The following is a 72,089-nucleotide window of genomic DNA, read 5'->3' on the forward strand; positions in this document are numbered from 1 at the left end:
TAAAAACGAGCCTTCTCCACTTCTACATTTGGGTATGGAGCTTCTTTTATTTGTGGCTTAGGAGTTGATGTAGATGAGCTTGGCTGCTCATTGCTTGGTAGAGGTGGAGGCACTTGTGCTTTCTTTTTAAGAAGTTGCTTTGGTTGGATTGGAATGTTAGGGTCCTTGGTGACCTCTTTCTATTGGCGTGTAATTACACTCACAGGTTGTGATATTATGCTTGCCGACCCTAGACTTTGATGGTCCACCCCAATGATGCTGATTGGGACGTTGGCTTAACCTCTATTTGTTGTGGGACCTTATTCTTCATGCGACAATCCATACAGGCATGTCCTATGCCACAATCTCTACAGAGTGGTTGAAAGTAGCTGGGCTACCACAATGAGGGCACTCTGTGATCCGGTGATTTTCTCCACAACCGTAGCACTTGATTGGTGCTCGAGATGTGTTGGGACGTACTTGATTTGCATAAAATGGTATTAGACCCTCTGCACCTTCTACATAGTACACTGGGTACTCTGCTTCATACTCAAATGGCAAGTCTACTTCCTCGGCCTGCAGTTGATGTATTGGAACTGCCTGAGGAGCTAGATTTGGTGCTCTTGGATATGGTTGTGGATTTCGATTCTTGAGTAATTGTGGGACTTGTGTCTGAACACGAACAAGATTTAGCCTCGGAGCTAGGGGCACTTGTGCAAGTGCCGGTTCCCTATACACTGGCATGGCTTGGTATAGTTGAGGTCGAGGTGGGTTGTTGCGCATGTTGAAGATGCAACTATTTTCATCATGGCCACCGACGACACAGATATGGCACCACAACCTTGGCGGTGGATTTGCTTACGCAGTGATCCTGGCTCTTAGGACCGGGCACTCATTTGCTGTATGATCGGCCATGCAATGTGGACACTAGACATTTTCTCGTCATGGATAAGTCTGAGGTGGCGGTTGAGACAAGTGAAGCTTTTGTTCCATGGCGTGCATCTGACAAGATAGGACAATATCTTGTCACTATTGGTTTTTAGATTTCCAAGGCAGATTTCTCACTTTATGTGAGAAAAACAGAGAAAGGCATTATGATGCTTGTCGTTTATGTTGATGATTTGATCATCAGAGGTGATAGTGATGAAGATATCCTTCATGTGAAAATGCTATTGAAGCAGAAGTTTGAGATGAAGGATTTGGGAGAGCTGCGTTACTTATTGGGCATTGAGGTGATTAGATCCACAAGTGGGATATGGCTCTTGCAGAGGCAGTATGGATTGGACATGATGTCCAAATATGGCATGATAGGCTGTAAGCCTATTTCAATTCCTTTGGAGTAGAATGTGAAGTTGAGCACAGATGCAGGTGAGCTTCTAGAAGACCCTACTATGTACAGATGCATAGTAGGAAGTTTGATTTATATAACTATTACCAGGCCAAATTTGAGCTATGTTGCTGGGTTGGTAAGTTAGTTTATGCAGGCTCCAAGGAAACTACATTTGGATGCGGTTAGATGCATACTGAGGTATGTGAAGTCCACATTGCAGTATGGACTATTTTATGAGACTGGGGTTCAGATACAATTGCATGGATACACTGATGCTGATTGGGCTAGTAGTATTTCTTATAGACGATCTACAAGTGGATATATGTTCTCTCTTGGGAGTGTTGCAGTCACTTGGAGTAGCAAGAAACAGCCTACAATTGCCTTGTTGAGCATAGAGGCTGAGTACAGGGGTGGAGCAATGGCTGCATGTGAGGTAGCTTGGTTGCATAAGCTACTTTATTATATGCATCAGTCTATAGATGGGCCAATTGTCATTGATTGTGATAACATGAGCAGTATACACTTGGCTATACACTTGGCAAATAACCCAGTCTATCATGCTAGAATAAAGCACATTGAGGTGCATTATCACTATGTGCAGGAGACGGTTCTAGTAGGTTTTATTGATCTAGTTTATGTCAGCAGAGAGGATCAGGTAGCTGACATATTCATGAAGGCATTGGGCACAGAGAAATGCAAGTTCAGAGACCTGCTTGGTGTGCAAGAATTGGGATTGAGCTCAAGGGGGAGTGTTGAGATATCGAGCTCCACTCGTGATATGCCAAGGTGACCGTTGTGCATTTATGTCACCGACTTGTTAGCTGTAGATGCAGTTGGTACATCACCCATGAATAATAGTTGGATGATAGCTATGTTTATGTACTCTAGTTAGCTAAAGATAGCATAAGAAGAGCTCAGGATAGAGCACAAAGTTATGCAAACCCCCATCATAGAAGGTTGGAGTTTGAAGTAAATGAGAAAGTCTACCTCAAGGTACCTTAAACTTCAGAATCTTCAAAGATAGGTAGATGTCCAAAGTTATCTCCTAGGTATTGTGGACCATTCACAATACTTAAGAGAATTGGAGAACTTGCTTGCAAATTATCCTTACCCGAGGGATGTAGAGTACATCTAGTTTTTCATGTTAGTAGACTAAAAATGAAGTTAGGAGAAGATGATAATCTCATTGGAAATGAAGTCCTAGTTGAACTCATTGAACCTGGTGAACCTGAACCTACTACTTTACCACATGAACCAGAAAAAATTTAGATAGACAAGAAAAAATAACGCGACATACAATATGGCAAGAATGACTGGTTAAGTGAAAAGATAGACCCAATGTTGGCTCTTTCCCACGATTTTCGTAGGAAGAGCAGTTTTTTCTCAGTATGCAGGGTTCCAAGGCTTTTTGTCACCTACAGATATATCGAGGTTGTCGTTTGAAGTATACGTGTAGCTTAGGACCTCAAGTCGTATTCCGATGAGAGACATAGGCTTAAGTGTGGTAAGCAAACATAGTGCATGCATATGTAAAAGGAACGTGTATCATCATGGTTGAGGTAATGAAGGCTTTTGCCTTCATTAGGGGTTGCAGGGTTTAGGAGGAGTTTAAGGGTTAGAAGGAGGATCCGACGTTCAAGAGGAGGTTCCAGGATTTGAAGGAGGTTCCAAGGTTTAAAAGGAGGTTCCAAAGTTTAGAAGGAGGTTCCAAGGTTTAGAAGAGGTTCTAGGATTAGAACAAGGATCCAAGGTTCAGGGTAGAGTACATGGTGGAGAGCTCGTCTCCCTCATAGATCATGGAGGTTAAGGGTTGAGGAACTAAGGGTTTAGGGGGAGCATAGGAGTGGGAGAGGAAGAAGGTGTAAGAGCATGGGGGAAACAAGAGAGAGGAGGGAGGAGGAGGAGGGAGGAGGAGGAGAAGGGAGGAGGAGGGAGGAGCAAGGAGGAACACGAGGAGGAAGAGGGAGGAGCAGAGGGAGAGGATGGGTTGCAAGGTTGGGGGAGAGGGGAGGAGGAGTTGCAAGCCTAGGACATGCTTTTGGTGGACGTGGAGTGCAAGGAATCATGGACACTTGAGACATTGCTTTTGGAATACCAAAGTAGAACTCAACACAATGCGCCAAATAATGTGGGCTTCATTCCATTATGGAGTATTTATACAAGTTGGAGAGCTTCTCTCTCTCCATGTAGGAATTGTAAGACATTCTCTCTCTGCATGTAGAACTTGCGTATAGAAGTTGCAAGTTGCATGTAGGAGTTGCATGTAGAACTCGCATGTAGGAATCACATGTAGAACTTGCATGTAGAACATGCATGTAGAACTCGCATGTAGAACTTGCATGTAGGAGTGGCATGTAGAACTCGCATGTAGAACATGTATGTCAAACTTGCATGTAGAACATGCAAGTTGGATTTCTAAGAGGGATTATTCCTAGCCTTATGCAAGTGTAAGCAGAGCTTTGCCACTAGTCTACACACACAATTTTGTACTACCTAAGTCCATGTTGGCATAGAGACAACAGCCAAAGAGAGTTCAACATGGGAAAAGTATAAACAATCTCCAGAGGAGGTTTCCCAAATTTTTTTTAGAGGACGTAACCATTCTTAAGGGGAAGTGAATGTTATGTCAACCATACTAACGAAAGCGTATGCTTGGTTATGGTGAAGCGGGAAACCAGAGGGCTCGAATACACTTGCAATAGAATGGAGGGCCATGTGAAGGGCCAAAGGGGGGCATAGAATTACTAAGGTCCATTATGGACACATGGCACTCAAGTAGGTTACAAGTGGCAAGTGTTGGGCTTGGAGGGAGGATTCCAGAGAAGGAAGTCGAGTGGAAACATACTCATCAAAGGGAGAATCCGAGGTAGGGTGGTTTATCAAGTAGAGTCCCGCTTTTTTTTGTAGTGATGTCACATGGTGGTTTCATCTGAATTTCTTTCCCTTTCTGAGCTTGCTGGTGGCCTGCTTCCTCTAGTAGACTATCTGAGTTACTGCTCTGCTAGAGGGTTCTCTGGCAATCTTGCTCTTCTTCATCAACCTTTTCTGTAGGTGACTGAGTAATCGGTGTATATGCCTCCTGTGCATTTGATGCTTTGCATTCTGATTCTTCATCAAATATAACATATTTGGAGATTATGACCTTTCGGTTGATGGAATCATACAACTTGTATGCTTTGCTCTCTTCACTATAGCCAATTATAATGCATTTATGTGACTTGACATCCAACTTTCTACGATGATCATCATGTATGTGGACATATGCTATGCAACCAAATATGTGGAGATGCCCAATGCGTGGCTTGTATCCAATGAATGCTTCAAAAGATGGCATACCCTGAATCGGTTCAATCAAAAGCCGATTAAGCAAGTAGTTTGTAGTAACAATTATTTTTACCTAATATTGATTTAGAAGATGCATCTCACTGAGCATTGATCAAGCACTATCTGCTAATTCTTCCTTTCAACTATTGCATTCTGCGGAGGAGTATCTGCACATGTGAACTGTCTTCGAATGCCATTACTTTTGCAAAAGTTCATGAATGCTGAAGACATGTATTCACCTCCTCTGTCTGATCTCATGACTTTGATCTTTCAGCCTATCAAGTTCTCTGCCATGGCTTTGAATTTTTAAAATATGGAAAAGACTTCAGATTTCTCTTTTGAAAAAAAGACCCAACAATATCTATTGTAGTCATCGATGAAATTCAAGTAGTAAAGTTAACCATTGATAATGTGTGTCTGTTTATAACCCGATACATCTGTATGTATCAAATCAAGAATGCTTCTTGCTCGAGAGGTGCTTCTACCTTTTCCTAGAAATTGTAGCTTAGGAATTCCAATTGCCATATTTTATTTTCTTAATTGCATCAAGCTTTTGAAATTAACATGACCATATCTCTTATGCTATACTGTGGAAAGTGGCATCTATGATTGTTGAGCAGACATGACAAGCGTCCTTCCTTGACTACCTTTCCTACTAGCTGATATCCTCTGGATTTGTCTATGATTGTGCATTCATCTCCATCAAAGATGACTCTGTAGTTGCGGTTTGCCATTTCCCATTTGACAAGAGTCCTTATTGAGCTTTGAAACGTAGAGTACATCTTTTACCAATTCTTTTGTACCAGTGAAATTGTTCATAGGGACAATGCCTTTCCCTTGAATTGGATTTGGTGTGTTATATGTTGTGTAGATAACATTCTTCAGTCCTTCTAATGGTTTTATCTCTATGAACCATTCCTAATGCTTTGTCATACAGGATACTGACAGTGCTCCTACCTCTGCCTTGCCTCCAGAAAAGGCAAAAGCTATCCAAGATTGGATTTCATTTATGAATGAGGCATGTCACCCTAATGATGAGACTGACAAAATATGAAGAGGGGAGAGGAGAAGAGTGGAGATGAGGAGAGAGGGCACATCTAGAGAGCACACCACAAATGACTAACTGTACACTAAATTTAGTTGAAAATGTAGAGAGGGTTAGGGTTAGGGGATCTAACCCTTTCCTTTATAGCACTCTATTGGGTTAGTGCTATGCACAGATGATCACATGATAATGCTATACACACGTGATTACATGATGTTGAGCGTGAACTCTCAACACCTTTCCTCAAGATCAACATCATGAAATAGGCCTTCCCTCAATTCCACTGTGCAATCTCGTACCAACTTTGACAAGATTATTGGAGATCGGGTATTTTCTACATGCATGCTTGCTATCTCTTGGCCTTTCCAATCGTATACTCAAGATGGCCAACTTAAGTCTATGCATGCTCCAGATGCCTTAGTAGATAAAGAGGTGGAAATGCCAGTAGAGCAACAACAACTTAATTGGTGCAATTCTCACAATTTTGCAACCCAAGAATGCTTGGACAATGTGTATAGTATTTTGAGAGACCTCCAACAATCCGTGCATACCCTTCAAAGATCAGTACAAAATGTTCTCCAGCATATCGACGCTGATCCTTTCTTCTCTTCACCCTCATCCTCCGTAACAAGACCCGTGTCTTATGCTCCCTTGCCCCCTCGATCTACCAGTCCAATTGAGGTTAATTTTTGACCGAAGAAAGCAGATGCTTTTATGCGATGGCCTATCCCTCGCCATCTTTCCTCCTCTCTTAGAACAAGGATCTTGATCTGAATGATCAACTTGATAATTGCATTCCCGTTTGGATTCACAATCAATGTCAATGTACATTGCTTCAGGATTTTACATATCCTCACGTGCAAGATACATATTCTGAGGTTCATTCAACATAATGGCTGTGACTTGAATGTCTACAGTGATGATTTCCTCTCCCTTGGAAATTCCCCCGATTGTTGTTAGATTGACTTCCTTGGTCGTACTACTTCTTGCAATGATCTCTTTCATATTATCCAAACTTATGACAGTAGTTGTAATGAATGTTTGACACGTTGGTGAATGCATTCCCTCTTCCTTAAAATCTTCCTCTATTGGAATGATTTCCTCTTGCATGCTAATACTAATGCTGCTATTGCTTTTGATGAAGATGGCCACTCCTCTAAATCACTGTCTTACACTCTCACGGATGGCGCCTCAATAAAAGACAGAACCATGATTTGATACCATGAACAAATATGGAGAGAGGAGAGGAGAAAAGAGGCCACAACTAGAGAGCACACCACAAATGACTAATTGTACAATAGATTTAGTTGAAAATAATGAATATATATAAATCCCTTTAGGGTTAGGGTTAGGGTTAGGGTTTCCAACCCTTTCCTTTTTAGCACTCTTTTGAGTTAGAGCTATGCACATGTGATCACGTGATGTTGAGATGGTTCCTCAACAACCTTCCCGTGCACACTCCATGTTTTCGCCAAAGAAGACTATTTGGGAGACAACGGCTAGCATCACTACTTGAAACATCTGAGTCACTCGATGCAATCAGGTGATGGGCGACTTGTAGATCCCTCGAAGGCTACCCTAGTCGCCATCTAGCAGGACATCATCTATACTCTGTGCGCCATCTAGGAGCATGGTACTTCAAGATCAAGAGTGACCACCGAAAGAAGGGAGCATTTCTACAAGGCTTGGCTTATAGAAGTCTTTTACACGCTTTTTGTGAGTGGTTTTCGCTGGATGTATAGACCAACCCTTGTTCCCGAGATTCCCAAGGCAGTGAGTAGAGTTCTCTAAAAATAGACTAGTCTCTTTTTGACCGCCAATTTTAATAATTGTACTTACCATCCTTAGCCTCTTTAAAAAGCTGATTTATATGGTGTTCTTCAAGCATTAATAGAAGATTCTTCTCTTTGGGAAATTAAAAAAAATCACATGCACATGAGTAGACAAAATTCTACAATGTAGACAAATTTTGGCTACATGCAAATGTGTTCAATTAGATCCACCAATCAATTGCACTACAAGAGCTCCTTGGATACAACTAATGAAACAATTGGTCATAATTTCTTATCTATCCATTGTCACAATGGCTAATGTGATCTTGGTTTCTCATTTGTCTTTTTGTAAACCTCTCTCCCCCCGCAAAACCCGCCCCCCCCCCCCCCCCCCCCAATACATATATGTACATAGACACAACCACAAACACATAAGTATGTGTTTGTGTGTGGTGTGTGTGCGCACACATGCTTTTACCCAAAAAATGTGTGTGTGTGTTTGCATACATGCATTATAACTAAGGGCATATTTTACAACGATGTACCTTTGAGAATAATTTCATAAACTGCAACATTGTTAACTAAATTAAGTGAATATAAATAGTATTTTGTTTGTCAATCTTGGAGACTCTTTAGTCTTCTTCTCCGTCTATGAATTCATTTTGTATAACAATTGACCATTGGCCCCATAGACATTAGTGTTTTCTATGCAAATCAGAACATGAAACTAAGAACTTAATTGTTGGTCTTCTTTCTCGTCTATAAATTCATTTTGTGTACAATATGCTTGAATTGACCATTGTCCTGGTGGACAATAGTGTTCTCTATACATTTAATCTTTCCAACCTAAATCAAGAACATAAAACTAAGGATTTAATTGTATTATTGCACACATTAAATCATGACACTATGAAACAAAAGCAAACAAATGAGGATTTGGAAGAAGATTTCAAGAACCACCTTTGAAATCAATGTGTTCCTTATGATATGATGATGAGATTGATACCTCTGTCTAGTAATTCTTGTAGCGTCATAAGCAGTCAAAATGTTTTTTCCATTGAGGGACTTGGATCTCTTTGATAACTTTTAAATTCTGCCTGACTACTTGCTTCTCTGATTGTTTCAAAGCTTTAGGATGGCATTAAAGGAAAGTAAAACTCTATGCATAGCTTGTGGTGAGCAAAATACATTGAAGCTGTGTTCTGAGGAAATTGACAAATAGATGCACTAGAAATGGATATGGAAAAAGATATGGTAAACAAAGATTAACATCTGAGATGGCAACTTTACTCGTATAGCAAAGGTATTTTCCGATGAGAAAGATTGTTTGATGAACCAAACATGAGACCTTTCGGTATATCAAAAAATAAACATGTGATTGAATGAGCATACACCTCTGGGGGACCCTGTTCTTTTGAATTGTTTTGTTGGAAGTTATTGGATTACTCATTTAAAATAGTTATTGGATTACAGAAACCTTTCTGTATCACAAAACAAACAGTAATTGAATAAGCATACACGTAGAGGAAACACAAATACAAAGAAACAGATGCTGAGCCAATTAAAAACGCTGATCTCAAGAAACGTGTCATAATTCACCTGCAGAAGCTCCTTACGAGCACCGCCATATTTGATCCGATCAAACAACCAAGCTCCCTGCTTTTCAAGGTTCCATTTCTATCATTAATAGTTTTAGTTGTAAAAAAATTCGCTCTAATCTCTGGAGAGAACATTGACAGCCTGCCAACTACACGAAAGAGAACGTGCATATGTTCCTCTGTGAGACGTCTGCAGTTTGAAATGATCTGCACAGCCAGTTGTACAGTGATCAGGAAGGCTACACGTTCATCCTTCCAAGAATGTGATATGAGGTAGACAAAACATACAGAAATAGGATGTAGGTCAATGAACAAGAATTTCTTTTTTCACCACCAAATCAACAAACAGTAGGCCACAAGCTTGCCTGTAGTAAGTTTCAATATCTGACGTTATCTGCACATGTATTTCTTCATTTTCATACCACTCCTCGGACCTTGAGGAATGCAAATGGAACCCTAAATCATCCCACTGTGTCTGGTGGGACAGATGCCTGATCATATTTTTTACTTCTTGACATGATAGCTGGACAGCCTTCCCTTGTATCCTTTCACAATTTTCCTGGAACATCTATGATCGTCATGCCCGTTCTTTAATATCCAGTAGCTTCAGTTTCAGTATCAAATTGACTAGTCTGAGTTCAAATTAAACATCTGGTCAGATTGGTCTTCAACATGAAACTTTGATTGCCTCAAACATGACGCGTAGGCTCCTTAGCATAAAACATCTCATATGAATTACTCCTTTTCTATTTCTTCAGGAGGAGTGGTCCTCTTGTCCTTAGCCAGAGCTTTTGGATATTCACCATGCCTTCCCTCCCCTTGCAATATGTAGGATGTAGGTGACATACCTAAAAGTCTCCTTGTAGCCTCAGCCCTGAAAACAGCTAAGGTTATGTATTATGACCTATACTGAAAGCTAAGACTTTCAAATGAATCTCAAATCACAGCTTGATAAAATCATTACGAGAAGTAATATAACTTGGATGCCAGACCGAACCAACTTTAGTTTCAGAAATGGCATGGTGAAAGCAGAACAATACGATAATATGATATTTGATATAAAATATACATGGTATACTCAAGCACACAGCATGTACAAGCTCAGAACAGGGAGAGTACTCATACTTCGGAGTTGTGTCTGATTCAGCACACACATGTAATCTGGATCAAGCATCATACCTGCAAGCTAGGTGAATGGAATCCCTATCCAAAATTCCCAAGACAACTTTGACCTTATCTTTTATGTACAGGTCACGTGAGATAACAGGCAATTGCCGCAAACCTCTGCCAGCCATCAGTCTCTGAGCCACCCTTAAATTCATGTCTGGATATGCCGTAATAAGTGAAAAACCAGAGCCCTCAGTTGCCCAAGAACTACAAACTGCCGCAACTGGTAACATATCCATCTGTCAAGAGCAAAGAGCAAAGCAACTCAACTGTCACAGTGCCATGATTCAAGATTCCCATCAAGTGCTTCTCATCTCTCCCTATGAGTTTAATAGCAAGTTTCATTGGTTCAATTTCCTAAGGAGACAAACATATCTACTTGGAGTACTGATCATAAATTTGGAAGGTATAAAGATAGGTGGATGTAGAAGGATGTTTCAATCACTGACTTTAGTCATGTAACACTTCAACAGGCTCAGACAAGTAGAAGATTATCTGCCAAGGTACTAAAAATTTCTTAGTTTTCTGTTTCTTCGTTGTTGAACAAATGAGAGACTAACAGAAAATGAGAAGAAGTTGAACCTTTGATAGCCCATCATAATTTATCCTTTTGGCACCTTGTTGGATATCAGACAATGTCACTATTCCTTCCAATAAATTACCATCCCTAACAAGTAAAACGCACCACTCCTTGTGGACAAGCATTAGTTCTACTGCTTCAAGCACTTTGGTATGAGGAGCTACAGCTGTAAAGCACGTTCTCATAGCAGCAGCAACCATTATCTCAGAGAGAAATTCCTCCTCTTGAAAGTCTTCATTTGCCACACAAAGTGAATTATCAAGTGCACATCTGTCTTCATCTGAGTGACCGTGTTTAAGGGGTCTTTTCCTTTGAAGAGAACTCGTCAGTGTATCAATGTCGGAAGATTTAGGTTTCATGCTCATATCTGTTTGAGACTGCTGCTCATTTGATTCTTTAAATTTTAATAACATTTCGGAATTGGCACGTTCAATGTTCTTATAAACCACCTTTCTTTGCTGCTGCTTTTTTGCAGAAGAAGCAACCCAGGATGACAGTCCCACAGCTGCCATCAAAGGAATAATAATTCGATAATCCCGGGTCAACTCGAAAAGAAGTAACACTGACGTCAATGGAACCTGGCAAACACCAGCAAGCATAGCTGCCATGCCAACCTGCGCAACAATCAAACATCATGAAAGCACAAATATGATACTTAATTCAGTAACGAGCAGAAAAGGTAGGATCACAAAACCAGGCCCTCTACAGCTACCTTGGATACCATGAGATTCCTTCCATCAACCAATTCTAAGGTCATTAAAGCTGCTGTTTGGCAGAACGTGTGCAATTAAAAATGTGGAGGACATATACAGGAAAACCTACCAATCACATATACTTTCACTTGAAAGCTGTTGACGTTTTCGCATATTCAAGCTTGCCAGGAATAGTAACTTGCTATTGAGACACATTCACAAAAGCCAAAATGTGGAGTGAAGTGAGTATCTTACCAAAGCATATGCCTGAGATGCTGCGACTTGTAAGGCATCAAGATGATACATTGGGTCTGCATGATGCACTGCATAGCCCACCAACTTGCCATAAGCTGATCCTAAAGCTGCCCCAATGAAAAGAGAAGGAGCATAGACTCCTCCCACAAGGCCTGATCCCCGACATATGGAAGTTGCAACTATCTTTGCACCAACCAACTGAAGTAGAAGCATGGCAGGAGGACCCTTTTGTAATGGGCGTGACTCCAGTAAAATATCTACATTTTCAAAACCCCAATAGAGGACTTCTGGATATGCAAGAGCAATAACACCCATACAAAGACCTCCAAAAGGAGGAAACAATGCAGCTGGGATGCCTGTTGCACTCTTTATGTTACTAAACATTGAAAATGAATAGCTGGAACAATTTGTCAGAGCAACTGAAACCAGCCCACACAGGATTCCCAGAACCAGATATAACGGAAGCTCTGCAATAATGCAGCATGCAGAAATATAGTTTCAGCTGGTGTGGATTCAGGAGAACAATTAAATATACATAATATGCAAGGATATGAATGATATCCTAAATGACAATAGGAAAACATATGGATTGCCATCAGTAAGGAAATGCCATGATAAAAGCCTTGAAAATGTCACATCCTGCAGAGTAACAGAGAGTAGAGAGAGAGAGAGAGAGAGAGAGAGAGAGAGAGAGAGAGGTATAAGGCAAAAACAATATCAAAGACAGGCTATTCACAGATATTGAATAGTGCATGGCCTTTGACAAAAGAAGTATGACTGCACTGAATAAAAGACATCACTTCTGAAAAGACAGCAACGAGAAGTCACCTAACAATTCTCTGAGGGAAAAACAAGGAGTCCTTTGACAAAACGATTGCTTATTCGATAAATTTGCATTAAGGTAAAAGAAAAACACAACCGGTGAATAGACCTGGGACCATTTCAATCCAAGAAGCAAAGGCAGGTAATTTGTTGATAGCTGCAATAACTAGTGCTTGTTGCAACCTAATTGCTGAACCTCGGTCCTCATATGATGGCCTGATCGAAAACTGGAGGCTTATAGGTTTCTATTTATGTGAGAATATCCATGGTCCCACATGAGGAGAGATTCTGGGATACTTTCCAGTCTCCAGTGCCTTCCCCAGTGTGGACCTTACTAAATAGGCATCAACCTTCCTAGGAGCTAGGACCCCGCTTCCTTCAACCCCTTCCTTTGGTTCAGCTCTCATCCTCTAGTTACCTCTTGCCCTTCCTTTGGTTCAGCTCTCATCCTCTAGTTACCTCTTTCCTCGTCAGTAATTTTCTGAAAAAAAGATGAAACTTGGCTGGCAAATGACTGCAACAGTTTTGCGAGAACTGTGCAACATGAATAAGGGACAAGTTTCATGGGCATGCTTCAGCCCATGGCCACCTGACTGGTCTACAGAAGGACCAGTACAGCAAGCAGGGTACAGGCTGCCAAAGGATGCCATGCCAGCACAGAAGAGCAGGCTCCACACAGGCAGTCTGCCATGTCATCAGCCAATTCACTCCACCTCAGCAGTTGAACACATCAGCTGGTCAATAGGGTTGAGGATCAACAAGCAGCCCCATAGCCCTTAGTGGGGAGTAGGAGAGGAGAAGCTCTCAGCACCTTCCACTCCATCTTCATAGAAGTACTCACATCTTCAATTCAGGAAGGAGTGACTAGTCCTGCAGTAGCCAGTTTATATATTTGCCTTTTGGCATCAATACATAAATATTCTACAAAGAGGGGCAGGTTGCACCCAGGCTTGTGTTCTTGCAGCCCCACACAGATGCATGCATGCATATAGGTGTACGTCAGTTACATTTCAGTGAGAAAAAGATAGAACCTTGAATGTTCAGTTGCTCTGGGTGTTGAACTTTTCTTAAATATTCTCTATTTTCAGCAATGCTTTTGTTGTAAACCAATATATCATCGATAAATGTACTATGAACTTTCCAATATATGGGTGTAGTAGATCATTCATCAGCATGATGAATGTAGCTAGAGCATTCATAAGCTCGAATGGCATTATCAAAAACTCATAATGACCAAATCTTCTTCTAAAAGCAATTTTATGCACATCTTGTGCTTGAATTCCGATCTGATGGTAGTTGCATTGAAGATCAATCTTCCTACGGATTACAGCCCTATATAATGCATCGATAGTTGATACTAATCTAAATGTATTGTCTTTTTAAAAACTCACTAATGAAGCAAAGGGTGTGAAACTAGGTTGAATCTGCTCCAGCTTACATATTCTTCTAGTTTTCTCCGCATTTTGGCTTCTTCCGTAAAACTCAGCCTTAAGGCAGACTATTTACAAGTTCTCCCCAAGAATAAGATCATTTTTATGTTAAACATTTCTTTCCCAAGGTAAGCCAATTGGTGATTCATCTTTGAAACAACCAGAAAACTCACTGAGAATCTGATTTGTCTCCATCTTGGGTAGTCGATGTATTTGTTGGTGGATCCACTTGCAACTCAACAGATACACGACAAAGAAATTAAAACTCACATCTAGAGCGCTTTGGTCGTTGGGCGTAATCATGTCTTTCATTCATGTGCATACCAAGCACATTGAGGTGCACTACCATTATGTTAGAGAGCAACTGCCAATTGGAGATATCCAGTTGTCCTACAACTTAGCAAATCTCTTCACGAAGGCTATATCCATTGTGGATGAATATGTGCAACCATGATATAGCTTCTAGGATATCTAAGATGTATCCATGATACTTTAGCCATACAATGGATGGGGGTTCGTTGACTCTTAGCCTTGGTATGGCCTTGTAAGCTAGTTAGAACACTTAGTCCTAGGACACCTAGTCTTATTGGGTCACCTCGTACACTTAGGACATTTTAGTCCTAAGAGACTTTGGTTGACTTTTGGCCTTATATTGGCCATCTCTTGTACTTTCTCGTTCTCCATTTGCAAGTACACTTCAGCTCCTTCAACTTGTTGTCTCCTTGTATTCCAGCATCCTTCCAATGTTCCCCGTATCCAAACGTGTTGCATTCTATGGAAGCAATTGGATAATTTGAAGATAGATAAGGGGAAAGTATGTGTAATGAAGGCCAAAAGTGGGTCAAGTTAGTGGAGGTTAGGATAATTAGTATTTGGGGTGTTTGCAAGATAGAGGGGTCTAAAGGGCCAAGGAGGTACTATATAAGTACCATCTCCTCCCTTCTCTCTATCTCTCTATTCCCTCATCCTTCTCTCTCTTCCTCTCTCTTTCCCCCTCTCCTCTCTTCTCCTTCCTTCCTTCTGCTATTCTCTCCCCATCTCCAAATCTGTCCCTTCCCCCTTCACTACAGTATGGATGCCTATTTAACTAAGGTCAAGGATTACAAAGACCAGCTGGCCAACATTGATGAGGTTGTGTCAGAAAGCCGTGTTGTGTCCACTATGCTAAGTGGACTTCCTAATTCATTGAGTTGGTTCAGGTTGCCATAGCTTTGACCAGCTCGTCACCCTCTTGTTGCAAGAGGAGCCAAGCTGTGCCAATCGGAATGCTTGTATCTTCAGTGATCATGCTTTTGCTACCCATCATAAGGGTAATGCAAAAACAACAAAGCCTGGAGATAAACCCAAGCGCAATTGTGGTGGTATTTAGGATGCAAACAGAAGTGTAGAAAAGAAAAAGAAGAGATGCAATTATTGCAGAAAACCATGTCATGATATCTTTGAATGCCGAAAGTGCACAGAGTTGGAGAAGAAGAAGAAGCGGTCTTGCCTTGCAATTGCTGATGCTTCCTCTTCTCATAAGGAGAATATATCAGCCAATGTGGCTCATCATGATTGGGCTTTGTGGTTACATGCCAGTATAATCCGTCCATTCAGGACTCTTGCATGGCATTCAGCACATGGTACTTAGACAGTGGTGCTTCTACGCACCTCGCTTCTTGGAAAAAGTTTTTTTTTTTTTTTTAAGCGGTAAAAAGATCCAGATTTAATTAATGAAGATAGTTACAAAGAGAAAAGGAAAAGCAGCCTCCCTGAGAAGGGTAGGCTCAGAAACCATAGCTTACTTTAGATTCAGCTTACAATCATCTCCAACTGGATGTAAGCAAGCAGTTTACCAAAATATCTTAGGGTGCTTGACACATCATCAAAATGTATTGAACAGTGAGGTCTCCATGGAGACTCTTGTAAAAGATCACCTTGTTGCGCCTCCTCCAGACATGCGCAATCACCGTTGCTATAATTAGCTGCCAAACTGTGTATTCACATCATTCATTGTGCTCTTATCCCCTAACAGCACAGAGGTTGCAGGTTCTGAAACTCAGGTCCATTTTGAAGCAGGCACCACAGGCATGGTATGCCAAGATACATTCTTTTTTGCTATGCCTTGGGTTTCAGAACAGTCCTATAGAGGTCACTTTTTATGTTCGGAAGAGTGAATCAGAATTTCTGATTTAATTCTTTATGTGGACGACATGCTTATCACTGAGCCGGACATGCAGAAAATTGCAAATTTCAAGGCAGATTTGTGAAAATCGTTTGCAATGTCAGAGATGGGCAGGTTGCACTACTATTGGGCATCCAGTTTACTAATGTTGAGAAGGGCATAATGATGAGTCGATCCAAATATATTGGACAGCTCTTGCAGTGCTACAGCAGGAAACAGTCCCTAGATGGCTGTGAGATACCTTAAAGGACAGCAAACAAACTGAGCCTTTGTCTGGCCAGCATTTGAGCAAGAATTGGATGGACGCTATGAAATCAGAGTTGGATTCAATACATCGGAATGGTATTTGAGAGTAGTGTGACTTGCCTAACAGGAAGCGTGCTGCAGGCACTAAGTGGGTTTACAAACTCAAAAGGAAGGTTGATGGTAGTTGTGACTGCTTTAAGGTCCACCTTTTTGCAAAAGGCTATGCACAGCAGTAAAGAATTGACTTTGAGGAAACTTTTGCACCCATGTCATGCATTACGACCATTAGGTGTGCCATTGCCATAGCAGCCCATCATCATTGGAAAGTGCATCCACTTGACATCAAACTGCCTTCCTTCACAAAGATCTGCAAGGAGGTCTATGTCTCTTAGCATGGTCTGAACATAAAGCATGACAATTGCACAAAGCATTATATGGTTTGACATAGGCACCCCAGGGTTAGTATGCCAAATTCATACGCATCTAATCAGCCTTGGTTTTCAGAACAGCCCTACAGAGAGCACTCCCTATGTTCACAAGAGTGATGTTGACTTGCTAATTCTGATTTTATATGTGGATGATATGCTCTTGACAGGACCCTCCACACAGCATATTGCAGCCTTTAAGGGCTGATTTGCAGCAACCATTTTCTATGACAAATTTGGGCCAGCTGCACTACTACCTTGGCATTCAGCCTGCTCATGTTGAGAGGAGTATCATGATGAGTCAGTCCAAGTTCATTGGACAGCTCTTGCAGAGATTTCATTTTGAGGACAACAAACCAGTTTCTACACCTATTAAGCATGGTTGTCGTTTCTCCATGGATGATGCTGTTGAGCCATTTGCTGTCACTCTTTATCAGCAAAATGTTGAAATCTTGATATATCTATGTCACACATGGCCAGATCTTTAGCATGCTATTTCCCAATTGAGCAGATTCATGCAGTGCCAATACACAACATTGGCAGGCTGTGAAGCGTGTCTTTCAATACTTGAAAGGCGCTCAAGGTTTGGGCCCTTTCCGTGGCCATGATTCCTCACCCTACATGCTTTCACAAAAGTGACTGGGCTGGAAACTATTTAATTTTTGGAACTTCATGCATTTCTTGGTTCAACAAAAAGTAACCTACAATTGCTACTTCTTGCTATGAAAGCTCAGTACAAGGCTGTTTTTACAGCCACGGAGGAAGGTATTCGGCTACAAAAACTACTTGCAAACCTTGATTTCGTCCAGCATCTCCCACCACTATTATTGCAACAATCAGAGTGCTTTGGCCATTGCGGGACATCCAGGTGTTAAGAAGACATATGAGCTTGTAAAACACGATTTCTTTTGACCAAAGATGAAAAGGCATATTCATGAGTATATTCCATGATGTTTTTTGTGTCAAGTGAGTAGGGCAGAACGGGTGAAGTCACCTGGACTTTTACAACCATTGGATGTACCATCTAGCAGAAGGGAAAGAGTTTCCATGGATTTTTTAGTTGATCCACTGCAAACACAAGGAGGATATGATTCTACTCTTGTGGTTGTTGAGTGTCTCACCAACATGGCTCACTTCATTCCAATGAGAGAGCCCATAAGCACCCCGCAGGTAGCGGATTTTTGTTTGAGTGATATATTTTGTCTTCATGGATTACCAAAATCCATAATATTAGATAGGCATACGAGATTTACTAGTCATTTCTGGACTGTTGTATTTAATGGGGAGCATCTTGAGACGGATGGTAAGATGGAAGGAAGCAACCAAACTCTTAAGAATATGTTGAGAGTATAAGTTTCATTAAGGCAAAGTACATGGAAAAAGTGGTAACCATCGTAAGAATTCACCTTTAATGATAGAAGACATTCATCCACAGGGATGAGTCCCTTTGAGTTGATTTAGCCAACTAACCAAAATGCAATTGGAATTCCAAAAAGCGTATGTAGAGCCTCGGATCATGTAATCTAGATGCGAAAGATGCTAGAACTTACTCAATCGAACATCCACCAAGCTATGGACAAGGCTAAAACTTATGCAGATGTAGATAAGAGAGTTTTTCTCAAGATTCCTCCGCACGCTAAGTTCCTAGCTGCATGACAATGTGTTAAGCTATCACCTTGATACAGTAAGAGGCAGTTAATTCTAAAGAGAATGGCCAAGGTAGCCTATTGGTTACAATTACCAGAGGGAAAGTGGATCCAATATTTCATGTGTCTTTGTATTTAAAAAAATTCCAATAGACTAATTCACTAATTGATGAAATTGTTATGTTGCAAGAAGTAGAGGAAAATGCAAGACACAAGCTAGAAAGAATCCTAAACTGGGGAGAAATGATTGTTTGGAACTGGAAGATACCTATGGTGTTGATTACGTGGCATGGGCTTTCTCAATCTGAGGCCACCTGGGAATCCATTTATCACATATGAAGAACATTCCCACACTTAAACATCAAGGATGATAGTGCGTGAAGAAGGAGGAATGTTACATTCCAAATAGAATGTCGTAGGACCTTGGATGGATTAGTGGACAGGAAGTCCTTAAAGAGACCATTCAAATGTATAAAAACTGTACAGAGATGTTTGATTATGTGAATTGAATTAACCATAGTCAAAAGTTTGTTTGTCACGGTCTTGGTGATGGGTTCAAAGATGACTAGAAGGTTCATTACACCATCGTGCATATTTTTGTCTAAGTGATTTATTAGTCATGTGCCTAGGGGCAAAGATGTGACTTCTGTTGGTGGATGCACATGTGATTGACATATTGCAAGCAGCCAGGCTTGGTGATGAATCTTTTAGGGGAAACAGGCCGATGGTTGTCTCGTAACTGCTGAAGGTGTCGATTATGAGAAAATCTGTATGGGTTGATATCTTCATTGTTATGTGAGCAATCTCGTTCAGCTACATGTAGATTGCTTCTCAAGCTGCAAGCACCCGTGAGTTCTTTTGGTTTATTTGAGGTGTTGCTATCGGAAAGGACAGCTACAAGTTCCATTTGGAGAAAGATACTGAAGCATATCACCGTCTCTGTATTTTAGTAGTCCTTGTGCTTTCACACCTAGTTATTGTATGTTGACTAGTGAGAAAAGAAAATACTTGCTTGTCTGTTGTTGCATTGGTATCAAAGCCTCAAATCTTCCCTAAGATTGCGAGGAATAGCCATGCGATTTGGAGGGGCAATGCAACAATCTAAGCATCTGCTATCAAGACATGCTCCTTCAGCCTTACTAAGAGATCCAATAGATCCAACGGGTCCAAATAGTACATAGTGTTGATATGCACCATCAAAATAGCCATGACTCCAGCAGAGATGTACCTGATGAGAAGGGGTCAATTCCGCACATAAAACATCTATTACAACAGCCAATGTGATGCCCATAATGTAGACGATGTTGCATTTCCAAGCCTAGTAATCATTAAACAAGTGATCCATTCTAGATCAAACATGAGTGCCTACGAGATGCCCACACCACACAAAAGTATTGGGACAAGGAGGCCAAAAAGGAAAGAGATCATGCTGCAATTCCAAGCCCAGTAATGATTGAACAAGTGATCCAACTCTAGATTGAAAATGAGAAGCTTAGAGATGCCCGTGCCATGCATGAGTGTTTGGGCAAGGAGGCCAAACGAGAAAGTACAACCCAAAGGCAGAAGAAAACTGAAATGCTAGGGACACCAGCAAAGCCAAAAACCACGAGTTAGTCACGGCTTTAATCCACAACAAATCAACAAAGTCAAGTGCACTAGGTGACAAAATCTTCATTCAACAAGCTCTCTTTCCAATGGTATGATAGAAAGTGTAATCCTTCATTGCTCATTTCTTGGACTTCCAATATTTTGGGAGCTACTTTTCGGCTTGCCCACAGAAGACATATTAGGCTTATAAACAGAAGTCAAGGGATCAATATCAAGGTTTTTCTGGAGACCAATATGTCCTAGGACATGGACCTGTCGGCCTGAAACTTGGGAGTTTTTCACAATTTTTCTAAATGGAATAAACCCAACCATCTTAGTCGATCTATCTTTTATGATCCACATGGAGTCATGCCTCCTCTAAGATCTACTAAATAAAAAATGAAATCATAGAGGCACTTTTGACTTGCAAAAAGTGATCACCAGTGGATGAATCAGGCCACCTACCTTAAGTCGTTCTATTCTAAATACTTGGCACTTCCAGCACTTAACAACATAACCTCTGAAGACCTATCTCTTTTTAAAAGAACATAGGTTCCCACACTCCTGTTCCAAGTTATCTCATTGTTTGTATGTCGTAATGCATTTGGCAATCTATGAGTAATCTATCATCATGATCTATATATTCTCTGGACACCTATTGTAATGTTCTCTTCTACCTCCTGAGTTTTCAGCATGATAAATTAATTGGCCAAAGATATCCCCTCTCTACCCTTTAGTCTTTCAAAGACTAATAATACACTTTCTTTCTTTCAGTTCTTTCTTTCTTTGTAATAGTGTATATGAGTATGATGACATAGTGTTCTGTTCCCGTTCTCTACCTTGTTCCTGTTTCCATTCCGAGGGATCAGGGTTCTGCTCAGCGTTCCCATTCTGAGTAAAAATGGAGTCTACTGAGCCCCGACAGACCTGCTGGCCGACCATTATTGGCCGACCAGAACTGCTGCCTGGCTGAACTGTTATGGACGACCAGGGTTGCCATTTGGGGCCTATAAAATTCCCACATGCTGGGCTCATATCTGCCTATATGTTGGGGGCCTGTAATGGCTTCCTTCCAGCCTTTTATCATGGTCTATGTGCCACCCAACGATGCCCAGCACCATGGCTGTCCAAAGAAGGACAGGTTACGAGCAAGCTTTGGCAATGGCTGATGTTCACAATGGATTCAATGCTTTTGGCAATGACTCAGATAAGACTTTCACAATTGTTATGAGAGTGGAGTTTATTTTAAGGCTTTTTCACTCCATGCATAAAGGAGTAACGTGCTATAGCACAGTTGCGCAATGGATAGATTTTGGCATAGGAATTTTTTCCTTCGGTAAGTTAATAAGCATCATTCATTAGAGGTTGTTTTTTGAGTAAATTTGGCGTGAATATATCGTGTGTTAATGAGCTTCCTTCTTTGAGGATGGCTCATGAATTTGAATGTTAGTCCTATGTGGGTGGTTTATGAATTGCTCTTATGTGGGTAATTCAATCATACGTTTTCATTTTCATACGTGGTTTCTTCAGTGCAAAATGAAAACCTCAAAGGATGGTCTTAATCAAAGGTTTTAATTTGATATGTAAAACTCATGCCGCTATCAAAAGTTGAAATGACAGCTTCCTTACAGACAGGCATGGAATTGAAGACAGCCATTTCCAGATGTGGACAGATATGTAATACTCACCAGCTGGAGAGCGAAAATCATATGCAGGAATCTTGAAAGCAGGATCAGAGCCCAGCCCTGCCTGTGAAACAACAGAAGCAAGAACTGAACTCAGTATCACCATGGCTGTAGTAAGAGATGGTGCAGAATCTGCTGATGATGACCGCAACACTGATTCAACCGCAAAAAAACACCCAGATATTGCAGCATTGAACCCTGCAGTTCTGAATTCTTTAGTACTCAACTCACAGTCACATATAAGAAATTTCCATGTTCTAGCCTACTAGGTCTTACAATCAGGGATTTTAAAAACTCAAATGTGAAACAAAGCTTTATCTGAGCTTGCTTTATCAGATTTTCAAACATATTGCCTGAGAGGAAGCCACCAAAAAGTTATACCCTGGACAGAATGTACTCAGAGTGGCAATCCTAAGAATGTGATACTTGGTGTCTAAACGTACGTATGTTTTCTTTGCAAAAGCCAGTAAGTTGTCTGCTCAGAACTTGAGGACACTTGAAATCCTTGTTCCCAATTTATGGCTTCCTTTAATCCCAATGACACTTTGAGAAAGACTTAGCACAAAAGCAGCTTAAAATATAAGCATTTACCTGAAGAGATCCCAGCAGCTGATCCTGCAGCAACTAGAGAAAGCTTTCGCTCCCTGCTACTCTTCAATGCGGTTCCCAAACCATTAGCAATAGCTGCTCCTACCTCGACACTTGGCCCTTCTGGACCAAGAGAGTTTCCAGTGGCAAGCGTGACTAAGGCTGCCACGGTCTTTATAACAGGCTGTAGAAAGGCTTTTACCTTAGAACAGATGGCTACCCTTTTCTTTGCCTGGGAGCTTCTAGAATGTCCTTCCAATGTTTCTGCTTCGACTTGCCCCCAACTATCACAGAAAAAATTCAAAACTCCTACAATCACACCTCCACCAGCTGGCACACACACAACTTGCACCCAGTGCTGCTCCAGTTGCTGTGTCTGCAGCCATGATGCACCACTACTCGGGAATCCTTGCCAGACGATATCGTGCAGTTCATGAACCTGATCCACAAATCTTACCGTTAGGACTAAGAGTCAGGGTGGACCTTTAAATCAATGAGTCGACCTGTTTTATGCTCGCATAATTGCACCATTTCAATGGCAAACCGAAAAATCCACAAAAAGTGATAAAATCCATGTTTATCAACAGAAAGTCTAGTTCATTTTCAAAGTCAACAAAATTCCAATGGGATAAAAAGATTACATGGTGCACCTATGCATAAGTACATGACACAGTATTATTCATGCCAAAGGCAATAATGTATAGGTCACATTTCTCAATTTATATCTGTTAAGTATTCTTCTTGCAAAAAAATAAAAACATTAAAAAAAAATATCTGTTAAGTATCCATAAATTTAGGCACGGATCATTTTGCTGGAGTTACAAGTGCTCTCTTAAGAGCAATATATCATGATACCTGGTTGTGCTGTTTCTTAGGTTAGGTTCCTACCCAAGTTTGTCCTAAAAGTGAGATTGTCTACAAGGTTAAAAATAGCTTTATTCTTGCACTAATCATAGGCTTTATCAGCATAGATTTCATGCTGATAGTCAAAACATCACATAATTGGGCTGCTGCTGGGAATTGAAGCAGTGTATAGTGGTGTTTTAAAGCATATGGGGTACAAGAAATGGGAAATGCTTCAATACTCAAACAAAGGCCTATGTAGCCCATGCATGGATTCATGCTAGAGCTTTAACACAACAACTAGCATACGATGTTGAAAGTATAGGGTGAATGCCCCACCTGTAAGCCCCTAAATAAGGAGAGCTCAGGGCTTGTAACCTACATATGATTGTGGGTAGATGGATCACTAGGGGGAAGGGATAAGGCTGCCATGTGGGCAGAAAGATGGCTGCCACATGGGCAGCAGAGCAGATTTCCTCTTCATGTTATTTGGGGCAGCCCAATGGGCCACTCTGGTCAGCATTGAGGGCTGACTGTATGCCTTAGGGCAAGCTGTGGGGCTGGAACAGTCCCAATGCACAAGCCTGGCATGAAGCCATCCACCGTCAACTGATGAGGGACAAGGGTGTACCCCATGCGCTTGGCCAACTGCAGGGATACTGTGCCTTTGGAGCTCCCCATATCAAACAACACAACAAACCACTGCCTACAAGCTAAACCATAGGCCCAGATGAGAGCCTTCTTATGGTCCTCTGAATTGCCCTCTTGCTTATCTTCCAACAGTACCTGAGGTCCGGGTTCAAAGAGGGTAAGACTGCATTAGTGGCCGCCACTGGAGGAGGCAGAGCTGCGACTACTGTGGCAACGGTGAAAGCAGGAAACTTGGCTGCCTTCTTGGCCAGTCACTTCAGACAATCTTTCTTGCCGTGCCCGGAATGTGGTGGAAAAAAAAGAGTGTCCTTATAGATACTTCCTATGTTCATTCGAAACAGCATCAATTATCTTCTTCCTAGCTGGCTGACCAAGGCTCTCTGCTGAGACACTGTGGAGTTTTCCAAACGCGGAGAGGTCCTCCTAGTTGGGGATTTCAACGCACGGACAGCCACACATCAGACATCCCTCCTGGATTTCCACTCAGATCCGGTCCTATTACCTGAGATGGACATAGAGGACTCGGGCTTCCCCCACTCCACGGCCGACAGTCGAGCCCCCGTTACTGCATATGGGCAGGCTCTTTTGGATCTTGGACGTATACATGATCTGGTCATCTACAATGGACTAGATCGGTGGCCTGCCTCCTCTGGTTTCGCATGTTTCCCACATGGCGGAGGAGCCAGTGTCGTCGACTACATTTTGGGATCTCCTGCTTTAGCCTCACAGATCATTGACTTCCGTACCGCACCCTTACCCCCAGGAGCCGATCACACTTACCTTTTCTTTCATCTGCTTACGCCTCAAGCCCCTTCCGGGCACACTCCGCACTACACCACCTATCATGATATACACTTTGATCATAACCTCTCACCTGACTACTCAGCCCACCTAGCCTCTCTCCTCAAACACATAGACACCATACCCTCTCTAGATCACCGAGCCACCCTCATCACCCACTCTCTCCACAATGCAGCCCGCCACATCTTTCCTTACACTACTCGGTCTACCCGCCCCCCACCCGTTGGCTCCACCCCTTGCAATAGCTGGTATGATGACGAATGTAAAGCCTTATGCCAAACACTCCGACTCACGACCCAGCGAAATGCTAGGGCTGACCCACACCTCACCCGGGAATATCGCTGCCTAGTCCGTCGCAAGAAGCTAGCCTTCCTACGCCAGAATGAGGATACGCTACTAAACATCCTGTTCAATAGCAACTCCAAGGATTTCTGGAGGAAATTTCTAGAACGCCGATCCCCTACCCCCCTCACAGACACTTCCCTCTGGCACTCCTACGCACGCACTCTATGATATCCCTGATCAGCCCCCTCCTGACCTCTCCACCACCCCCCGCCCCACATCTTGCACCCTTTTCACAACCGAGGGAGTCACCCACGCAGCGCACAAGCTTCACAACGGCCGAGCCAAGGATCATGAGGGCCTATGCACAGAGTTTGTCGCCTATGGTATCAAAACTCTAGCCCCCATCCTGGCAACGTTGTTCAATGAAGCTGCCTGCCACGGATTCCCCAGAGCCTAGACCCTGGACACTATCACACCCATCCACAAAGCAAGAGATCCCATGGATCCAGGGAATTACACGACCATCATGATTGGACATGTTATGTCCAAGATCTATGCATCAGTGTTAGATGGTGAGGTCAGCACTCGCGCAGAGATATGAGGCCTCAGGGCATCTGGACAGGCCGGATTCAGGACGGATCACTCGACTTACGATCACATTTTTACACTTCGAGGGATCATTGAGGAGGCCAGACACAGGAGACAGAGGGTATACGGTTGCTTTGTGGATTTCCGCAAGGCATTCGACATTGTTCCTCGGGCCCGCCTTGTCAGACGCTTGCAAGAGTTAGGTTACGACTTGGAGGTTATATGGGCGGTAGTAGCTCTCTATGAGAGGGTGACGGGCCGGGTCAGGATTGGTACTAGCTGGACCACAGAGATCACGAGCACTATAGGGGTCAAACAAGGATGTCCCTTGTCACCGACTCTATTTGGCCTCTACATCGACGAGCTCGAGACCACCATCAGGACACTCGGAGGTGCAGGCTGCTCTCTTGCGGAGGCTGTCATCCAGATTCTCTTATACACAGATGATGTAGTACTACTATCCTCCTCTGCTACTAGTCTTTAGTGACACATGGATGGACTTCAGATCTTCTGTGATACCCACGACTTGAAGGTCAACCTTGGGAAAACCAAGGTCATGATCTTCAACACCTCCCGACCCGCTATGCACCGAGAGCAGTTCCTCTTCACCGGCGACCCTGTTGAGATAGTCGACTCTTGTACATACTTGGGCGTTGTATTCTCAGGCCCGATCTTCACGATGCGCTTGGCCATGCAGGCCAGGATCAGCGGAGGCTATGCCGCTCTTGCCAAACTGGAGCGACACTGCTACCACTCTCACTTTCAGGACCCACGGACCAAGTCTCTTCTTTTTTTTCCTTGGTCCGCCCAGCAGGCATGTACGGCAGCCCATGGTAGGGGGCTGACCTTTCAAACACAGAGTGGGCACGCGTCAAGCGCCTACAAATACTAATGTTTGCTCGGATGATCCGCAGCAAACCATCGGTACCTCATCAGATCATCTTAGTAGAATTTGGCGCCTCACCAATACCGCTTGATGCGGCCTTCCAGGCTATCACTTATCTACACAGGATCAGGGACTTCAGCTCCTCTTCCGACAGTCGCTTCCGCCTACCCTGGCTAGCCCTATCCTCCTCTATGGCCTTATCCGTTGATGGGGACCAGCGATGTTGGTATAGATGCCTTTCCAATTGGTTCACCCGACTGGGCCTCGACATGGACCGGTTGCCTCCTTTTCAATACAGCCTCAACGCTCCACCATTCCCTTTCTCCCCCACTGACCAGGAGGTCAATCAAATCATCCGAGAGGACCTGCAAGCTTCACACCTGGAGGACTTGGTTTCTTCATCCCGAGCTTCCTGTGAAGCTCGATTGCTATCGCCGACACTGCCTCCAGATCTCACCGAAGGGTTTCATGACGCCCCCGAGCTATACATAGATTCATCTACCGCATGCACTCCAGATTTCACTCGACCAGTTTAGGGTTTCGTCACACCGATTACGGATCGAGAGTGGACGCGCAAAGGGTATCCCACGAGAGGGCCGCATCTGCCCACTTTGCGACATGCAAGAGATCGAGTCGGAGGAGCACTTTGCTTTTAGATGCCCTATCTATTATGCCATCCGAGGCCGGTACCACTGCCTATTCCGCGACGGATTCGGACGCCAGAGGCCAATCATCCATCGCAGGGTTTTTTCGACCTCCCATTTGACGGGCCCTCTATGATTGGCCTCTGACGATTACCACAGGCATATATATATATTTGCATCTCCCCCCTTCTGCTCCATTTTTTTGTGCCATTTTTTGTATCATCTGGAGATAGATACACATTTTTTGCACCAGGACTAGACACACCGTCCTTCATAACTTTTTTTGAAGAAACGGTTGGCCGGACCATTTTGAGACCGCCAGCGTTATGCTCATTGTACTAGTTATCTTTAGTCTCATAGACCTTCGCGGTCTCCCAAAGACTTTAATAAAATTTCTTTCTCTCTCTCTCTCTCTCTCTCTCTCCTGCTCCTGTTCTTTTCTCTCTCAGTGTGGTGAGTGTGAGGTTCTCTCTCTCTCTCTCTCTCTCTCTCTCTCTCTTCCTCGCCGCTCAACCTCTCCCTCTCCCGCTCCTGCACGTCTGCTCCTACCCTCCCGCTCCTCCGCTCTCTCCCTCCCGCTCCTGTCCTCCCGCCCTTGCCCTCCGCTCCTACTCCCGCCCTTGCTCCCCGCCTGCGCCTCCACCTGTAGCTCGTGTTGCCGCCCCTCCACCCACGCTGCTCCTCCTCCGTCCCGCGCTGCGCTGCAGCTGCTGCTGCAGCTCCGCCCATCCCTCTGCCTAGGCCTTTAGGCCTCCCACCGGCTCCCTCCTCCACCTCTCCGCCTCCCTACCTCCGGCTGCTTCTCTCTCCCGCCACGCCTCACAGCCCCCCCCTCTCGTGGGCAGCTCCCTCCTTCGCCTCTCCACCTCCGACTCCTCTGACTTCCTTACCTTCCTCGCCCTGGGTGTGCTTCCCGCCATGGGGGGGGAACCTGTGCTCCTGCTCCTGCTCCTGCTCCCGCTCCTGATCGCGCACTAAAACCTGCATCCAGGGGACACGAATCAATCCAAGGCAATGGGAAAAGCCGAGAAAGAGACGGATAAAGCCAAGAAAGACGACAACAACAACAAAAAAAAACAACAGACACAACTGAAACTTGAGGATGTGAACACACGTGTCAACCAAAGTGGACTCAGGTTTGACAGCAAAGCAAAGGCGAGGCCCACTTCAGCCTCTATCTCTACTTCGACTTCAGCCCCCGCTTCAGTTTTAGTTTCAATTCTAGCCTCAACTCCCTCTATCTCTACTTCGACTTCAGCCCCCACTTCAGTCTCAGCTCCAATTCCAGTCTCAGCTCTCTCTACATCCTCACTTTCGACTTCAGCTTCCAATTCAGCACTAGTTTTAGCTACAGCCCCCACATCCCCAGCTACAGCTACAGCCACTATCAGTGGCATACTTATGCCCGTGGCGCCGGTTGTTTCCTTCCCTTTCTCTCTTGTTACAGAGCTTGCACCACTTATGACACCTACTTTGGAGGTGTCATACACTGCTCCGCATTACGCTTCACTCTCCCCTCTCCCTCTCAATCAACCCACGCTCCCACATCCCATTGGCACTGCCTCATCCATTCCACTGTCATCTCCATACCTCACCCAGTTCACCCAATCACCGCCCAGCTTCCAAACTCATCCCCACGCTTTCATGCCACAACCATCACAGTTTCAACTAGGACACGGGTGGGCTGTTACACCAGAGGCCTGGGAGACCTTGCTCATGGAGGTACATAGGTTTCACACAATATCGTGTTCAGATTGCACAACCAGCCCATTTCAGAGCTTTTGCATCGTGGGTCTTCTGTGTCACGTGCCCTTCCAGTGACTTGGACCACATCCTATACCTTCTGCATGAGGCACCTCAGTTACTCTGGCCGTCTGTACATACTTCTCGCTTATATTGACTTCATACCCCTTTTAGAGGATCATGCTGCCTTAGTCACCCGCTCACTACACGAGGCTGTCCTTCACGCTTTCCCCCACACCACCCGCTCCACCCACCCACCACCTACTGGGACCGTACCCTGTAATAACTGGTACGATGATGAGTGTAAGGCTTTTCGCTGTCAGCTCAGATTCGAAACCAAAAAGAGTCTTCATAGTGCACCAAAGATGTACACGAGGACCGTAGACTGGTACAAAGAAAGAAGCTAGACTTCGTTCATCGGAACAAGGAGGAGCTATGTCACAATCTGTGACGTATTCCTTTCTCTATATCTTAGACTTATGGATGGTTTGATGAATGGACACTTGTGGAAGGGTATGCCCTTTCGACAGGACACTTCCTATGAGGCACAACCCTTCACAAGAGTGCCCTACTCTTGAGGGCTAAAACCACTAGAACCACTCGCCCACATCCCACCGCACCTCTTGAAGGAGGCGGCCCTCACACAACAAAAGCTGCCAATGCGACCGGTCCTGTCCCACAGTGACTGATATTGTGTCGATGGTCCAGCCCACCCACTACCCTAATCCGCTCCCACTCAATTATCTCCAAGGCACCATCCAACTCTGGGTCTCCCTTTGTCTCTGGCTGGGAAAAAAAGGAGAAAAAAATGTTTCTAACTTTTTAAAACCCATGAGTAGGCATCACTTACTTATGGCCATAGTAACACATCCTGGTCGCTCTTCAACAAAGGGAAGAAAGCCGATCAATGTGTCATACTTCTTTATGGCTTTTATTATCCTCCTTGCTCTTGATATCAAGTATACAAGAGAGAAGAAGAAGAACAGTCATTCTGCTTGTTACCTAGAAATAGATCAGATACCCCTTATCCCTCGTTCACCGTCTCAAAGTTGAGGAAGTTGGAAGGTTTGACAATATCTTTCAAGCCTATAGTCGGGATTGTGATATCATACTAAAGGCCTTGGAGAAAATGATCAACGTATTGACTTTTCAAGTGTGTAGCAACTTGCGTAAGCAGATTGCCATTATAGCTAACCGTCTTCTACTGAAGAAAGCTATCTTCAACACTTTCTAGATACTGAGGAACAAACCGCAACTGTCTGTAAACTCATGCAAGCGATCTTCATTAGTAAGTTACAAAGAGGCTAGCAAGCATTCTTCCTTGTTCAACAATTCCACAACGTAGGAGGTAACTTCAAATTGACTCATCCAAGAAACGACAGGGGAGTCAATCTTCTCATCACAGCTAACAAAAGCGATCTTCTCTCCTAACCATTACCATCATACCTAACAAAAGCAAACGAGAGAAGTACACTCCTCGACGTCTTTTAGCGAAACTGTGAGAGAAGCTTCTCCTCTTTCTAAATACGACTCTAGGAGGCGCTCCTCCTTATGCTAGAGTCGCCCTAGGGTTAACCCTCCTCTCTGAAACAGGCCTACTTTTGTCGAAGAGCAGAATCTCGCCTTCATAGCCTGTCCAAACATGCTGAGCATCTTCTAAGAAGAATCAGGAGATGCTAGACAGGGGGAAGGGAAAATGGAATTCACACATCTGGGTGTACTTAACGGCCTGCAAAATTGACCGTCAACTGGCTGAAATAATACCCTAACCTCAGAGGTGTAGTGAGAATATGCAAGATCACACTCCAAAGAGTCGAAACACAAAATCTCGCTCTCATCGTTGGAATAGCTAAGCCGAAAACTTGGACCATTGAACCTGCACCTGGCCCTTTGTTACGATTCATTTTCACGCAGCTGCTGTGATCCCATGAGCTCCTGAAGTGCCAACTGCCAAAATCGGGGCAATTCAGTGAATAGGCTACCGATGCATGGCGATTCTCAGGCTAATTTTAATCAAAAGCAGAATGGTGTGCCTTTCGGATAGTCTAGATTTGGTTGGAGATGGTATATATCACACGAAGTCTACTGAACATGAAAGCCCACATGCTATCGTGATCGCATCCTACGATTATCCGTGAAGAACATCAAAAGGCCTCGCAAGAATTCTTTAGACACGGAAGAGATCGAAGAAAAGATGAGCACCCCTATGTTGAAGAGAACAACTCCAACTCCTGTCATAAGACCCACGGCACACGACATAAGCACAATCAAGCCTTCAGGCGGTAACGATTCCCCGACATAGAGAGCTCTACTAGCATATACTCCAAGACCAGCAGCTATCCTCACTCCCCGGCCACCTTGCCCCTGATCCCGTTCGTCTTGCATATCCTCATTGAGATCATCACCGCTCCGTTCATCTGTCCCAGAACCAGGCGAGTTCTCTGTGATTGCTTGAAGGGTGCAATTCTTCCTTGCGATTAAGTGGATGTTCCTGCAAATCCTTCCATCTGGCGCAAAAAGGCGTATGTTTGTACAAATGCTCGCTAAGGATTGAAGCGCTCCTGCCTCCTTACAGCCCGTCATTCTGGCTGGTTCTTTGCGGGAATGGGACTTGTTTTTGTTGCGCAAACCATGAGAATCCATCCTGTCGACGCCCCGTCGAAGACTATCCGTAGCGAAGGACGACTGGCGATGCAGAGATCGCAATGCTGCGGTAAGATGAGAAGGCAATAGATACAAGTGTATGATGGGGAATTCGAGAGCAGAGGTAGACGAAGAAGAAGAGAAGGGTTTTGGGTAGCCATTGTAATGCAAGCTCGGAGGCGCCATAGTATTATTATTATTCAGACACTCCATATTTATATATTGAGTGGATGGTGAGATCGAAAAAATGACGTCTCACTTGCATCCCCTTCATTTTTGCATTTTTTGTGTGTTTTAAAGAAAACAAGTGAGTAAAGTACTCTTGAGCACTACCTTCAAATTGTCAACATGATTGGATGATTAATTCGCAGCACCTTGGATGGAAGCCCGTGCGTAGGAAAGTCCGAATGATTGCAAACTCTGTGTGTGTGTGTGTGTGAGAGAGAGAGAGAGAGAGAGAGAGAGATTAAACCAAAATGGAAGGGGGACACTTGGCAAGAGAGTGTGTGGGACACTTTTTTACAAAAGTGTAACTAGAGCACTGCCTGGAAGGCCGTGCTAACAAGGTGAATGCTCATAAATCATGGAAAAGAGGGTGGAAAGCTATGAGAGAGTGAGAGAGAGAAAGAGAGAGTAAAGACGGAAAAGAGAGAGAGAGAGAGAGGGGGGATTATGTCCAAGTTAGACTCAAGTTCTACGACGGTTTGACATCTGCTCCGTCGGGTCTCAAGGTGGGGATCCAAGGAATCTAATGTAGGTTTTCTTAACAAATCTCCGTTCTTTTCAAGGAATTTTCACATTGGATCTCTAGCATTTATTTTAGTTGGGAAAAACTCATTGCATAGTAGATTGTAACATCTAATTCGAGAACTGTAACCTCAAAATGAGAACTCTAGGGAAATCTTTCAAAGATTCCCTTCTTTTCATGTGAATTTTACATATTTTTAAAAAAGATGGCCATTTTGCACAATGTCTTTTGACAAAAGACATAAAAATTATCTTTTTTTGAAAATTTTTGACAACGGTATGTCAAAAAACAAGCATAAAACCTTTACTTAGAATACAAAATCCACATAAATTGCAATAATGTCTCAAAACCATTACAATATGGACCTATGCATCCAATGCAAATAAAAGGGCCATGGCATGACATATTTCAAAGGTCTAACATGCTAGAAATTACATTGGTTCACAAATATACATGCCATTGATTCTATAAAGAATAGTACTAATCCTCGGATCCTATACCTTCAAATGCACTAGAGCTAAAGCCTTGTGGAGTAAAAGTTGTAAGATCCTTTCTCCTCCAAACTATCCACTAGAACATTCTCTGAGTCAACCTAGCCAAGTTGAGAGGCCACCCTCTTTCTTGCATGGCATGTCTTGGCTTTAACTTGTGCACTGCATCCAATCAATGTCTTTGGAATCTTTCGAGATAATGTTATGCATTGTGTTGCCTTTGGCAATTGCCCTGCTTGTCTCAATTGAAAAGCATATACCAAAATATCTAACCCAATTGCTCAGTTAATGATATCATCTACCAAGCTCTACTTTGCTTGCTTTATGCAACCAAGATCTATGCTTGGTTAATGATATCATTGACCGAGTGAGCCAAAACCTTTGAAAGCTCTAAATTATTTGGAATAAAATTTAAACTTTTTGTAGATACATATTTTGGTACTTTTGACATCAAAAATGAGCTTGGAAAGACCCAAAACCCTAAAAACGACTACAAACATGGATACCTTTTGATGATTTTATGAAAAAGCCTAGAGCGAAAAGCATGCGCCCACGTGCTAGTTTGATGATATCATCGACCAAGAACATTCTTAGTCGATGATATCATCGACCAAACGTGCGCCAGGTCGATGATATCATCGACCTAGAGTTGGGTGCATGCTTTCCCATCTGGGATTTTCAAAAAATCGTCAGAAGGTATCCATGTTAGCAATCGTTTTCAGGGTTTTAGGGTCTTCTGAGATCATTTTTAATGTCTAAAGTACCAAACTATGAATCTACAAAAAATTTTACTTTTTTTTTCTCAAATAATTTAAAGGTTCTGGCTCACTCGAATAAAAGTTTTCCATTCTTTCTTTATGTGATTTAAAAAGTGGATGAAAAGTCTCGTTTGGACAATAATGAGTAGAACATGCTATTAGGTGCAACAAGTTAAGATAATAAAAGTTATAATAAAGGGCACGGGAAGGAAAAATATTTAAGACTTTGAGAATATAGAAAATAAGAAGAATTTTTAATGAATTTTTGAGGGAATCTTAAAACATGTACCAATGTTACGTACCTAAAATAGATGTTACACTCTCTTTCCGTTAGCTTCCTATGAAATGCTTCCACACAATTAGGTTCATCAAAAGCTATTCTGGAGTTGATGCTGATGAAGAAAGCTGAGCCAAAGGATTTTAGGCCATATCAAATTGTCACATGTTTTGTCAACCTACTCCTTATAGTGCCACATGTTGGTAGTTTTCTCTTTGCAATGCCTTTTTGTTGTGGTTTGCTACTTTGTTGTAGGCTTGCCTTGTCATGTATCATTTTTGTTCCATTTAACTTGTGGTATTTCCTTCTTAAGACATGATTACGTCATCTATGTCATTCTTGTCATCATCATGAAGACAACCATCTTTCAACCCCCTAAGGCGTAAGATCATTCTAGTTTTCACTCTAGAGTCCTGCTCTCCTACTTCCAAATAAAAATCAGCTTTATTTACTTTGTTACTAGCATAAGCAATTATTTACTTGATTAGTGATCATATCCTTAACCATGGAGACAAAACTGTGGTGCTGGTGGAGGTATGTTGCATTTCTGTAATACATCTAGCATAAATTCATGTTTTCCATTGCTGTCCATAGCAAGCTTAAGGCATGCATTGCTATCTTGTTGGCAACCTTTACCATGTGTTGCCTTTGGTGTTTGGTTGACATGTCTATCTCGCAAGTTGTTTGTCATTAAAGCGATTAACTTTGGTTCTAATAAGCCTCATTTGAGTTAGCCTCCAATGCACTGGAATAATCAAATTGGGCTTTGACTCTTCACACGTCCATCTATTTGCTTCTAATTCTAGAAGGGCTCTGCTCATTGCAACAATGCGCCACTGTGTTCCATCAACATCCCCTAACAATTCATTTCCAAATTGGCTTTTTATCTCCTCGCAATCGCCATCATACCCTACGTTGTCTGCTTGTTGTCACCATCTATTGCTTGCAGTTTGCTCCTTCACTATAGGCTTGACTTGTCAAACCTTCTTTGACTCGTGCTGATTTGGTTTTGGGCACCCATTGTTGTCTTGTCAACCTTATGTTTTGTGTTGATTTGTCTTATGGCTCTTCTATTGGTCCGTTTCTTGCAGCTTTCTACGCTTCCTGGCCACCCTTCTTATAGATGTGAAGATAGTGGGAGAGAAGGAAGGAGTCTCACTTGCAGCTTTCTCACATACACAATGGGGGAATACACACAAAGGTGAAGGCTGAAAACCAGTTTTCCTCTTCTTAGTTATGAAAGCCAAAAGAACTCTAGTACAAAGAAATAGGAGAACCCTATATGTGGGTCTCAAACCAAACTCAGCTAACTAAGGTGGCATACTAACTGAGCCACAAACTAGAGTAGATAAGGATAGCTGTCATCCAGCTATTATTCATGGGCGGTGTACCAACCACATCTGTAGCTAACAAGTCGGTGACATAAATGCACAACGGTCACCCTGGCATATCACGAGTGGAGCTCGATATCTCAACACTCCCCCTCGAGCTCAATCCCAATTCCTGCACACCAAGCAGGTCTCTGAACTTGCGCAGCTTCTCTGCGCCCAATGCCTTCGTGAATATGTCAGCTACCTGATCCTCTGTGCTGACATAAACTACATCAATAAGACCTAGTAAAACCTTCTCCCGCACATAGTGATAATGCACCTCAATGTGCTTTGTTCTAACATGATAGATTGGGTTATTTGCCAGGTGTATACTGCTCAAGTTGTCACAATAAATTACAATTGGCCCATCTGTAGACTGATGCATATCATAAAGTAGCTTATGCAACCAAGCTACCTCACATGCAGCCATTGTTGTACCCCTGTACTTAGCCTCTGTGCTCGACAAGGTAGCTGTAGGTTGTTTCTTGCTGCTCCAAGTGACTGCAACACTCCCAAAAGAGAACACATATCCACTGGTAGATCATCTATCAGAAATACTATCAGCCCAATCAGCATCAGTGTATCCATGCAACTGTATCTGAACCCCAGCCTCATAAAATAGTCCATACTGCAATGTGGACTTCACATACCTAAGTATGCGTCTAGCCGCATCCAAATGCAGTTTCCTTGGAGCCTGCATAAACTGACTTACTAATCCAACAGCAAAGCTTAAATCTGGCTTGGTAATAGTCATATAAATCAAACTTCCTACTATGCGTCTGTACATAGTAGGGTCTTTCAGAAGCTCACCTGCATCTGCGCTCAGCTTCACATTCTGCTCCAAAGGAACTAAAATAGGCTTACAGCCTGTCATCCCATATTTGGACAGCATGTCCAATCCATACTGCCTCTGCAAGAGCCGTATCCCACTTGGTGATCTAATCACCTCAATGCCCAAGAAATAACATAGCTCTCCCAAATCCTTCATCTCAAACTTTTGCTTCAATAGCATTTTCACATGAAGGATATCTTCATCACTATCACTTGTGATGATCAAATCATCAACATAAAGGACAAGCAGCATAATACCTTTCTCTGTTTTTCTCACATAAAGTGAGAAATCTACCTTGAAATCTGAAAGCCAATAGTGACAAGATACTGTCCTATCTTGTTAGACCATGCTCTAGGTGCTTGCTTCAAGCCATACAAGGCTTTCCTCAACCTGCAAACAAACTCAGGATGAATAGCATGAACATAACCTGGTGGCTGCTCCATAAAGACCTCTTCTTGCAAATCGCCATGCAAGAAGGCATTCTTTACATCCATCTGATGTAAAGACCATCCCTTTGATGCAACCGTAGCAATGACTGCTCTTACAATTGCCATCCTTGCAACCGGACTGAATGTTTCTTCATAATCAATGCCATATGTTTCTGCATAGCCCTTGAAAACTAATCTTGCCTTGTATTTGTTAATAGAACCATCTGCATTGTGCTTCACCTTATAAACCCACTTACAGCCAATTGCATTCTTGTCTTTAGGCAAAGGCACCAATTCCCATGTAGCATTTGCTTCCAAGGCATCCATTTCTTCATCCATGGCTTTCTCCCATTTTTCTTTTCCCATGGCTTACTCAAAAGAAGTGGGTTCTGGTTCCTGTATCACTTTGACCATATAGGCATAGTGAATGGCTGTACATCCATCATATTTCAGCCTATCCACAGGATACTTGAATCTGGTAGACTTGCACAAAATAGGCTCACTACCAGGTGCTCTCAAAACATCCCTGGTCTTCCTTACTCCAGCTGTAACAATAGAAGGAATACCCAACTCATCATCAATGCTATGTTCTGAGCCACTGGATTCACCATCCACATAAGAGTGACCTACATTCACATCAAACATGGACTGATCTACCTTCTCTTTTCCTTTTCGTGATACCTGCATACCACTATCTACATTGCTTTGAGGAGATTCTCCTGATCTCAATCTGCCTATCCATGGTGAATTATGTGAACCACTGCTAGAGGACACTGCAGGTCCACTAATATTTTGTGATTGTTGTTGTGAATTCTGTGCAACATTACCATTTTGTGCATCTACATCATCAATCACATTTACTTGTTTATACCGGCTTCTCATCTCATCAAAAACATCTCTGCTCACTGTAAACTTACGAGTAGAAGGGTTATAGCATCTATACCCTTTCTATTGCAAAGAATAACCAATAAAGATGCACTTCTCAGCTTTTGGATCCAACTTGGACCTCAACTCATCTGGCACATGAACATAGGCAATGCAACCAAAAATTTTCAAATGAGAAATATCTGGTTTCCTACCAGTATACATCTCCTCTGGCATCATGCCATGTATTGCTGTAGTGGGAGTCCTGTTCATTATGTAAACTGTTGTAGCAACTGCTTTAGCCCAATAATAATCTGGTAGGTCTTTTCATTTAGCATGGCCCAAGATACCTCTCCAATATGCCTATTTATCCTTTCTGCAAGTCCATTTTGCTGTGGGGTATGACTACATGAATATTGCTGCTTTATGCCATGCTCCTGCATGAACCTTGCAAACTCATTTGAGAGGTACTCTCCCCCTCCATCTGACCTTAGGCATTTTATTTGTAGGCTTGTTTCTTTTTCAACCATAGCTTTAAAAGCTTTAAAATGCCCAAACACTTCACTTTTCTTTTTCATAAAATACACCCAAACTTTTCTGCTGTAGTCATCAATAAAAATGACAAAATAATGACAGTCTCCAATAGATGTAGCTTTAGTAGTCCACACATCAGAGTGGATTAATTCCAATGGCTTCTTACTCTCTTGAACATGTCTAGGAAATGGTTTCCTTGCCTATTTTCCAAATTGACAAATTGACAGGCTTCACATACCTTATGCATTTTTGCAACCTTGAATTTAGGCAATCCTGCAACAATATTTTGGGCCTGCATTGATTTAAGTCGTTGTACATTAACATGACCAATGCGTTTATGCCAGATATCAATATATGCAACTACACCAGTCCCATGTGCAAACATTGCTGCACTCAATTCAGGCATGTCCGCATCCAACATAAACATCCTGCCCTTCTTCTTTCCTTTTGCTATCAAGCGACCGTTATTTTTCATATCCTCAACAAAGCGTCCATGAGGATTAAATCTGACCTACAAGCCCTACTCAACCATTTGACCAACAAAAAACCAGGTTCTTAGTGATATTCGGGACATGAAATACATCAGATAGGTATTTCTTTTTCCCATCCTGCATAGACAAAGGAATTTTACCAATCTGCACAATAGGATGTGCAGTATCATCACCAGTCTCCACAAATCCTGGTCTATCCATTTTCCTTGCATCTTGCATCCATTCTGCATGACCTGTCATGTGGTTTGATGCACCTGAGTCAACATACCACACATCATTTCTTTCTTTTGCACTTGTCATAGAATTGGTCATGTGCTGCACCATAAATAGATGCTCATTTCTGTCATCACCCTATCTACTAGAAGATGCATAATTGCCTTGCTGTAATTTTCCATTCATAATGTCATTCTGCTTTTTGTAGCAGTCTTTAGCCATATGACCATTTTACCACAATAGTAGCATTCAACATTGATGTTTGCATTTTGGCCTCTCTGCCATCCACCACGACCTTTTTGGCTCCCCCTGCCTCTAGAGTTACCACATCCTCCTCCAAAGGACTGGTTTTCTTGAGTTTGCTGCATATTCTAATTTCTACCATGGCTTGCAGATCGGCCTCCTCTACCTCTGCCTCTACCTCTTCCAGCATTTGAGTAGAAGATAGTTTCTTTTGAAGTTCCTCCTGAAGAAGGTGCACCACCATTTCTCTACTCTTCAGAAGAGCAAACAACTCCTCAAAATCAAGAAATTCTTCACGGACGGCAATGGATGTCTGGAACTGTGCATAATCCTTTCCTAGACTATTCAAAGTCACATAAACTAGATCATCATCTTCCACTGGCGACCCAATGGAAGCAAGTGCATCTGCAATTTTCTTCACCTTCATGTGGTAGTCATTGATGCTCACATTTTCTCTCTGCACATTGTGCAACTCCTGCTTGAGCTACATTTTCCTGGCTTGCGTATTTGTGCTGTACATTTTTGCCAAAGTATCCCATGCCTCCTTTGGCATACTTGCATCCTGAATATGCACAATCATAGAATCTGAAATACTGATAGATAGCCAGTACATAACTTTTCTGGCTCTCTCATGCCATCCTTTAAATGCCTGCATTTCCTATTGATTGGGAACATTAGGAAGAACTAGTTCTTCTTCATTTCCTATAATGAACTCCCAATAGCCTTTTCCCATAAGGAAATTCGTCATTCTGAACTTCCATGCCTGGAAGTTGTTCTTGTCAAACTTTTCAGTGACAATATGTGAAAGAGAATCAGACGCCATTACAAAACACTGCAAAATATTCTCACTGCAAAAAACATAGCTTCTGCCTCGCACAGGCAAATCTGCAAAATTGACGAAAGTGGTATTTGACCACACAGTCACTTCCTAGTGACGATTTTGCATCAACAAGCAATAAGGATGATTTTGTAACTCCTAGTATCTCTGCGCACAGGCATACGATGCAATTTCTATGGCAACTTTTCACCGACCTGCAGAGCAATGGTCGCACAACAAAAACAGGGCCTTTTTCTCAGTGCTTGCGAAGAACTTCTACCTCTAAAAGGGGCCCTGAAATGGCCTTGAATCAGAAAAATAAAGTCACCAAGGGCTTTGCCCTTGCCCGCAGCATATATTGCCCTCTTGCCACACCGTGAAGGGCATCTCAATCTAAGATAATGCACTCTTGCACTTTCTGGCTATGCTACCTGTAGAGATTTGCTCCCAAACTTGAAAAAGGAAAGCAACACTGGTCCTCTTACCAGGACACTGCGAACTTGGTTTGCTTTCTTGAGCTCCTTACCACAAACTAGGCTCTGATACCATGTGAAGATAGTGGGAGAGAAGGAAGGAGTCTCACTTGTAGCTTTCTCACATACACAATGGGGGAATACACACAAAGGTGGAGGCTGAAAGCAGTTTTCCTCTTCTTAGGTATGAAAGCCAAAAGAACTCTAGTACAAAGAAATAGGAGAACCCTATATGTGGGTCTCAAACTAAACTTAGCTAACTAAGGTGGCATACTAACTAAGCCATGAACTAGAGTAGATAAGGATAGCTGTCATCCAGCTATTATTCATGGGCAGTGTACCAACCACATCTGTAGCTAACAAGTCGATGACATAAATGCACAACGGTCACCCTAGCATATCACGAGTGGAGCTCGATATCTCAACAATAGATGGCCAACTAGTAGGTGCTTTTCACTTGCTTTACTTTTCAATCCTTGCTTTCCATGTAGATCATTGGCCATTAATTCGCTATTTTGATCCACAAATGGGAGCCATCCTTTTGATTCCTTTTTTTATGGTCCTTTCTTTATGCAAGGTACTCCTTACCGATAGTCTCTTCAAGAGAGAAGCACGAGCCCTTCTTTTAGTGCGTAAGTGACCACTCCCTTTATTATGAGTTCCTTTGAGAGTGCACAGTCTTCACTCACTTCATCCATACATTCCATGTGCCAATGCAAGATCCAAGGCCCATATCCGAGCTCCAATGGCCATCCAATCATCTCATTGGCATCAAGGTCCATATCATCATTTCTTGCAATCAAGGTCCTCTATACAAGCAACATTTATTCGTAAAATATATATACAATACAAAATTTCATCCCAAAAAAATAGGAAATGTTACTGTTGTGCTATTCACTAGATACCATCTCCCATGTGAGCTACATGTGAGCCTATTGTGACAGTGCTACTTTCTCCTACACATGAGTGCTCTTATCTATGATCTACATGGCATTTTCATTCAATACAAAGAGATATCAATTGCACAAAAAAATCCCATTAACTCAGATAGTCGTGTCACTTAATTCGAACAAAATGGTATGCTAGTAGCTTGACACCCTATTTGGAGATCTGGAGAAGCTACAACAGTCTGTAAGAACACTTGTAGAAAATGCAATGCGATGGTTCACCTCGTATGGAGTGGGACATTTTCAAACATATGATGAGCTAAAGATGACATTTTTGAAAAGGTTTTGGAAGGAGAAAGCTCCTAGTGATGTTCATAAAGAAGTTAATAGAGTTGAAGGAAAGTTTTTTGTTGATGATTCTGCCTAGCAATTTTGAATTTAAATGCGAGGTTAGCCCAAGCAGAGAGATCAACCCCTGAGACAATGGCAGAATATTTTTGCAAAGCGTGGGAGGCATAACCCTTTCAACAAGAGCAAATAAGTTCCTTAATAGAGTTGGCTAAGTGGGCAGAAAGGTGCATTGGCACAACAATAAGAAAGAAGGAGAAGGTGGAGACAAACTCCAAAGATGATTATGATAGTAGCTCAAATGACATGGATAGTGGCTTCGATGCAGACTCTGATTCTGGTGACAAAGAGTCTAACAACAAGTTGGATGACAATGACAAGAAAAAGAAATGAAAGAAGAAGGTGGTGGCAGTAAAGAAAGCCAAGAAGGATGCTAAGAAAACAAAGAAAGAGAAATCAAAGTCAAAGAAGGTTTTGACACCAAGGGAGGTTGAGAAGCTAGCAGAGCTGAAGGTGCAAAGTTTGTGAATGATGAAGAATCACCCACAATTCCAATGTGGAATTTGCACAAAAAACCATCCAACTAAGGTATGCTAGTACAACTCGAGTGCACACACAAATCAGGATCAAGCATCACCACTATGGACTCTGGCAACCAGAGTGAATTTGGTCACTATTGTTGCAAATGCAGTAGAGGCTACTCACTAGGAGTAGCAATAACAATAATAGCAAGGAGATTGGAGACAACCAAGAAATTGGAATCAATTGAGGAATTGAAACCAACAAAGATATTGGAACCAAAGTAGAAGCGGATAAGGTTCAATTGATAAGGGGTGTGGCAAATGGACACAGACTTAGACTAAACTGCTCATTGTGGGTCAAACATTGGTTTTAAAGTGGTTTGACAATTACAAGATTTGCGAATAACAACCAAAACAACAGCCTTTGCAGCCAACACCACAAGCCAATGCGATGATCATATAGGAATTTTGCCAATCCAATGCAACAAAGGCTATTGTACATTGTGAGAAATCAACATTATGACCCTCATGAACTTTGTGACCATTTCGGATGCATGCTCGTTGAGGACATCCCACAGTGTTAAAAAAAAGTTAATGTTGAATAAATATGAAGAGGGGAGAGGAGAAGAGTGGAGATGAGGAGAGAGGGCACAACTAGAGAGCACACCACAAATGACTAACTGTACACTAGATATAGTTGAAAATGTAGAATATATACAAACCCATTTAGGGTTAAGGTTAGGGCATCTAACCCTTTTCTTTATAGCACTATATTGGGTTAGTGCTATGCACATATGATCACATGATGGTGTTATGCACACATGATCACATGATGTTGAGCGTGAACTCTCAACACCTTCCCTCAACATCAACATCATGAAGTAGGCCTTCCCTCAAGATGATGATTTTGGGGAATCGAAGAAGGACTGAGCATTACATTCCATCACACCCCTTTAATGGGAATGTCCTTCCTTTGCATCAAACCAAGAGCTAGTTTGTTTCTCAAAAAGCTCTTTACTGAGTGGTTTGGTAAAGATGTCTGCAACATTCTCTTTGCTATCAAAATGTTGTAGTGTGATGTCACTAAGTAACACTCTTTCTCTGATGAAGTGCTCTCTGACATCAATGTGCTTTGTCTTGGAGTGATATACTGGATTCTTGGCCAATGCTTGAGCCGATTGATTATCACAGTATATTGTTGTTGGCTTTGACTCATCAAAGTAATTTGTTTTTGACAATAGTGTTCTGAGCCATATAGCCTCACATGCACCTATAGTGAGTGCTCTATATTCTGCTTTAGTCAAAGACAAAGAAACAATTGGTTTTTTGTTTGACAACCATGATATAGCACCTTGACCAAGGAAAAATGCATATCCCTATGTGGATCTCCTAGTCTCATGATCTCCGGCATAGTCACAGTCATAGTATCCAAGCAACCATGGATGACTTCCTTTGTATTCTATTCCAAACTGTCTTGTACCTCTGATGTATCTCAAGACTCTTTTGGTTGCATTCCAGTGAGAGTGTTTTGAATTTGCCATAAATTGTGCTAGTTAGATATATATAAGAGATCCGATGAGCTGCCTATAGTACCTGTCATTGACTATAGGCTTTTCTGAATCTTTAATAAGTTTCAAACTCTATTCCATGGGAGTGGCTGCAATCTTGCAATCTACCATATGAAACTTTTTCAGGAGACTGTCAATATACTTGAGCTGACTCATGAATGTGCTATCTGAATCCCTCTAGAAATCAATTCCAAGACAATAGTGCATAAGTCCAAGATCTTTCATGTTGAACTCTGCAGAGATAAGTCTTGTTTTAGTTTTCTGATGAAGCTATCCTTGCTTTCGTTCACAATCAAATCATCTACGTACAAAAGTGTAATAGTAATGTCTTCCCCTTGAACTTTGTAGTAGAGAGTATGATCTGCATTGGATTTCATGTATCCCAGATCAACAACATACTTGTCGATTCTACTGTACCAACTTTTGGGTGCTTGCTTTAAGCTGTAGAGACTCTTTTTGAGATGGCAAACCTTATTCTCTTTTCTTGGTTTAACATAACCTATTGGTTGTTGCATGTAGACTTCCTCGTCTAGGTAACCATTGAGAAATGCATTCTTGACATTGAGTTGATACACATTCCATCTGCTGAGTGTCGCTAGTGATATCAAGAATTGTATAGAATCCATCTTTGCTACTGGAGCATAAGTCTTATCATAGTCTTGACCATGTTGTTGTGCAAATCCTTTTGCAACTAGTCTGGCTTTGTATCTTTGAATACTTCCATCTAGATTGTACTTCACTTTGTATACCTATTTGTTTGCTATGGCCTTCTTTCCTAGTGGAAGGTCACATAATTCCCAAGTATTATTCTTATACAAAGCATCCATTTCTTCATTCATAGCAGTTTGCCATTCTCGCTTGTTTATTGCATCTTTGAAGTACACTGGCTCTTTTGTAGCCATGATGGTAGTCATAAGAGCATAGTTGGTGGTTTCAGCCTAAATTGCTTTGCCTTTCTGAGCATATGTCAATCTGGCTGGAGGTTTGCTTTCCCTAGTAGATTGTTTGAGTTGCTGTGGCTCTACTTGGGTGTTGCTAGCAATTCTTGCTCTTCTTCATCAACCATTTCTATAGATGACTGAGTAATCAGTGCATATCTCCTATGTGTTTGAGGTTTTCCATTCTGATTCCTCATCAAAGATTACATCTCTAGAGATAATGACCTTGTGGCGGTTGATGGGATCATACAACTTGTATGCTTTGCTTTCTTCACTAAAGCCAACCATGATGCATTAGCATGACTTCGCATCCAATTTCCTGCGATGATCATCATGTATGTGAGCATATACTATGCAACCAAATATGCGGAGATGCCCAATGTGTGGCTTGTGTCCAATGAATGCTTCATAAGGAGTCATACCCTATATCAGTTTGGTAGGAAGCCAATTAAGCAAGTAGTTTGCAGTGGCTATTGCTTCTACCCAATACTGATTCAGAAGATGCTTTTCACTAAGCATTGCTCTAGCATTGTCTACTAGTCCCATTCTTCCTTTCAGCTCTTGCATTCTGCTGAGGAGTATCTGCACCTGTGAATTGTCTTCGAATGCCATGACTTTTGCAAAAGTTCATGAATGCTGAAGACATGTATTCACCTCCTCTATCGGATCTCATGACTTTGATCTTTCTTCCTGTCTGGTTTTCTACCATGGCTTTGAATTCTTGAAATCTGGAAAAGACTTCAGATTTCTCTTTCAGAAAGTAGACCCAACAATATCTATTGTAGTCATCGATGAAAGTCAAATAGTAAAGTGAACCATTGATGCTACGGGTCTGGGCATAACCCCATACATCTCTATGTATGAAATCAAGAATACCTCATGCTCGAGAGGTAATTTTTCTGAAATTGGTTCGCTTTTGTTTGCCGAAATAGCATGCTTCACAAAATTTTCCAAGAAATTGTAGCTTTGGAATCTTGATTGCCATATTCTAATTCTTGAGATGTAACAAGTACTTGAAATTGACATGACCATATCTCTTGTGACATTTTATAGATAGTGGCATCTATTGCAGTTGAGCTAACATGGCATGCTTATCTGGTACTGTAGCTAGCATCCTATACAAGTGTCCTTCCTTGACACCTTTTGCTACTTTAGCTAATATCTTCTGGATTTATCTTTGATAGTGCATTCATCTCTGTTGAAGATGACTCAATAATTGTGTTCCATCATCTGACCTCGTGACAAAAGGTTCTTGTTGAGCTTCAAAACGTAGAGTACATCTTTCACCAATCCTTTCGTACCAGTGAAATTGTTCATAGGGATAACACTTGTCCCTTGAATTAGATTCGGTGTATTATCTGCTGTGTAGATGACATTTTCTTTTGACCTTCTAATGGTTTCATCTCCTGTGAACCATTCTTGATGATTTGTCATGTGAGATGATGCACCGCTATCGATATACTAAGGATCTTGTTCTGCTTGGTCGATTTGATAGCTGAAGTCCTCTTTGGGTTTTTAATCAGTGTACAATGTATCAGTTTGCTGCATTTCCTCATTTGCACGAAACATATTCCCATGTTCATTTGTAAAATGACTGTGACTAGAATGTCCACAACGATGATTTCCTCTTCTGTAAAAATTCCCTCGGATTGACCGCCTTGGTTGTACTGCTTCTTGCGGCAATCTCTTTCATAGCATCCAAACTTAGGACAGTAGTTGCACTGGATGTTTGACACATTGGTGGATGCATTACCTCGTCCTTGAAATCTTCCTCGATTGGAATGATTTCCTCTTTGATGATTTTGATGTAGCTGAGGATGATGTTGACTTTGCTAATGACTCTCTTGCTGATGATTGCCACTTTTTTGGAATGATCTACCTCTGCCTCTGCCTCTACCTCTACTTCTGTCTGAAGCTGTGAATGCCTGATCATTAGAATGACCTTTGCATGCTTGAATGGCTTGCGTCCTGAGTTCTTCACCAAGTAAGACTGGTTGAAGTTCTTCCAATGTTGAAATTTGCCATTGGATGGCAATACTCTAGACTAGATTCTCGTATCCCTCTCCTAGTCCATTCAGGATGACTTGAACCATTTCTACTAGATGCATAGTCTCTCCTGTTGGCTGCGAGTTGATTGTTGTAGTCTTTTATCCGAAGTACATAAGCATGACCGGATTCGCTGCTATTGCAGAAACTCTGGTTGACTTGGTTTCTCAGTGTGAGAATCCTAAAAGTGTCCTTTGACTCGTAGAGAGCTGCGAACATATCCCATGCTTCTTTCAATGTCTTGACTGTGTTGAGTTGTCCTAGCATGACGAGTGCGGTGGGGCGGGATGGGATAGAGCGGGGTGGGCAAGGCAGCATGGCGGGCGAGGGAGGGTAGGCTTGCCATATCCCATGTTGCTATGTCGACCATGGTTCAAAAAAACCAAAGTAAAGTAGGATTGGGGTGCATCTAAGATCACTCCGCACAATTTTTTTGCTAAGTAGGAAGCTAAAACAAGACTGGGTCCAGCACTTAGTCATCTTCTTTACAAAGAAACTAGATGGTTCTTTAGGCCAAAAATGTAAAATTCCACACTTATTGGCTATAATCATCAAAAAAGAACTACAAGAAAGAGAAATGACTCTGCCCCAGTCAATAAAACCAATTGAGGAGTTGGACATACCCTTCTCACCAGTATGGGAGCTGTCACCAACTTCCCCTACTATCACATTGATAGGTTCAATTGCCTTAGAAGAAATACCTATTCTGGAGGTCGAGATTGTGGAATTGCCCCAAGAGATGCTACAGCTCAGTGCACAACTGCAACCAAGACCCATTTCCAAACCATTAGTCAGACAATGGTGCCATCATGGGCTCCATATTGCCTCTATCTATGAGAGGAATCACATTTCTAAATGGGGAAAGAGAGGAGAGCAATGGACTATGGATCTTTTACTATAGAACATCCCCATACATGCCCTGGATGCTGCGCAGGTCTGCTGACCTGCTTGCTGCTTTCTGTCTTGGAATAGACATCTCTGCTTTGCTGCCTTTGTACCTCCCAACATACCCTGGATGCTACAGTCTACTTGCAAACTTTTGACATGAACCTGATAGCTTTGCATTGATGTCTTTCACTGCCCCAAGGTACTCCTATAAAGTTGCAGTCATCTGCCAGTCTTTTGTGCAAGAGGAATGAGGAGGAGGATTTCAGTTGTGCGATTAAGGATCCATTTCTAAAACCATTAGTCAGAAAATGGTCCCATCATAGGCTACACACTGCCTCTCTCTATGACAGGAATCACATTTTTAAACGGGGGAAGAGAGGAGAGCAGAATAGTTGTAGGGCTTCCTTGCTGAACTCGTTCTAAGTAGATGCTGAAATTATGGTATTCCATGAGACCACATTCCACACAAGCATCACTGCAAACATAGCCCTTGAATCATGTAGACTCCCACATTTCCCATACATATTGACAAGGGCCATCCCCACAACAACATCAAATTCCAATTTACAGCCAACAAAACTAGCATGTAAGTGCCCGTCTTCTTCCAAGGCTTTTTCTCTTGGTACACACATCCAAAATGCAAATGAAAGTAACCTTCTTATGGTCAATGCTTTCACCCTGCATTTGACCAAATAGTTGTAAAGTCTCCTCGATGTGCCCTTCCTAGAGACAAGTTGTGATCATTGCATTCCACAAGATCACATCTTGTAGTGCAATCTTTGCCAAAAAAAACCATTGAATCATGTAGACACACTGCTATCATGGCATTCCAGGAGGATGCATTCCGAAGTGGCATCTATGCAAACACAACCCTTAAATCATCTAAGCTGCTGCACTTAACATACATATTGACAAGAGTTGTCACCACCACCAAATTTGACTACCATCTGTTGCCAATAATAAGAGCATATATCTCTGGACCTTTCTCTAAGGCTGCTACACTAGCACATGCATCTAATACACAAGTAAAAGCTATCTTATTTTTCTAGACTTGTATTTGAATTTCTTCAAACAATTGTAAATCTTCTTAGCCAAAATCATTCTAGGCTTACGTTGCAATCATAATACTCCTCTTTTGCAAGCTAAAAACCATACAAAGTCAATGTACCATATACTTTAACATATAATTTACTTTACAAATATGAAAAGGTCACTTATTGAAAAAAGAGAACATGCTTCCTACATTAGCATAGAAAACAAGAAAAGATGATTACAACCGAGTTTCTCTTCATGGCTATTCATCAATAAATTTCTAAAAGAATGGAATAAAATTACTTCTCAATATATTTCGAAGATGCAATATTGTGTATTTTGTGGTAGAATAAAATTTAACACAAGTTCTTTTACAAAGTTCAAATCAATAATATCACTACTAGAATCAAGTATAACACCATATGACTTATCCAACATGTTCATAAGTTTGCATGTAGAAAATGGCCTAGGATATAGATCAAAAATGGCTTGTAAAGCATGCATAGATAGTCCATTCAGAAAGTTATACTCGGCTCCCTATTATCCATACTATTTACAGAATGTATTAGGTGCGGACATATTTCAAATGCAAATGCTTTCAATAATCGATATGTCCCTAAACGTTTCTAAAGGTATTACATCTTTAGCAACAGGTATACTACAAAGAAGATGGATGTTGGATAATTTACTAATATGTTGGAATCACCAACAAAGATTTTGAAGTAACTCAACAAACTTACTATCAACAAAACGAAACACATTCTAGCATTTAACTCTAGAACAAAGCCTATATTAAAAAAATACTTGACAATGTATGAATGACCGCATCCAAAACTAGAAGTAAGTGTTCTTTCTTTAGAAGTTATTTTTGATATTCTTGAAAGACACTCTACTGACTCACCATTCGATCTTATGAAAATTGCACATGAGGACAATTATTTGTCATTACTAGAACAAATCAACATGCTACCTACAACTCATCAATTCAAAAAAAATACATAGCGTGAAGTCGGCACAATTGTACTTCGTGATTCAACAAGAATTATTGAGCATCAGCTCATAACATCTATGGAAGGTTTGTCACAATGTGACGAATTAACAATTGAGTATGCATTATTCCCATTCCTCTATCCTTTCAAATATAGTGCTCATGATGGCAAGATGTTCTTCAACGTATATTTAAAATGAGAATATCAACATTGTTCTCCGTGTTCACTCTTTACAAACCATACTTGTTATTGATGTACCAAATATGTCAATCTATTACAATAGCAAACTCTACTCAAACTACAGTATTACAAAGAGATATTGACCAACAAAGATGACAAGATCCAAGAATATCTGAACAAGATATAATTAAACATATTCTTAAGTTTCAGATACTAAGTTCTATTCCTGGATCTCCTTCATGGCACCGTAGAAACTTAAAAGATCTAATGGAAATGGCTAACACATGGGGCCTTCCCAATATATTCCTTACACTTACTGCAGATGAGGTATCAACCACGAGATGGTGTGAAATCGATCAAACAGAAACCATTGCTAAATAATTCAACAAAAACTTCACATGGAGAGTTTGTCCAGTTGAATTTGTAGTGATATTCCATGTTACACTACAACAATTCTTAGCAAGATATATCATGTGTGATAAAGGACTACTTGAAAGAGTCAACCATCACATCATAAGATATGAGGTACAAAATCGAGGATCTATGCATGCACACATAATGCTATGGTTAGATGAACAAGACATAGAGATCGTATCAAACCAGATAGATGCATATATCCCTTACATGAATGATTTTAATAACTGGCCAGAGAATTCAATTCAAAGAAAGCCTAACTATATGGTAAAGAGAAAACAAATCCACACATGTAGGCCAACATGCAATCTATTTACTCAAGCACAAATCACAAATGCAAATACGGATTTCCATATCCTATACATTTAGAGAAGACTAAACCTACTATAGATCCTCTCACACAAAGATGCCATCCATCCCTAGAACATCATAATGTCGATCCATACCATGCAAGAATATTACTATTGTGGCAAGCACATATGAATATTCAAAAAATAACCAACACAGGCCTATCATATTACCTTCTAAAATATGCTATGAAAACCAAACCCATGGGACACATGAACTTGAACCCTGGTGATGTGAAACTTCTAGGACTAGATAATCTAGATCCAATTAAATTAAAAATGATATCTACATACATTCTTTCAAAGCCAACATCTCCAACAGAGGCAACATTGTCATGCTTACAAATATCTACCATTCAAAGAAGCGAAGCTGTGCATTTCATTGACTCCTCTCCCCCATCTATGCGCCAAAAATACCTTCGTGAACATTGTGTTTCTGTAATGCATCTTGCAGTCATCCAAGTGTCATGGAGAACTTGACCTTCTATGAATTTTGGAAACAATACAATGTCCAAAAGTCAAAGAAAAAAAACAAAGATAACATAACCATCAACACGGATTGTACGTTTCACGGATTACCACCCTACTTATCATTTTGAAGGATTTTTTTACAATCTTCTACCAAAGATAGAAATGAGAATGACCTCATTTCTAAAAACAATCATACGAAATCTTACTTCTTAGAATGCCATATCCGAGACCTCATAAAAACATAAGAAGACATCAAATCTCTTATCGATCAATATTGCAAAGTGCACTTGCTAATTGATCAAAATCGCCACCAACTAACAAACATGATACTCCAAAAAAGCCCATTACATGTTATTCAAAACTCCTTCATGGCTTCAACCGACCTTCATGAAGATACCAATATACATAACACAGCACGCACAAAATTACTTCAAATAATGAAGGAGTTTAAGGACTTCAAAAATGCAACTCTTTCTTCTGAACAACAAGAAATTTACGAAAAGATTAATGGATCACCCACAAGACTTCATGTCATTTGTGGTATTCCTGGTTCAGGAAAGACATTTATGATCAAGTACATTACTTATAATTATGTAAAACAAGGAAAATCCATTGTTCTAGCAACAACAATAGGAGCAGCTGCAATGAGACTAAGTCGATTAGCAAGTACTATCCATCATCAGTTTGCTCTACCAAAGAGACACGATATGTTTTGTGCCTCCTTACCAGTGTCAGATGAACATTACATAGAATTGCAAAATGCAAAAATCATAATAATTGATGAGATCTCAATGATGACATGCCAAATTTTAAACACAGTAATCAGACAGCTATGCGAAACTTGCAAACAAACAATCTTGCAACCTTTTAAAAATAAAAAGATGCTCTTATTCGGAGAGATGTTCCAGTTGCCTCCAGTATGTAAATGCAAGGTGCAAGAAAATGAATTTTGTAGAAAGTGCTATATTGGAAACTTGGGTTTCTAGACAACTGCAACCTTTTCATTCCTTCACACATCAATACGTCACCTAGAAGATCCAACATACTTAGAATTCTTAAACATAATCAGGATAAGACAACCAACGGTAGAAGAGATTCAGTACTACCTAGGTAATTTAATCATAAGTGATAGTGAAACAAACGATTTCATTGACAAGGACACAACTATACTATGCACCCATCAAAATGACACATGATACTATAATGAGCTCATACTACATAAGAAATTCAATGAACATCAAATTAAAAGCGTCACTATGACATCCAATGCAGATCAAATCTTAGAATTACAAGAATGGATAATGGATCCAGATTTCCACTCCATATAACAAATAGCAATAGGAGCGAAAGTGATGATCACAGAAAATATAGATCTCACAATTGGAGCTACAAATGGCGCTATTGCAAGTGTCATATCACTAGAAATAGATAATAAAATAAACAACATTTTAAAAATTCATGCCAAGACCTTATCAACAAATGAAAAAATCACATTAAGATGATCAAAACATAAACGGAAGGTATTAGACTCCATATGGTATCACAAAACAACTTTTCCAATCACACTAGCATATGCAATTATAGGACACAAGTCACAAGGATGCAGATTCAAAGGAAAGGCTCTTGTAGTAATACAAAAATCATTTGCACTAGGCCTAACATATGTCATGCTTTCACGAGTCACCACTCGAAACAACTTAAGAATCTTAAATAAAATCAATCCATCTGACTTCATTCCAATGCTTCGACGAACTTTTCAAAAAAAGTGATCAATAGAAAATCCTTTTATTAAATATTCATCAATATAAGACAAAAGAAACTTTTGATATACAAACTTATATGTAGGATCTATCAAACACTTATTTGAAGAACAACCAACAATAAAATATGGCAACATCAAACGAGGTACCTTGTCAATATTACGCATTGTAGTATTTCTTCACATTAGTTTATATTCTAATTTATAATAGATTACTATTTCGTAGATCTTTAATCAATTTAAAAGTAAAGCTCGATTGGCTCAACAAGATCAAAAGAAATCGACAAAAAGAACAAAGGGACAAAATTATTTCTTGTATAGAGCTCAAATGCCGCTTGCAAACATGGTTGGAAAGGAACCAAATGAATACATTTATGGATGGAGCACACTACAAGACCCTAGGAATTTCATGGATAACAATCAACATGAAGTACAAAAATGGAAGGCAAAACATGGGGACAAAGAAATGAGAGCTAATGGTTAGTAAAATAATTTTATTTATAAAAAATAATTAAACTTTTTAGTTTAAAAAATACAATAAATAACATATGCATAATATCGATTCAAACATAATGCACGTCTAACTAAGTACATAATTCAAAAAATCACAAAAGAGGATGATATCATTACTTCAATGATGTTGAGAACAGAAGCACAAGCTATAATAGATAAGCACTCAGAAGGAATTTCATCTTATCGCCTTTAACTTCTACACTTTGGCTACAATGTAAGCTTAGCCGAACTCCTCAAAATAGATTGTAAGACTGTAATATGTCATACTAGCGAAGTTCAACAACATGTTCCAAACAGATGATTCAAAAAAAGCAAAAGAGTTGCCATTTACCATAGAGGGTCTAACTTCCATTATTGATTTGAATTTTGCAAAAGAAGCATATGGCGAACATTTTGAGTTTTTCGCGACTCCACCAAAGAATAATATATTTCAGCCATCTACAGGTACATTCTTGACTCCATATCTTAGAATACATACAAAATTCATTTTCTAGTACACATGAAAAAACTCATTGTACTTCATTTTGCTATTTCAAATAGGAAATCACAAAGAAGACAAAGAAAAAGGCACAAAAGGCCCACATTACGTATATTCTATTCTATGTATTGCTACAAAAAAATGATATATTGGACAAACTAGTAATCTTGAAAAACGGATAGCACAACACCAAACCAATCCTCCATTAAAAATGAAACATGATGTTAACAGGTACAAACCGTTCCACTCGAACTTCAAAACAAAAATCCTAGCAACCACAAACTTAAAAAGTAAAGCTGATACACTCAAAGAGAAATTCATAAGAGAACTCAACACAACCGACTCAACATATGGCTACAATAACCTTAGTGGAAATTCAGCATCTACAAAAAAATTTTACTTTCTCAAAAATAGAGACATAATCTAGTATATTTAAGTAGAAGACCATTTTCAATACATGTAAAGGACTTCCTATTTCAAACTATATTTAAGTCATACTCTTGAAGGACTCTTAATTCATAGCATATATTACTCAAAATTTTTTTTTCAAAGCATTACTACTTTTTTTCAATACACATAAAATATTTCATGTATGAACTATTATTAATTCATGCTTTTAAAAATGTTATGTTTTTAGTGACATATAACTCCATTTATAACAATTCCAATAATAGCTAATTTTAAGTATATTAGATAAATTTTCATGTATTGTTAGTCTTATAATAATATTGTAGTGTATTTCAAATATATCTAGGATTATAGTGCTCTTCTTGATATAATTAATACTTCTCAAATAGCAAGTCTACATAAATCTATGTTCTAAATTCACTTTAAAAATTAAGTCAAAATGGAAAACATTATTTAACAATTTCTAGGAAATAGCACTAAATTCATTTATATATATTCTAGCTCAATACAACTACCTGCTCGGATCTAATGATTATTATGCTCCACTATGTGTCTCCACGTGGATAGCCAAGTGTTTGATCCAATACCTGAGCTCCTCCTAGGTACCAACCTAGGACTGATGTCCTGCTCCTATAACTGCCCTACTCCCTCCCCCTTGCCGTGTGTTTTATTGGGCTTCTTGGCGTGCAATGAAACGAGGTCCAAGGTGTCCTTTTGTAGAGGAGGAATATACTGTCCTTACCATCTCTGCTTGATGACTTGCTCCTTATAAGAGCATGACTTTTGAAGTAGGCTGACCTGACCCCAATCAGCTGATGTTCGCCCCTGGTTGGCCTATCTGCAGGGCTCCCTGCCATTCATAAACCCATCAAGCCCTGCTCAAGGGCTGCTCAAGGGGTGGGCCTTTTGGTCGACATGGCCATGTTTACTTTGTTGTCCATGTAGCAGCCACACCTAAGGCAAATCTGCTGGCAATCTCTTGTGCTGCAGACATAGCCACACTTGTGCTACCTTGCTTGCTTTCAGACCTCTGCCAACTTGCTTGTACCTAACCTCCTACAGGCCCTGCCATACTTATAAATAGGCCACTGCACAATATGTTGTCCTGCATACTCTTTCAGTAGCTAAATCAAGATGGGACACGGACCATACACAGCAAGCACATGCTCCAGGTATGTCTCTATCTAACCAGGTTTACTGAAACTTCCTCATCCTGATATGGGGGCTCACAAGTGGGCTAGTGACCTATTCTAAGCACGCCCTCTCAATGACTCACTATGTCTCTATACTCATGGTTCATATGAGGTGCTCCCTCTAAGTGACTTCGTGAACACATCTGAGATGATGTCAAAAAGTCAGATAATAGCATCTCAATGTGTTTCCTATCTGCATGAAATACAAGTAATTGTCGCACAAAATCACCCTCGTGCCCCCTGAAGAACATCATCAATATCCTCCAAAATCCATCTGCGCCACAACAACTCACAAGCTGCAATACGAGTTACTTTTTACTCTTCTTATGTTCAATAAAGAGCAACCGTTGGCTTTTTCTTGCTAAGCCATGAAATGACACCTAATGCAAGCATGAAATAGTACCCTGATGGTCTGGTGTCCCAATCTTCTGCCAAATCTGAATCATAGAAGTCACCCAGCTCCACACTTTGTGCTGTTAAGTGATTTCATATGTGCTTGTACCCATAATTGAAATCAATGCATTGGTACCATGTCCTTGGGTCAGTTTTAGCCCACCAAACAATCTTTCTCAGTCTACACAACTATTTACTTGTACTTTGAACATCAAAGAACATGGAATCCCTTTGGTTGGTCCACGTTAACCTCTTCCTCCAGGTCGCCATCCGTGCAATCAAGGGAAAGGTCTCATCATAGTCAAGACCCTCTGCATGAGCATAACCTTTAACCACTAGCATGGCTTTGTATTTGTCCACACTACCACCTTGAACTTCGGCTTATACACCCACTTGGTGCCGATCACCTTGAACCCCATTTTGCCGAGGAAGGCAATCTGTGGTAACCTGACTCTTGATTCCATTCTTCTTATAGTAAGCATCAAAGAAACATCAAAGGTTTCTAAAGCGAACTCCCCCCCTCTGTCAGTGCGGAATGCCTTTACTTCTTTTCCCAACTTCGTTGAATGAAATCTCGGTTGGTTTCATATTAAACTCATGCTAACAAAGTCAAACTTTATTTAAGTGTTTACATCATTGAAAGCAAATGCTACTTGTGCAAAATTTTCAAATCAAATCTTGAATGTATGCATTATTTTTGGATTTCTTACCAAAGAGTAAATCCAAACATATGGCTGAAATTATAGAATGAAGGTAAGGAAATAGTGTGATCCTAGGAATGACCGAGTACACATGGGGCCGCAAATGTCGGAATGTACCAACTCTATGGCCCTAGATGGGGCCTCCTTAATGAATGGTTCGTGGTGTTGCTTGGCCTCCATGCAAGCCTTGCAAACTCGTCCTACACCTACTGGTGGAAGTCTATCCACTGTACCCATCTTGTGCATCTCTAACAAGATACCATATTTGACATGCCAAAATCTCTCACTCCATAGTTTGGAGCCGTCTATTGTTCCCATGAACCATCATTGCATTGACCAAGTACGAACCATCTACTTCATCTCTTTGCTCCTTTGATTTAACCACGACCTTGTGATCTTCATACTTCACCTGTTGGAAGTCAATGCCCCCCACCTTCAATCCCCATATGAGGAGGACATGGGGAGGCATATACATCAGCCCGATCAGCCCACAGTGGCGTCATTGAGAAGGGGTGTTGGAAGTTAATGTCTCCCACCTGTGAGCCCCCATATGAGCAGGACATGGGGGGATGTATGGCTGTGAGGGGGAGGGGGAGGGATACTAGGAAATAGTTTTGGGCTACATACCAACAACAAACAGAGGCTGGAGGGACGCCATACCAAATAGGGAAGCAAGCCCTAGCAAGCCCCATGGCAGCCACTTATATAGGTTGCCCAAGGGAGGCTCTTTGAGGTCAGGAAAGGGCTGACTAGTAGGTCAGCCTACTACTAACCAAAAAGATGGCCAAGATGCAGCCCTTCCAGCCGCCCATATAAGGGGCCCCTTGCCACCCTCATTTCTCATCAACCACAACTACTAAAGCCTACAAAAGGTAGCATGGAGCAAGAAGAGCAAGAGTGATCTCAAGCTTTAGGTATCTAGCCCTTTCCTAGTCTTTTGTGCTCATCTTGAGCTTGTGCCTTGCCCACTATTTGGTGGAGGAATACATCTAAGTTTCTCTCTCAATTCTCTCTCTTGTATATGTTGTCTATACTTTATCTTGTGAGTGAGGTTCAAGTGTGTGGTCTGCATCATTGAGTGAGTGAGATAGAGCTATTCCTATTCTGTAGAGGTTGCGAGGTTAGAGTGATTCTATCCCTGATTTCCAACACCACCTTCATCTTGTTCCTAGTAAGAAAGTTTTTCACTTTCTCAAACACACATTGTAAACAACTATTAAGCACCTTTGGATCTTGATCAATGAGTTGATGCGAAGTATGAAATGTGATATACTATTTTTTGAATAATCATTAAGAAAATCTCATATGATAACATGATTAGCATCTAACGTGTTATGTATTATAATACAATTAAATGTGAATTAATTTAAAAATATATATATTATTGTGGATATAACATTTCTCTCAAGATTAGATTTGAAGGATGTATTTTGCATGAAGCACAAAAGAAGATGTATGAGGATATTTTCCATGTGAGACTTTTCTTTATCTTCTTGGATTTTTTTATTTCATGAAATTTATGAGGTTTTTCAATTGTTGTGTTGGTACACCTATTGGTTTCTATATTAACTCATGCTATTAAAGTAAAACTTTATTAAAGTGCTAAAAAAATATGATATGTAAAGATTTTTATCATCATTAAAAGACAAATGGTACTTTTGGCAACGATTTTGAAATATTCCATGCATCATATTATTTTTTATAAAAACAAATCATTCAATGATTTATTTCTCTAAAAAACATGTATATGCCCATCTTTTACAACATAAGACATATCCCACAATTAAACTTGCTATTAGCCTTCATAGACTATACTACTTAACCATGCATATTAGGCTTTTAAGTAGCAACACTCCGGGGTTTTCTTTAACAAAAAAAGGTCTTTAAGGAAATGATTCAACGCAAGTACATGGCTGTGATATGAACTTGGATCTTGCAATCGAGCTTGCTTTCCTTCTTATTTTAAGCATATTTATGCATCGTAGAGCTGTAGGATCTAGCTATGAAGGATGAAAGGAAAACATTGGAATGGTTGTACATAGCATGTAGGATTATTCATTATGGGACGAGCCTTAAGTAGGCTTGCATATAAGTAGAATTTACCTCATAGATGATACACATGTTGTTGTATTCAACATATTCAAATGTTATATCTAAAGGAAGTTGTTGCTAGACTTGGCTGCCTAGCCTTTGAGAAATCAAAACTCAATATTTCAACAGCATGTAAAATTGTCTTATGTGAGAAGCGGAATGGATCCACAAACAATTCTTTAATATGCATCTTTGGGCATTACTGCAATTGTAAACCAACTAGAGTGCAATGGTGTCCACATGAAATGGCTAAGACTGGTCATTATGTTCTAGTCAAGGTATTTGAAGATATTGAAGTAGAGTGGAAGGCAATATGCCAGAAGAGACCAACCAAGCCAAGGAGAGTACTAACATAGAACCAAAGAACAGAAAGGTTCTTCCAAACAAAAGGGTGAGTTACAAATTCATATGACACAATTTCATATACAAATGGCACGCTGATCAATTTAAAGAGTGTGTTACAGGTCTCTAAGGGCATGGTTGTATCAACGGTCGACTTTGCAGAGAGCTATACATTGAAAGAGCAAATGAAATTCAATCATGCATTGGCAATCATGCCAAGGTACCATTTTTGTTCACATCACATATACCCCGCATGGATGGAGATGTGCAAGAAACTTTCCATTCTTCATCTCATTGATAAGAGTCCATGATACTCTCTTTGTTCAACATTGCTTCATGTCACATTATGGATGGGTACAAGAACAAGAACTCTCATTATCAGAGCACTGGGTTTAGTCTGATGGTGCTACCTCCCAATTCAAATCTAAGAGACCATTCTATTTTGTGGCCAAATATGCAAGTCTCACAAACATGAAGATGACCTAGAGTCTCCTGGTCCTAGACATGTCAAGGGTGAGCATGATGGGGTAGGTGCGTCTGTGAAGAGAACTTTAACACACAAGCAATTGAAGACACATGGGACAAAATTACAATATGTTCCAGATGTTGTGGCCTTCCTAAGAGGTAGCGTGTCCCACAGTGCCAAATTTAGCTATAGATTAAAAGAAAGGGATGTGGAAAAAGCATTCTGGGAGATCAAAGATGGAGAGGTTCGTAGATCTAATAAATGGGACTATAAACCCATTTAGAAGACTCGCTCCTTGCACAATGTTCAAGGGTATTTAGAAGAGGATGGCAAGGCACAAAGAACAAGGAGTCCCTCATGCTATGACAATGCTTGCATGCCTTGGGTGATGCTCTTTTCCTAGCCGACAATTTTGTTGTTAATACAGAGCTAGGAAATAACAAAGGCGTTGACTTCTATGCTATAAAATGCACCAACAAGGCAAATCATTAAGTCAACTCTAGACAGATGGGTTTGGATTGTACTACACAAAAATTAGTGACTACACTTATTGCCTTCTCGAAAATAAACTAGAGGTCTTACTGTACTTGCATCTAGTTTGAAACATTAAAATTCCTATGTAACTTATTGACGGGGATGAACAAATATATGAAATTACTCTAAAAACTCACAAGGATGTCATGGACATCACGGAATTTGAAATGAAAACCATGGACCACTTCAAAACTTTACTCCTTGGCGACTTCCTTGCCCCTTCTCCTAGCCTTCTCTCCACATCATCCCTCACTTAGTTGAGGAGTGCTTAGGTCACAAAGGATGTGTTTTTTCTTCCAAAGAAATGAAATTTTTATAATGGTTTGAAAATGTGCTTTCTTAAGGCCAATTGAAAATTAGATTAGTTTTGAGTGGAATGTGATGAAAAATATATACTTCCACATTGTCCAAAGCAAGTGAATCAAGTAGACTCCAGATGGTATCTTAATTAGAATACATCATGCCTGTAAGACTAAACCAATCAATTTGCATAAGAGGAAATTTATTCAATAATTGCTAATCTAACTAGGTGATTCCACTAACTTCTCCCATAATATCTTGGTTTTGACAATACTAGCTACAAATAAGAGGCAAACAACAACAAACAAGTGCTCGAGTATCTTCACCTATCACTTTCCTACAAAGATCCCACCAATGCTCCATTTGATGCAACTAAAATCTGGATCGATTTAAATCGTTAGCAAGAGTCTGCATTGGATTGAATTGGTTTCAATGTTTATGCGGGGATCACAAAGCTATCTATTGTTTACCTTTCATATGTTTATGCGGGGATCACAAAGCTATCTATTGTATACCTTTCATATTTATCTAGTTCTTAGCTAGTACAAAGATACTAGTCAGCTACTCGTTATTGACTAGTTAGGTAATAGCTACTAAATAGCAAGACTAATAGCTACTAACCATGTATTTGCTAGTTGTTAGCTTATACTTAGGTGCTAGTTAGGTACGTCATGGAATAGTTGGTTTCTAGCTATTAAATAGTTAGGTACTAGGTACTAGCTACTAGCTACTAGTAGTTGATTAGTTAGCTTGTACTTGGATACTAGTCATCCACTAGCTGTTACTTGGATACTTAAATAGTTAGGTACTAGCTACTAGCTACTAGTTGGTTAGCTCGCTAGTACTTGGATACTAGTCACCCAGCAGCTATTTTAGTTACTAGCTATCAAATAGTTATGTACTAGCTAGTAGTGAGGCAATAGCTACCTAGCTAGCTTGCTAGTACTTAGATATTAGTCAACTACTAGCTAGTAGTGAGATACCATCTAGTAGCTACTGGTTCATTAGTTAGCTAGTATGTAGGTACTGACTACTTTGTAAATAGCTATTAAATAGTTTGGTAGTACTTAGTAAGTAGCTACTAGCTAGTTAGTGAGCTAGTATTGGATACATGACATCTACTAGCTACGAATTACTTAGTTACTAGCTATTAAAAAGTTTATTTACTAGCTAGTAGCTAGTTGCTAGTTACTAGTCAACTATTGCAAGTGATTAGATAGTTACTAGCTGGTACCTAAATATTCTCATTAATTCTTGGAGGATTATCAGAATTCGAGCGACTGCGTTTGAGCAAGGCGACGGTTCGAGCGAGGAATTTCATAAATTTTGACATTCTAGTGTGATATTTTATGTTCAAAAAGTAGCATGCATTGCTTACTTTTACGGTTGTTGTCCTACCCATGATATTGTGTGAGTAATCAATTGTCTTATAGACAAACAACAATTTCTGAAAATGTTTGGCAATGTTTTTCAAGGGTCAACGATGGAGGGGTGGAAGAAAGGGGTCAAAGTATGTGTTTTTCTTGTGCAATTTCCATTTTCAAGGCAAAAAAATAATGGGAGGAGGATTCTCCCTAGAGGCCACGATATCGTGGCCTCTTGGGAGGCTCCTCTTGCCAATTTTATTTGGGCCATAACTTAGTCAATCAGACTCCAAATATGGTCATGTTTGTAGTCAAAACTATTGGAATGATATGAATGAATACATTTATCATGTTAAAGTGTCAAAATTCTAGATATTTAGAAAGTTTATACTTATCTTTGTTTCATGAGAGCCGGACCTTATCAAACTCTATATTTAATTATGACCATGGATTTTTCTCATTTAGAGTTTGGGTCCTTGGTTTCCTCCCTCCATCCTAGAGGTGTATACATGGTCAAGTACATATGAAGGTGATCCATATTTAGTTAGCATCATCATGGTCATAAAGTGATCAATAATTTATCAGTTCCATAATTTAAACATTTTATTCATGTGATCATTTTGTGTACAAAATGGAACCTAGCTGAACAAAGAAAAGATATGGTGCCCTCTCCCTCCGGTCGAGTGGCGTCTGCTCGACGCCGCCGACAATTTTGCAGGAGAAATTTCGGCCATTCCTCTTGCCATTTCTTCCAGTTCTATACCTGGTTAGTGCCTGGATCAAATCATGTTGGTAGCATAAAACTCAATGAGCTACAAATAGCTATTTGTGAGGGATTTTGCTAGGAGGAGCTTCTATATCATTGGTAGGACTATTGTTGCCATGTATGTAACTCCATAAAATAAAGAAACCCCTTCAACTCACATACTACCTTACATAATTCTGAGTGATCACCTCGAGGTGTAGACATTTTAGCATTTCCCCTTTTGTATTTATTGAATGGTTGCTAACTTGCATGTATTTATTATTTATCAAATAATAGGTTTTCTCTTTGTATGTTGCCAAGAATTTTCCCTTTGGTATTTATTTAATGATTGCTGACTTGCATGGATTTATGAGTTATCCAATAGTAAGTTTAATCTTTATAAGTTGCCAAGAATCATACAAAAGATAATTAAAAATAACATGTAATAGTGTCATGTAGATTCAACCATTTTTAGTAAAAAATTATTGCTCCTATAAGTTTAGACAAAGTTTCTCATAAGCATCGCTCGAACTTTGGGCTCGCTCGAATGCAGTCGCTTGTTTTGACTTACCCTAATTCTTGATACTTGAAAGTAGAAACAAATGAGTAACTCATTTGAAAAATGTTAACAAATAAATATACAAAATGTGACTTCTATTATAGGAGGAGTACATATCAACCATATGTCGAGTACATATCCATAAAGTGATACAATGTGTCATTAGTGACTAAATATGAAGTGACACAATGTGTCATTGGTGACTAAATATGAAGTGACTTGTATTATTACATAAACACATGTCAATAAGAATTGTACATATGTTGAACTTAATAATGCCCATTGTACATATGTTTGGCAAAGATGAAGCAATGTGGAAGTGCTTCCACGTATATGCAATCCTGATACTCTCATCATTGGCAAGCTGGATGGGATTTTGAGTGGTACTCTTGTTGATTCCCAGCTTGAAGCCATGTTACTACCCAATCAGTGACATCTTCAATAAGATAACATGTTGTAGCTTGATTGCAAAGTTTCTCTAGAATTTGGCAATTGCCTTATGCTTTCACAACACCTGTAAGCACTATCATCCAACAAAATAGTGTTTTTCTCATTGTATCGTGGATGCCTTGCCAAGAATATTGTTGACTCTTTTAGTAGCACAGATTTTCCTTGAGGATGGATCACAAATGCATGCTCTTTCACACAATTCTCATGTGAGTACACCTCACAGAACCTATGCTACTGATATGGGAAGCAACTTTGCAACAATGATAATGCTTTCTTGCTCATGTAACAGGTCCAAATAAACACATTATGTTCAAAAAACATCACTCCATAAATCTTATAGCAATGTCTCGAATGACAAGCATGATCCACTTCTCTCGTGGTGTTTCAACACTCTTCATATGTCAAAACAATGCTATTTTATCGTGTTTTTTGTTCAGAGACACCACCAACACGTCGTTCATGAGCCTACATTTAAATTATCCCTCTATTTTATTTTTATTTATTAAATATTCCTATATTTTAATTTTTACATTTTCTTTGTAATTGTTTACCCCTCTTTCGTACATATACACGTCCTAATTTTGAAATTAAAAGTCCCCTCCTACATACACATACCTTAGTTATATTAGATAAGTATTTTTTAGCCCCCTCCTATCCTTAAATGGCCTGTAAGTCCCCTAAATTTAAAATTCCCCTTCCATGAGTAAACTTACTACCCTACATGTTCACAGAGTAACTGCCCTGGATCCTTTGAAAAGAGTGGCCAGAAGAAAATTTCGCTTAGCTTAGAAGGAGCTACATTATCCCTAGATCCTACCACAACATGCGGATGTGTAGCATCGTGTGGAGAGGTAGCATCCCCAACTCCTATGACATCACGTCATGGTGTGACATCTTGTGGAGGGATAGCATCCCCAACTCTTATGACATCATGTGAAGATGTAGCAACTTTGGTGGCACCTGCTATCCCAACTTCTGTATCTCTTGCCATATCTTTGATATTTCTGTCGTGACTGAGTTTTACAGGCATACCATCCAAAGTAGTTGTAGCCATTCCATCCACAATAGCTGCAAGAATCTCATCATAGCTTTACATAGTTGTTGCTTCAACATCCAACGAGGGAGTATTTATATCATCCCCAAATCCTATCACATGTGAAGGAGTAGCATCTTGTGGAGGAGCAGCATCCCCACTCCTAGTACATCATGTGGAGCTGCCACATCTTGTGGTGGGGCAACACATTGTAGAGGGAGCATCCCAAACCCTGTCACATCATGTGAAGGTGCATCAACTTTGGTGGCATCCTCATGTATCGCAAATTCTGATTGCCTTGACATATTTTCCATATTTCTAGCATGCCTGATTTCTATAGCATACCATCTAAAGTAGTTGTATCCATGCCTTCTAAGTAGCCACATGCATCTCATACATATTTGTGGCTTCAACATCCAAAGAGGGAGTATTTACATCATCCAAAACAAAGGTTGTTTGCTAGTTCATCATCATATACTATCAATACAACACTTAACTTTGCTCAAGTGCATGAGGAGATGCCAATTCGACTACCTATACATGAAAGACACCCTCATCATTCTGCCACAAAATAAACAATAGAAACGTAAACACAAAAGTAGAACAATCTTGACACGGCAATTGACAATTTATTAATTCGATGTCATAGCATTGGATATGGAGGATTGTACTTCAGCTTGCAAAGTAAGTTGAGAACTTATAGCATATAGCATTACTTAACATTGGAAGGGGGAAAACATGACATTGCAATTGCATATTAGGCAAGGGACAAAAGGAAACGAAATGAATATATCTAGCAATGATAATTGGAAGGAGGCACCATCGACAAGGCCATGATCGTGGGGGAGTACAAGCTTGAATTTGTTAATGTCTAAGCAATAAGTTATGATTGTCCACTATTCTGAAGTGACAAAGGCCCCTTTGCCCATTTCCTTGATGCACTTCATGTGGCATATGTAGTAATCAAGCTTGTCAAGATATATTATAGACATCTACTAACAAGATATTGTGAAGGATGGAGTATACTTGTACAAAGGTACATTTGGGGGAGCCGCCTTCTTAGCATCATGTATTGGATCATCCATAGACGGTTCATGAACATCCTCTACCATAGATGGTTCATGAACAGTATACAATGATAGTCAACACAGGCATAATCGCAATGTGTGCAATGCCATCTTCCTAAAATTGTAGATTCTCTACCTTAGCCACATTGTGTCTCCCTATAAACTTGCATTTCGCAAGTGCAAGAAAGGTTTATTGTAAAGGTGTCAAACGTTGGACCCAATTGTGGGATTTTCATTAACAGATTGGAAGCCTCCAGAGACCATCAAGGTAGAATTAGGGCTGGATCACGAGGAAGTGCTTCTTTTGGGGTAGTCATGAGTTGTGTGCTGAATGGTTAGCAATCAAACTATGTTCTGAGCCGTAGTTGGATGATTAATCAGTGGCCGACAGATTCGAGATGCCCATTGAGAAAATGGTCAGCTAAGATATCGTACAATGTCGTGATTGCTGAGAGATCTATATCATCTACGAAGAGGTATTTGATCAATGTTGGGTAGTGGGAAGGTTAAGTTCTTGCTAGATGTTCAATTGGCTGACCTCTGCTTCCTTTACTTACGGCGCCGTTTCGAAGATACATGAGGGCTCTCTTATCGCATACTCAAATGTAAGTTCAATCGGGCTAGGTGACCCACAAAGGTTTATCATCTGTTGTGGCAAAAGGACTCCCTTACATTTGAGGGATCGATGTCTTCGGTCTGAAACCGATATACGTTAAATACTGTAGCCAGGTCGGAGGGTTGTGGAGCTCATCTCGGGGCCTTGCCAAATGTCTGTTAACTGTATTCTGTTTGTTGGTTAAAGTGAAAGCACCTAGGTGCTTGGTGCTATGTTGTGTGTAAAGATAGGCTACAGTGCCACGATTTATCTCGGTTGTTTACCCTCTGCAGCCTTTTGCTTTTCTTGGGGCTGAAAATAAGTCCATTATTTAAGGGGGGAAATCTCGTCAACATTAAGAGCACTCACAGGTTCTTCGGTCTCCCCTCCATACAAATGTACCTAATATTTCCCATGCATAAGTCACAATTGAATGTAGGACGCGAACTTCCCTTGCACTCATAACGGTGAATAAAAAGAGATTCTGAACCTATCAAAAAAATAATAACCTACCATGTGAGCCAATCCACATAACAATGTCAAGGCAAATAAGAACGATAAGAACTCCTTTCTCAAGCCTCGTGAGGGAAGAGTAGTCAGCTAGATGGGCCCTTACAAGAATGTGGTTATGTTAGAACGACCTCTTTAAATGCTCCCTTGTGTTTATCACATGACCTCCCCTGTTCGAGAGGCTATTCAAGTTGAACCTTGCTATTCAGCTTGAATACTCTACAAAGAGCAATCCTTTATTCGTAGAATGATGTCTACTACTAGTACCTCCATAGAGGAGCTTTACGGGTTGAAACTTCCTGATCATGTTAAATCCTATTACAAAATGTTAAAGGTTCAACTTGCTAGTCATGATGCCCTTGCAGATGTCAAAAAATCTAGAAATTACCAAAGCATAACAGGTTTTTGTGACACAAACCGAGATAAGGTTTTTACCAACCAGACCCAGTAACATTTTTGACAGGGTTATTGAGTAATGATGGTATAACCTTCTCAGCTAATAGTAGCTCTACTGCAGCAAGAGACAAAATTTTCCATGCAAAGTATGGTCTTACAGCTACTAAGCAATTACACCAGTATAAACGGCCTTTGAAAACTTCTTAGCAACCCTTAAAAATTATAGGGCTCAACAATCAACCGATGTTGATATCCACAAAAAAAGGGTAAGATGGCTAGTTTAAGATATGATTTGAATGAGATTTTAAAAAACCCCAACTATTCAGATGATGCGTAGCAATTTCCACACAATGCAAAACCGTTGAAATCCAGGTGGCTCTTTCGTGATGGAAATTTACACGAGTTACAACACTCCATTGACACGAAACTAGACATGTCACCCAATTGAGATGATGAACTGTAATCAATCCACTCTCGTATGATAGATATTCATGTTAGTTGTCAATCATAAGATGTGCGGCAATGAGACAGCAGATAAGAAACAAATAGCAATATGCCGAGATCAACTTCCAAGAGAAATATTTCAGAGACTTGAAATCTGAAAGATCTCCATGAAGGGTCTCGATTCAAAAAATTAATGACGATGCAATTTTAAGCAGAAGCCGAATTACAATGCATCTCCCACCTTTCATGAAGGATGAGAAAGAGAATTGAACATATTATGGTACTACCAATCTTCAAGAACTGATGCCTAATAACGATAGTGTGGAGGCTTGTAAGGTCCCTCCACTGGGACATTGATATATTCAGCCTGATCTGGGGAAAGCTTCGTCAACTTTGCACCCAGCTTGTCCAAATGTAAGGCTGCAACTTTTTCATCTAGATGCTTAGGAAGAACATATACTTCCTTTCCATACTTGCCCGACTTCCTTTCCTTCCACAGCTCCAACTGGGCAATCACCTGATAATGCATGTGTCACAGACATGCCACATCAAACATCTTCTTTTAAAGAGGAAAGAATGCAGGAATGGCAAAAGTAAAAAGATTAGAAGTAATGAGGAGCAAACAGCAGACATGTTAAGAAAGTCGCACCTGGTTTGTGAAAGAGCATGACATGACAAAGCTGGGGTGTCCCGTGGCACAACCCAAATTCATCAACCTTCCCTCAGCCAAGACAATGATGCCACTCTTAGTTTCGGGGAACACCCAGCGATCAGTCTGTGGCTTAATGGTCACTTTCTTAATTCCAGGGTAAGTCTCCAATCCAAGCATGTCAATCTCGTTGTCAAAATGACCAATATTGCAGACAATAGCATTGTTCTTCATCTTCTTCATATGGCTAACCATGATAATGTCTTTGTTACCAGTGGTAGTGACAAAGATGTCAGCAGTCGCCACCACATCTTCAAGAGTCAAAACAGGAATTCCCTCCATCAAAGCTTGCAGAGCACAAATGGGATCAATCTCAGTGACAACCACCTGGGCCCCTGCAGCCTTCATGGCTCCTGCACAACCCTTGCCCACGTCACCATAACCACAAACAACTGCAACCTTTCCCGCAATCATCACATCTGTGGCCCTCATCAATCCATCAGGTAGGGAGTGGCGACATCCATAGAGATTATCAAACTGCAGTCACCGACGCTAGATAGATACATCAAACTTCTCTGAACGAAATTTTCAACTCAAACAATCGAGAGAGAAAGAGGTCGAACAAGGGCCAAACAATGAGATCCGGCTAGCAAACTATCTCAAAGATCCAATGCAGCTCTTGACTGCACGTCTCCAAGAGGCACCATATGTGAAAAAGCTTACCTTACTCTTAGTCACCGAATCGTTTACATTAATTGCAGGGAACAGCAGAGATCCGTTAGCCTGCATTTGGTAGAGGCGTTTGACACCAGTTGTTGTCTCCTCCGAAACGCCGACCAGCCTTTCTTTCATCTTGAGGTACTTCTTGGGATCTTGCTTTATCGAATCACGCAAGATCGAGAGGACGATCTGAAACTCCACATTATCCGTGGACGCGGGATCGGGAAGCGATCCATCTTTGGCATAAGCTTCCTCAGCCTTCACACCCTCGTGAATCAAAAGAGTTGCATCTCCACCATCGTCCACAATCAAATCTGGACCGCCGCCAGGACCCCAGTCGAGAGCTCGCTCGGTGCACCACCAATACTCTTGAAGCGTTTCACCCTTCCAAGCAAAGACGGATGCGCTATCGCGTGCGATAGCAGCCGCAGAGTGATCTTGCGTGGAAAAGATATTGCACGAGCACCAGCGGACCTCGGCACCAAGAGCAGTAAGAGTCTCAATCAGGACAGCGGTCTGAATGGTCATGTGAAGAGATCCTGTGATCCTAGCTCCCTTGAATGGCTGGGAGGGCCCAAATTCAGTGCGACAAGACATAAGACCGGGCATTTCGACCTCAGCGAGCTCGATCTCCAGACGGCCAAAGTCAGCTTGCGACATGTCCTTGACCTTGAACTCGAACCCCTTGGCACCCTTCTGCACGGAGAGATCCATGGCTACAACCACACACGCCGCAGCAGCTGGAGGCAAAACGACTGTCAGACTCCGCGGAGAAAGCGTACAAGCAAATGCGAGTACAAATGCAGGACAAGGGATCTCCACTCAATGTGCTGACGCAAAAGAGCCGTGGACGAAATGCATTTTCGGTGCACAAGCGCTTCAACGGACAAGCACGCTAAGCAAAACAATACTAGAAGCTATAGGAACCACCAATATACAACGTACACTTGCCGCAGGAGAAACCGATAACCAGCTTCTTAAAAAAAAGTTTCGAAGCGAATCGGAAAAGCGAACTGCTGGAGCGAAAGATCCAAGATGACAAAATGCAGGTAGAAAAACGAAATGCAGCTGGATCAACGGAGAGAGAACATCGACACGAACCGAAAAACCACGGGTGGAAAACCAGGAGAAGATCCCGAACACAGGAAAAACGCAGCTCAAAAAATGCAGCGGGAAGCTCGATACAACGGCAAATACGGTAGAAGCAATGCTAAGGATGAGAAGCTACAAGCGGCTCGAAAAGCTCCAATTAAAAAATGCAGCAACCTAAATTATCCACGGGAAGCGAAATGCGGGCAGAAAATGGTGGAAGAAACACCAAAAGAGACAACGAAAAGAGCAGAATAGAACTTACAGGAGGGGGAAGATCGGCGAGGGGGAGCGAGGGAAGCTCCTGAAGCAGCAGAAACCGCAAACGAGCTTGAAGAAGAATGGCTATGGCGGAAGCCCTGCGGCCTTTAAAAGCAAATACACAACGAAGAAGAAGAACAGGAAGAAGATGAAGAAGGTCACCAATACTTTTCCCTTGGTGTAAACGTACCCTTCCCTTTAAGGTCTCTTCACACTGACTCGGTGTAACCTTTGCCCCTACCCTAATGGATCCTTTACACCCACCCCTTGTGACCTCCTTAAGGGACGTGGCCCCCCCCTACCATCCAAATATCTTCCATCGTGGCCTCCACTCCCCCCCCAACTATCCCCATATCACCAACCCACCCCCCCACAGGACGCAGATAGAGACAGTCTCCTTAGAAGGAGGAGGCTCTCGCACACAACCCCGTCGAGACCCTTGAACCCTTTCTGATATTAATTTTATTTGTCTTCTTGCACGCAAAAGAAAAAAACCCAAAGACTCCGGAGGAGACTCTCCCCTCGAGTAACCGACGCTTCCTCTTCCTCATCCTCCCACGACACAATTCCCTCTGCATCATCCCCATCACCTCTGCGGTCCACCAATGCCTACCCCCTCCTTGACCACCATTCCCATGCCACAACGTCCCCTTGCTTCCAACCAAGCAGCTCTCTTTGGTGTCCTCCTTCCCCCCCTCACACACCAAATTTGACCTTTTGGGACTCGCCATCTCGTTGTGCCCACCAACTCTGCCTCCCTAAAATTGCCCTCTCAGTGAGATTATGCCAAGCTCACTTATGGGTGACATCACCTCACAAAGATTTTCTGACTCCTAACTCAAGACATCTATCATCCTTCCACGGATCACAAGTGTACTAAAAACTTTCTTTATGTGGGAAAACTTTCTTTATGTGGGAAACTTTCCCCTTTTTCTCTATAAATTATGTGTCTTCCTAAATTTGACATATACAAACTTTTTATAAATTCAATGCACAAATTAACTATTACTATTTTACTTAGGGAATATTTGGTACACAAATTTATCCATGGGACATTATTGCACCTACATGATGGAAGCAAACAATCACCCTTGAGTTGGTCAAACTTTATTCCGAAACCTCAATGACATATGAACAAATTTGGTGATAACACCAAAGTAATCCTATCGTGGAATCAAAGTTTGTTCGTGTGTTGAATAGAATATGAGGGAATTAAAAGCCAAGAACCCATGTTGAGAAACAAAAAGAATGTCGATAAGAATTTCAACTTAGTATACTAAATTGTCTGAGTATACTAATATCAAATGGGAATGTAATATCCAAGAACTCATATCGAAAGCAATAGAATATTAAAAAAGAATCTCAAGTTAAGATATGAACTTTGAAGTGTCATCTCTTAGATTTTCTAGAAAAAAATGTATTTTCCTATACTTTCAAAACTATGGATGAGCTCACCTAAACACTCCCATACTTGCAAAGATAACATCTTTAACCTATTAACCATGGACACCCAAAAAAAAAGGAGAGGACACGTGGCAGCTTGGAAGAGAAGACCCTGCCACGTGTCATAAAGAAGGAGCTCTTGGATGGAGGCTTGGAGGGGGGAGGAGGTGGAAAGACAAGAGGGAGGCTTTAAGAGAGGAGGAGGTGGAAAGACAAGAGGCAGCTTTAGGGGCAAGGAGGAGATAGAAGGTCAATGGAATGGAGGAGATGGAAGGTCTCCTTCAGAAGGAAGGAGGAGATGGAAGGTCTCAGAGCCATGGGTTAAGACTTAGCCAAAATTTAAGAATCAAAGATCCACCTTCAGATGGGGAGTGGTGGAGGATGGTCATGCATCTTTGCTCGTGCAAAGTACGGGTTCAGTACAGATGTGGAGGCTTGGAGGGGGGAGGAGGTGGAAAGACAAGAGGCAGCTTTAAGGGCAAGGAGGAGATAGAAAGTCAATGGAATGGAGGAGATGGAAGGTCACCTTTGGGAGGAAGGAGGAGATGGAAGGTTAATGGAATGAAAGGAGGAGATTAAAGGTCTCAAAGCCATGGGTTAAGACTTAGCCAAAATTTAAGAAACAAAGATCCACCTTCAAATGGGGAGTGGTTGAGGATGGTCATGCATCTTTGCCCATGCAAAGCATGGGTTCAGTACTCGTGTCATCCTATTTATGCTCAAGGCATGCTTGAAAGTGGTCAAGGCTATCGATAATTCCCACATGTCATTCCCTTTACTTTTGCTATGATACAAGACCTCCCCAACCTCCAACTTTCTCTGAAGTATATATGCATGTAACAATCTTTGATACAAGACCTCCCCAACCTCCAAGTTTCTCTGAACTAGTCATTGATGTCTATATGCATACAACAATCTTTGAGAGTGTATATTCAAGAAGAACCCTTAAATATATAGATTAGATTGAAGCCCTTCCATTGAAAATAGCTTAATCATTAG

General features: G+C 41.1%; 2 protein-coding genes across 2 annotated transcripts; both read right to left on the reverse strand.

Annotated features, from left to right (window-relative positions):
- Positions 1–8,898: 8,898 nt before the first annotated feature.
- Positions 8,899–31,601, reverse strand: CLC-E (chloride channel E). Its single transcript, XM_087395842.1, has 8 exons — positions 30,979–31,601; positions 22,339–22,774; positions 21,751–21,945; positions 11,743–12,209; positions 10,798–11,409; positions 10,228–10,454; positions 9,414–9,922; positions 8,899–9,255 (listed from the first exon to the last, which is right to left on the reverse strand). Exons 1-7 carry the CDS (start codon positions 31,417–31,419, stop codon positions 9,784–9,786), a joined length of 2,517 nt encoding a protein of 838 aa, XP_087251968.1. The 5' UTR covers positions 31,420–31,601; the 3' UTR covers positions 8,899–9,255; positions 9,414–9,783.
- Positions 31,602–67,109: 35,508 nt separating this feature from the next.
- LOC147886662 (adenosylhomocysteinase 1) lies at positions 67,110–69,796 on the reverse strand. Its single transcript, XM_087395472.1, has 4 exons — positions 69,652–69,796; positions 68,301–69,037; positions 67,578–68,114; positions 67,110–67,445 (listed from the first exon to the last, which is right to left on the reverse strand). The coding sequence occupies exons 2-4, from the start codon at positions 69,009–69,011 to the stop codon at positions 67,236–67,238; spliced, it is 1,458 nt and encodes a 485-aa protein (XP_087251598.1). The 5' UTR covers positions 69,012–69,037; positions 69,652–69,796; the 3' UTR covers positions 67,110–67,235.
- Between the last annotated feature and the right edge of the window lie 2,293 nt (positions 69,797–72,089).

The sequence above is a fragment of the Dipteris shenzhenensis genome, chromosome 24 (genome assembly GCF_047967505.1).
Source record: "Dipteris shenzhenensis isolate YYH24624 ecotype China chromosome 24, Dip_SZ_1.0, whole genome shotgun sequence".
Lineage (NCBI taxonomy): Eukaryota > Viridiplantae > Streptophyta > Polypodiopsida > Gleicheniales > Dipteridaceae > Dipteris > Dipteris shenzhenensis.

What these genes read in the sequence shown, in the direction of transcription:
- LOC147886662 (XM_087395472.1), bottom strand. Translation starts at nt 69,011, where the DNA reads ATGGATCTCTCCGTGCAGAAGGGTGCCAAGGGGTTCGAGTTCAAGGTC. An exon ending in ATTCGGTGACTAAGAGTAAG is followed by an intron (nt 68,115 to 68,300) that starts GTAAGCTTTTTC and finishes CGGTGACTGCAG; the next exon opens with TTTGATAATCTCTATGGATG. An exon ending in CATGCTCTTTCACAAACCAG is followed by an intron (nt 67,446 to 67,577) that starts GTGCGACTTTCT and finishes ATGCATTATCAG; the next exon opens with GTGATTGCCCAGTTGGAGCT.
- CLC-E (XM_087395842.1), bottom strand. Translation starts at nt 31,419, where the DNA reads ATGGATTCTCATGGTTTGCGCAACAAAAACAAGTCCCATTCCCGCAAA. An exon ending in CATCTCAGGCATATGCTTTG is followed by an intron (nt 11,410 to 11,742) that starts GTAAGATACTCA and finishes ATTGTTGCGCAG; the next exon opens with GTTGGCATGGCAGCTATGCT. An exon ending in ATTATGATGGGCTATCAAAG is followed by an intron (nt 10,455 to 10,797) that starts GTTCAACTTCTT and finishes TGCTCTTGACAG; the next exon opens with ATGGATATGTTACCAGTTGC.